At 43.0% G+C, this 72,089-nt stretch overlaps 2 protein-coding genes across 3 annotated transcripts; one reads left to right on the top strand and one right to left on the bottom strand.

Moving 5' to 3' along the window:
- Nucleotides 1-21,516: 21,516 nt before the first annotated feature.
- Nucleotides 21,517-26,527, bottom strand: LOC120034660. Its single transcript, XM_038981253.1, has 5 exons — nt 26,062-26,527; nt 25,614-25,924; nt 22,202-25,202; nt 21,931-22,012; nt 21,517-21,703 (listed from the first exon to the last, which is right to left on the bottom strand). Exons 1-5 carry the CDS (start codon nt 26,071-26,073, stop codon nt 21,585-21,587), a joined length of 3,525 nt encoding a protein of 1,174 aa, XP_038837181.1. The 5' UTR covers nt 26,074-26,527; the 3' UTR covers nt 21,517-21,584.
- A 21,245-nt stretch (nt 26,528-47,772) lies between these two features.
- On the top strand, nt 47,773-71,319 carry smad1 (SMAD family member 1). 2 transcript variants are annotated; one of them, XM_038981847.1, is made up of 7 exons: nt 47,773-47,854; nt 60,907-61,521; nt 64,610-64,891; nt 66,000-66,116; nt 68,202-68,423; nt 69,535-69,791; nt 69,973-71,319. In XM_038981847.1, exons 2-7 carry the CDS (start codon nt 61,122-61,124, stop codon nt 70,114-70,116), a joined length of 1,422 nt encoding a protein of 473 aa, XP_038837775.1. In that variant the 5' UTR covers nt 47,773-47,854; nt 60,907-61,121; the 3' UTR covers nt 70,117-71,319. The 2 variants fall into 2 exon arrangements, with proteins under 2 accessions (XP_038837775.1, XP_038837774.1); XM_038981846.1 differs by having other exon boundaries at nt 64,610-64,915.
- The last annotated feature ends 770 nt before the right edge of the window (nt 71,320-72,089 follow it).

Here is a 72,089-nt window from a genome sequence, read left to right as displayed (position 1 = left end):
CTGCGGACCCTCTCACCTTTTCGTGGCTCTTGTTGTGATATCTCATTAGCAGCCTCTGTATCGTCATTCGCTGGCAGAAGTGACTCCACACCAGTCTGGGCCTCTTCCTGCTGCTCTGTTTGTTCTGATGAAGGCTTGAAGTTTGCGAGGTGTTGCTGCAGCTGCTCAACTTGACCTACCCCATCTCTATCACCTTTAGTGAAACTACCTCTTTCTGACATTCTAAATCAAATCAATTCTAGGTAAGGTTTGGATAAGTGAGTAGGTAATTTATACTCTAATTCACTGTAATTTAAACCTTAGTACGTGGTATAAACATGTATAATGCTTGTAACAAAGGCTTGAACAAACACCTTACCAAACAATTACACTATTAACTTACAGGTGAAAATAGAATTAATAGGTGTACGCTGACCCTTAATGTTTTGTAACTATATATATATCCCTTTTTTTTTTATATATATATTTTTTTAGTAAGTATCAAAGAATATTTTTACAGTAATACACATACCAGCGATACATTAATAAGATAGAAAGAACAAATGCATAATACCAGCCTCTTGAAATACACAACTATTTCCAGTCCTTACGAATTGTAATCTTAAAGTCTCTTATTAGCTGTTCACAAGGCTAGGACCACCTTCAAACACCTTGACTTGTACTTGCGTGTCTGACTTTCCTGTTAGTCTTGACCTTATGTTGCCTCACGATGCTTCCTTATGTGGAGATTTTCTTCTTAGGTTGCAGGTAGGTGCAAAACTCTTATCAGATGACAGGGCCTACCAGGATTTGGGAATCTTGTAGACGTTTTACAGCTGGGTAAGATTCTTCTTTCTCTCTTGCTCGTGAAGAGCATTGAGTTCTCACTGTAGCTCCCTCCAGTAACCACGAGCACAACCGTTCCTTGATTTTAACTGGCGGCTTTATTCTGTAGATTTAGTCAGAATTATCACCTTCCGTGAGAACTATAAAGTAAATGAAAAAATACAGTTAAGCATACTCTTACAACCTTATCTTACGAGTGACTTATTAGCTTGGTATAACTCTGAAGTGCTTACATACATAAACAGTTTAGCCAGCACTATAACAGTATTAGATTAAACACATGAATAAAGGAAAAATACCTCATTGGCTGCTTATTACAGAAGGGAGGAAATCAAACTTCACACTTATTATTCCTGGCATGAATTCACGCTTCATCCTTAATTATTATAACGTTACCATCCTAACATATACGCTTCAAACTTTATGAACTACACCCGATGACATGAAAACTTAGCTAACACAGCGCGGGATTGCCTTCCCTCCAAAAGTGTGTTGCTACAATAAGAATCCCCGTTACAACAGTTATTAGCTACGTAGTTCCGCTTGTCTTATCATTTCCCCGCACAGCGGACACGTAAACAATTCAAACACAAAACAACGACATAACCTGTAAGTCTAACTGTCAGTTACACAATTCAAACACAAAACAACGACATAACCTGTAAGTCTAACTGTCAGTTACACTCCCACCAATCACCGGTGATTTCTGTGAAAGGGGTCTGCAAGGTTTCTTGATCGGCTTCCAGGACTGTCTTATGGATGGGCCTCTCCAGATAGGTGGGTTTGGTGATGCGTTTACCTCTCTCATCCAGGAGTCGCTGATCAGTAACTTGAATCTTCTCACCCGGCCATCCTGTCTCAGGTACACTTCTGTAACTTTTGCCAATTTCCACTGGTTGCGTGGTGCAGTATCATCTTGCAAGATGACAATGTCATTAATCCTTGCGTTTCTTCTGTCTTTATTCCATTTCTGTCTGTGTTGGATGTTCTGAGGTATGAGCACTCTCCATAACCTGATGTACTAGCGTCGGAGAAGTGATGGAGCTCATAACTCTGCACCTCCTTGAAACTTGATGGCAAGTAGGCTCGTTGAATCCTTACTTCAGACAAGATTTGTAGACATTGGAGCCAGAATTCCCACTGGGAACGTAGGTCATCTGGAAGGGGGTCATCCCAGTCGATCTTGTCACGACACATCTGCTGCACGATCTGCTTCCCTGCCAGGACAAAGGGTGCCACAAACCCAAGCGGATCATATACAGAGGCTACTGTAGACAATACTCCTCTTCTTGTGAGTGGGCGTTCCTTGACAACTACTCTAAACTGGATCTCGTCTGATGCGACACACCACAGTACACCAAGCGCTCTCTCCATGTGTGGTTCACCCAGAGCCATATCCAGGTCTTTGGCACCCTCGGCACGTTCTTCCTTGGGAATTGTGGCTATCACTTCCTTGCTGTTAGAGATAAACTTGTGCAACCGGAGTTTGCCGATGCTGCAAAGCTCTCTTGCTTCTTTCACCAGCTGGGCCGCTTCAGCTTCAGACGATACGCTCGTCAACCCATCATCAACATAAAAGTTCCTTTCTATGAACTGGATATACTTCTCGCTGAAGCTTCCTCGTTCTTCGGCAGCAAGATGTTTGAGACCATAGTTGGCGCAACCAGGAGATGAAGCTGCGCCGAACAAATGGACCTTCATACGATACACTGAGGGTTGAGACTCTAGATCTCCGTTCTCCCACCAAAGGAACCGTAGATAATCTTGGTCTTCTGCTTTCACATGAAACTGGTGGAACATGCGCTCTACATCACACATGATTGCAACTGGACCCTTACGAAAACGACAAAGGACGCCCAGCAATGTGTTTGTCAACTCTGGACCGGTAAGGAGATGGTCATTCAAGGACGTCTCTCGAAACTTAGCTGAGCAGTCAAAGACGACTCGTATCTTCCCAGGCTTTTGTGGGTGATAAACCCCATGGTGCGGGATGTACCATGCTGGATGCTTGTTAATTTCCTCTTTGGAGACCTTCTCAGCATCTCCACAAGCTATGGTCTCTTCCATGAATGCTGTGTAGTCCTTGTAGTACTGCTTGTCTCTCCTTAGCCTCCTTTCCAGGCACTTGAGACGGTGAACTGCACATGTTTTATTGTTCGGCAGGTTGGGTCTTTCTTCCTTAAACGGCAGCGGCATCTCATAATGTCCATTGTCCTTGCGTCTGATTCCCGCTTTCATTTTTGTCAGGAACCGGATATCCTCTTGAGATATGAGGTCCTCTTCTGCAGTTCTCTCGTTGAAGTCGGATTCAAGCGTCTTGATAATGTCCAGTGCTGTGATTACCTCTCTTACGCGTGTTCTACTAACATAGTGTACTTGATTTGTGACGTTGGAAGAAGATTGAAGGCTTGGCATCACCTGTCTAACGATAACCCGATGACTCACTCCAATAGCGTCGCCATGGTCGATACATGGGTTTCCATAGCCGACTATGCTCCAGCCAAGGTCTGTTCTCTGAGCAAAAGGCTGATTTTCCTTACCAGACACAATTTCTCTTGGAAGGAGAGCCTGGGAGCAGTTGTAGCCAATTAAGAGACCGACATCACAGCTCTGTTGAGGAGCAATCTCCTCTGCAATGTGTTCAAGATGAGACCATGCTCTTGCAGTCTCTGGAGTAGGAATATGATCTCTGTTTGCAGGAATAAACTCTCTCGAGTAAGTCGTTGGCAGAGGGATTTTCTTCTCCAAGTAAAACCCTCTAACCTGCAAACCAGACAGCTTCTGGCAGGGCACAATGGTATTCCTTGAAGCCATTGTAGAGAGTTTCAGTTGGACTGGCTCCTTCCTTGTATTGAGAGCGTTTGTTGTCTCTTCAAGGATAAAGGTGGTGTCCCTCTGGGTGTCAAGAAGTGCATACACAAGAACTTCACGATCTGGCTCGCTTGTGGTTGACACCCATACTGGAATGATTGTGGAGGTGTGAGTGTTGTTAATGTCCCTTACGACTCTGTTGGATATGGCCTCACTTGACGCTCTTGTCCCCTTATCTTGTGGGGGCTCTGTCTTCCTATCCCTTAACCTTTCTTTAGTACGATCTTCGTGCAGGCAAGATGGATGCCTCCTCTGACACGTGTCGCAGGTGTTCCTGTTATCACAATCTTTCGAGTGATGCCCAGGCCTTAAACAGCCAAAGCACAATTTATTCTCTTGAACAAACTTTTGTCGCTCTGTGGTGGGCTTATCCATGAACTTACAGCATTTGTGGAGACTGTGACCTGACTTCTCACAGAAGACACAACTAGTAACAGTATCTTTCTCATCAGAGTTAGTTGCTAACACCCTTGCTCCGGGGATTTGAATCCTTGGTGTCTTAGGTTTTCCATCTTCGCTTGATTGCAAAGCATGAAGGGATGTTACAGGATTGCAAGCGATCTTTGCTTCTCTCGTGAGAAACTTCACAAACTGACTGAAGCTTGGAAAGGTCTCAGTTTCTTCTAAGATGTCTACGACCTTTCTATTCCATCTTGAAGTTAGCCAATCTGGAAGTTTAGCGAGGATCTTTTGGTTTTCATTACAGTCATTAAGCACCTCCAGGCCCTTATTCTGAGACATAGCAGCCTCACAGCTGCGAAGAAAGTCTACAAGGTCTCTAAGTTCAAGACTGTCCTTGGATCCTATCTTAGGCCATGCATTGAGCTTATCTCTGAAGGACTTGGCGATGAGGAATTTGTTTCCGTACCTTTCTTCAAGAATGGTCCACGCAGCATGGTAGGCTGACTCTGTTCCTAACATAAAGTAACTTTCGATGGCTTTCTTGGCAGGCCCACCGACATATTTTCTTAAGTAATATATCTTCTCAGTTGCTGGTATGTTCTTCCTGTCTATCAGAGTCTGAAAAGAGACCTTCCAGTCAGTGAACGAGAGTGGTTCTCCATTGAATGTTACTGGTTCTGGTATGGGGAGGCGGCTTTCACTGATTGATTCCGCTAGTAACCTGAACATGGTCTTGGTGCCATCTTCTTGTTGTGTGCTTGTCACAACATGTTGTGGTGAGAGACTGTGAAATGACCCACTTCTGTGCATGACTTCTTTCACAGATTTGCAGTTAGAGAGTAGTTCTCTCTTCTCGTCCTCTGAGTTTTCATCTTGCTCATACACTTGCATCCGCGCCTTGGCAGCATTTAGTTTCTTGAGCACTTCTAGGCGCTCTAACTCTCTACGCTTGTCTTCTAGCGTCCTTCGTCTGGCAGCATTTTCTACCTCTAACTTGACTCGCAGCCTAGCTTCTTCTAAGCTGCGTTTCACAGCCTCAGCTTCTTGCTCCGCTGTCCTCTTCTTATCTTCATCTTCGAGTCTCTGAAGCTCTTCTAGTTGGCGTTCTTGCTTAACCATTACTTCTAAAGCTGCTTGGTTAGCAGCAACTTCCGCCGCAGCCTCTTGTCTCTTGACAGATGACACGCTTGAGCGTCTGGAGTTGAGCTTTGCGTTGCTTTGAGACTGGGAGGAAGCACTTGAGGGCTGATAGTTGAGACTTGACTTATGTGAGAGTTCGGACACGCACAAGGAATTGCTGTCCTTCCAGTTCAGTTCTATCTGGTTACTTTGACCTTCTTCCCTGCCTTTTAAATGACACCTTACAGTCTTGATAATAGACATTGTAACTGCTTCACAAGTATCAACTCTGCGTCTTATATCGTTGTCGGGAATGTCGATTTGACGCAAATTTACATAGACAAGGTTTAGTTCTGTAGAGGTATGACTGATCTTGTTTAAGAGGTCTTCTAGTAGGTCTTCAGAGCAACAGCCTGTCAGTGACTGTTTTGCTTCCTTTACCAGAGCCTTCCACTTCTCATAGCTGACCCTGAAACGATGTTCGAGCTGTCTCCACCTTTCGTCGCGCAGTTCTCTGCCCTTTTCAGTTAACCTGCGGACCCTCTCACCTTTTCGTGGCTCTTGTTGTGATATCTCATTAGCAGCCTCTGTATCGTCATTCGCTGGCAGAAGTGACTCCACACCAGTCTGGGCCTCTTCCTGCTGCTCTGTTTGTTCTGATGAAGGCTTGAAGTTTGCGAGGTGTTGCTGCAGCTGCTCAACTTGACCTACCCCATCTCTATCACCTTTAGTGAAACTACCTCTTTCTGACATTCTAAATCAAATCAATTCTAGGTAAGGTTTGGATAAGTGAGTAGGTAATTTATACTCTAATTCACTGTAATTTAAACCTTAGTACGTGGTATAAACATGTATAATGCTTGTAACAAAGGCTTGAACAAACACCTTACCAAACAATTACACTATTAACTTACAGGTGAAAATAGAATTAATAGGTGTACGCTGACCCTTAATGTTTTGTAACTATATATATATCCCTTTTTTTTTTATATATATATTTTTTTAGTAAGTATCAAAGAATATTTTTACAGTAATACACATACCAGCGATACATTAATAAGATAGAAAGAACAAATGCATAATACCAGCCTCTTGAAATACACAACTATTTCCAGTCCTTACGAATTGTAATCTTAAAGTCTCTTATTAGCTGTTCACAAGGCTAGGACCACCTTCAAACACCTTGACTTGTACTTGCGTGTCTGACTTTCCTGTTAGTCTTGACCTTATGTTGCCTCACGATGCTTCCTTATGTGGAGATTTTCTTCTTAGGTTGCAGGTAGGTGCAAAACTCTTATCAGATGACAGGGCCTACCAGGATTTGGGAATCTTGTAGACGTTTTACAGCTGGGTAAGATTCTTCTTTCTCTCTTGCTCGTGAAGAGCATTGAGTTCTCACTGTAGCTCCCTCCAGTAACCACGAGCACAACCGTTCCTTGATTTTAACTGGCGGCTTTATTCTGTAGATTTAGTCAGAATTATCACCTTCCGTGAGAACTATAAAGTAAATGAAAAAATACAGTTAAGCATACTCTTACAACCTTATCTTACGAGTGACTTATTAGCTTGGTATAACTCTGAAGTGCTTACATACATAAACAGTTTAGCCAGCACTATAACAGTATTAGATTAAACACATGAATAAAGGAAAAATACCTCATTGGCTGCTTATTACAGAAGGGAGGAAATCAAACTTCACACTTATTATTCCTGGCATGAATTCACGCTTCATCCTTAATTATTATAACGTTACCATCCTAACATATACGCTTCAAACTTTATGAACTACACCCGATGACATGAAAACTTAGCTAACACAGCGCGGGATTGCCTTCCCTCCAAAAGTGTGTTGCTACAATAAGAATCCCCGTTACAACAGTTATTAGCTACGTAGTTCCGCTTGTCTTATCATTTCCCCGCACAGCGGACACGTAAACAATTCAAACACAAAACAACGACATAACCTGTAAGTCTAACTGTCAGTTACACAATTCAAACACAAAACAACGACATAACCTGTAAGTCTAACTGTCAGTTACACTCCCACCAATCACCGGTGATTTCTGTGAAAGGGGTCTGCAAGGTTTCTTGATCGGCTTCCAGGACTGTCTTATGGATGGGCCTCTCCAGATAGGTGGGTTTGGTGATGCGTTTACCTCTCTCATCCAGGAGTCGCTGATCAGTAACTTGAATCTTCTCACCCGGCCATCCTGTCTCAGGTACACTTCTGTAACTTTTGCCAATTTCCACTGGTTGCGTGGTGCAGTATCATCTTGCAAGATGACAATGTCATTAATCCTTGCGTTTCTTCTGTCTTTATTCCATTTCTGTCTGTGTTGGATGTTCTGAGGTATGAGCACTCTCCATAACCTGATGTACTAGCGTCGGAGAAGTGATGGAGCTCATAACTCTGCACCTCCTTGAAACTTGATGGCAAGTAGGCTCGTTGAATCCTTACTTCAGACAAGATTTGTAGACATTGGAGCCAGAATTCCCACTGGGAACGTAGGTCATCTGGAAGGGGGTCATCCCAGTCGATCTTGTCACGACACATCTGCTGCACGATCTGCTTCCCTGCCAGGACAAAGGGTGCCACAAACCCAAGCGGATCATATACAGAGGCTACTGTAGACAATACTCCTCTTCTTGTGAGTGGGCGTTCCTTGACAACTACTCTAAACTGGATCTCGTCTGATGCGACACACCACAGTACACCAAGCGCTCTCTCCATGTGTGGTTCACCCAGAGCCATATCCAGGTCTTTGGCACCCTCGGCACGTTCTTCCTTGGGAATTGTGGCTATCACTTCCTTGCTGTTAGAGATAAACTTGTGCAACCGGAGTTTGCCGATGCTGCAAAGCTCTCTTGCTTCTTTCACCAGCTGGGCCGCTTCAGCTTCAGACGATACGCTCGTCAACCCATCATCAACATAAAAGTTCCTTTCTATGAACTGGATATACTTCTCGCTGAAGCTTCCTCGTTCTTCGGCAGCAAGATGTTTGAGACCATAGTTGGCGCAACCAGGAGATGAAGCTGCGCCGAACAAATGGACCTTCATACGATACACTGAGGGTTGAGACTCTAGATCTCCGTTCTCCCACCAAAGGAACCGTAGATAATCTTGGTCTTCTGCTTTCACATGAAACTGGTGGAACATGCGCTCTACATCACACATGATTGCAACTGGACCCTTACGAAAACGACAAAGGACGCCCAGCAATGTGTTTGTCAACTCTGGACCGGTAAGGAGATGGTCATTCAAGGACGTCTCTCGAAACTTAGCTGAGCAGTCAAAGACGACTCGTATCTTCCCAGGCTTTTGTGGGTGATAAACCCCATGGTGCGGGATGTACCATGCTGGATGCTTGTTAATTTCCTCTTTGGAGACCTTCTCAGCATCTCCACAAGCTATGGTCTCTTCCATGAATGCTGTGTAGTCCTTGTAGTACTGCTTGTCTCTCCTTAGCCTCCTTTCCAGGCACTTGAGACGGTGAACTGCACATGTTTTATTGTTCGGCAGGTTGGGTCTTTCTTCCTTAAACGGCAGCGGCATCTCATAATGTCCATTGTCCTTGCGTCTGATTCCCGCTTTCATTTTTGTCAGGAACCGGATATCCTCTTGAGATATGAGGTCCTCTTCTGCAGTTCTCTCGTTGAAGTCGGATTCAAGCGTCTTGATAATGTCCAGTGCTGTGATTACCTCTCTTACGCGTGTTCTACTAACATAGTGTACTTGATTTGTGACGTTGGAAGAAGATTGAAGGCTTGGCATCACCTGTCTAACGATAACCCGATGACTCACTCCAATAGCGTCGCCATGGTCGATACATGGGTTTCCATAGCCGACTATGCTCCAGCCAAGGTCTGTTCTCTGAGCAAAAGGCTGATTTTCCTTACCAGACACAATTTCTCTTGGAAGGAGAGCCTGGGAGCAGTTGTAGCCAATTAAGAGACCGACATCACAGCTCTGTTGAGGAGCAATCTCCTCTGCAATGTGTTCAAGATGAGACCATGCTCTTGCAGTCTCTGGAGTAGGAATATGATCTCTGTTTGCAGGAATAAACTCTCTCGAGTAAGTCGTTGGCAGAGGGATTTTCTTCTCCAAGTAAAACCCTCTAACCTGCAAACCAGACAGCTTCTGGCAGGGCACAATGGTATTCCTTGAAGCCATTGTAGAGAGTTTCAGTTGGACTGGCTCCTTCCTTGTATTGAGAGCGTTTGTTGTCTCTTCAAGGATAAAGGTGGTGTCCCTCTGGGTGTCAAGAAGTGCATACACAAGAACTTCACGATCTGGCTCGCTTGTGGTTGACACCCATACTGGAATGATTGTGGAGGTGTGAGTGTTGTTAATGTCCCTTACGACTCTGTTGGATATGGCCTCACTTGACGCTCTTGTCCCCTTATCTTGTGGGGGCTCTGTCTTCCTATCCCTTAACCTTTCTTTAGTACGATCTTCGTGCAGGCAAGATGGATGCCTCCTCTGACACGTGTCGCAGGTGTTCCTGTTATCACAATCTTTCGAGTGATGCCCAGGCCTTAAACAGCCAAAGCACAATTTATTCTCTTGAACAAACTTTTGTCGCTCTGTGGTGGGCTTATCCATGAACTTACAGCATTTGTGGAGACTGTGACCTGACTTCTCACAGAAGACACAACTAGTAACAGTATCTTTCTCATCAGAGTTAGTTGCTAACACCCTTGCTCCGGGGATTTGAATCCTTGGTGTCTTAGGTTTTCCATCTTCGCTTGATTGCAAAGCATGAAGGGATGTTACAGGATTGCAAGCGATCTTTGCTTCTCTCGTGAGAAACTTCACAAACTGACTGAAGCTTGGAAAGGTCTCAGTTTCTTCTAAGATGTCTACGACCTTTCTATTCCATCTTGAAGTTAGCCAATCTGGAAGTTTAGCGAGGATCTTTTGGTTTTCATTACAGTCATTAAGCACCTCCAGGCCCTTATTCTGAGACATAGCAGCCTCACAGCTGCGAAGAAAGTCTACAAGGTCTCTAAGTTCAAGACTGTCCTTGGATCCTATCTTAGGCCATGCATTGAGCTTATCTCTGAAGGACTTGGCGATGAGGAATTTGTTTCCGTACCTTTCTTCAAGAATGGTCCACGCAGCATGGTAGGCTGACTCTGTTCCTAACATAAAGTAACTTTCGATGGCTTTCTTGGCAGGCCCACCGACATATTTTCTTAAGTAATATATCTTCTCAGTTGCTGGTATGTTCTTCCTGTCTATCAGAGTCTGAAAAGAGACCTTCCAGTCAGTGAACGAGAGTGGTTCTCCATTGAATGTTACTGGTTCTGGTATGGGGAGGCGGCTTTCACTGATTGATTCCGCTAGTAACCTGAACATGGTCTTGGTGCCATCTTCTTGTTGTGTGCTTGTCACAACATGTTGTGGTGAGAGACTGTGAAATGACCCACTTCTGTGCATGACTTCTTTCACAGATTTGCAGTTAGAGAGTAGTTCTCTCTTCTCGTCCTCTGAGTTTTCATCTTGCTCATACACTTGCATCCGCGCCTTGGCAGCATTTAGTTTCTTGAGCACTTCTAGGCGCTCTAACTCTCTACGCTTGTCTTCTAGCGTCCTTCGTCTGGCAGCATTTTCTACCTCTAACTTGACTCGCAGCCTAGCTTCTTCTAAGCTGCGTTTCACAGCCTCAGCTTCTTGCTCCGCTGTCCTCTTCTTATCTTCATCTTCGAGTCTCTGAAGCTCTTCTAGTTGGCGTTCTTGCTTAACCATTACTTCTAAAGCTGCTTGGTTAGCAGCAACTTCCGCCGCAGCCTCTTGTCTCTTGACAGATGACACGCTTGAGCGTCTGGAGTTGAGCTTTGCGTTGCTTTGAGACTGGGAGGAAGCACTTGAGGGCTGATAGTTGAGACTTGACTTATGTGAGAGTTCGGACACGCACAAGGAATTGCTGTCCTTCCAGTTCAGTTCTATCTGGTTACTTTGACCTTCTTCCCTGCCTTTTAAATGACACCTTACAGTCTTGATAATAGACATTGTAACTGCTTCACAAGTATCAACTCTGCGTCTTATATCGTTGTCGGGAATGTCGATTTGACGCAAATTTACATAGACAAGGTTTAGTTCTGTAGAGGTATGACTGATCTTGTTTAAGAGGTCTTCTAGTAGGTCTTCAGAGCAACAGCCTGTCAGTGACTGTTTTGCTTCCTTTACCAGAGCCTTCCACTTCTCATAGCTGACCCTGAAACGATGTTCGAGCTGTCTCCACCTTTCGTCGCGCAGTTCTCTGCCCTTTTCAGTTAACCTGCGGACCCTCTCACCTTTTCGTGGCTCTTGTTGTGATATCTCATTAGCAGCCTCTGTATCGTCATTCGCTGGCAGAAGTGACTCCACACCAGTCTGGGCCTCTTCCTGCTGCTCTGTTTGTTCTGATGAAGGCTTGAAGTTTGCGAGGTGTTGCTGCAGCTGCTCAACTTGACCTACCCCATCTCTATCACCTTTAGTGAAACTACCTCTTTCTGACATTCTAAATCAAATCAATTCTAGGTAAGGTTTGGATAAGTGAGTAGGTAATTTATACTCTAATTCACTGTAATTTAAACCTTAGTACGTGGTATAAACATGTATAATGCTTGTAACAAAGGCTTGAACAAACACCTTACCAAACAATTACACTATTAACTTACAGGTGAAAATAGAATTAATAGGTGTACGCTGACCCTTAATGTTTTGTAACTATATATATATATCCCTTTTTTTTTTATATATATATATTTTTTTAGTAAGTATCAAAGAATATTTTTACAGTAATACACATACCAGCGATACATTAATAAGATAGAAAGAACAAATGCATAATACCAGCCTCTTGAAATACACAACTATTTCCAGTCCTTACGAATTGTAATCTTAAAGTCTCTTATTAGCTGTTCACAAGGCTAGGACCACCTTCAAACACCTTGACTTGTACTTGCGTGTCTGACTTTCCTGTTAGTCTTGACCTTATGTTGCCTCACGATGCTTCCTTATGTGGAGATTTTCTTCTTAGGTTGCAGGTAGGTGCAAAACTCTTATCAGATGACAGGGCCTACCAGGATTTGGGAATCTTGTAGACGTTTTACAGCTGGGTAAGATTCTTCTTTCTCTCTTGCTCGTGAAGAGCATTGAGTTCTCACTGTAGCTCCCTCCAGTAACCACGAGCACAACCGTTCCTTGATTTTAACTGGCGGCTTTATTCTGTAGATTTAGTCAGAATTATCACCTTCCGTGAGAACTATAAAGTAAATGAAAAAATACAGTTAAGCATACTCTTACAACCTTATCTTACGAGTGACTTATTAGCTTGGTATAACTCTGAAGTGCTTACATACATAAACAGTTTAGCCAGCACTATAACAGTATTAGATTAAACACATGAATAAAGGAAAAATACCTCATTGGCTGCTTATTACAGAAGGGAGGAAATCAAACTTCACACTTATTATTCCTGGCATGAATTCACGCTTCATCCTTAATTATTATAACGTTACCATCCTAACATATACGCTTCAAACTTTATGAACTACACCCGATGACATGAAAACTTAGCTAACACAGCGCGGGATTGCCTTCCCTCCAAAAGTGTGTTGCTACAATAAGAATCCCCGTTACAACAGTTATTAGCTACGTAGTTCCGCTTGTCTTATCATTTCCCCGCACAGCGGACACGTAAACAATTCAAACACAAAACAACGACATAACCTGTAAGTCTAACTGTCAGTTACACAATTCAAACACAAAACAACGACATAACCTGTAAGTCTAACTGTCAGTTACAGGGTTCAAGGGCCCACACGCGTTTATCGAAGGAAGAATGATTACTGGGTAACTCTGTTGACATTAACCAAATTGGAACTGTGAGTACTTCCATGAGTACAGTTAATGTACTGCCAATTATACATGTACCGTTCGAACTACAACTGATGAACACTTGCCAAGAAAAGGAAGTAAATAGATTTGTTATTCTGTTAACCACCGCTACCTCAGCTGAGCGTAGTTTTCCGTCGAGTAATGCTCTCAAGGTTCACTGTTTGTTTTATTGTTCACATTAATACTTGTTATCTAATTTGTGTTCTTGCTTTTTTAATGCAGGAGTTCGTTTTCAATTCACTCAATATCGTTAGTCTGAATGCTAGGGGTTTGAGAAATCCTACAAAAAGGAAAGCTTTATTTTTATACTGTAAACGCAGTAACGCAGATTTTGTCCTTCTTCAGGAAACTCATTCGGGTGAAAGTGATTTGAAATTTTGGAAAGCACAATGGGGAGATATGGCCTATTTCAGTCATGGATCAAATCATTCTGCTGGTGTTTTGACACTTATTCACAAGTTTAAAGGTGACATTCTAGAATCCACATCTTCACAAGACGGCAGATGGGTCATAGTAACTGTTAAACTTGACAATGCTATTTTCATCATCTGTGATGTATACGGACATAACTCGCATGCTCCTAATAAGATGCTTTTTACCCAATTTACCAGGAAAGTACAGGATTTAAGCAACAAATACTCAGAGGCTTTTCTAATTATTTCAGGAGATTTTAATGAAACACCTGATGCATCTGCTGATCGTTTTCCTCCTAGAACGAGTCAAAACCCTCAAAATAGTAACATTATTACTACATTATGCAAGGATCTCTGTGTTGAGGATGCCTGGCGTTATTTCAATCCGGATGCTAAGGGTTATACCTGGACCAACAAAACTATGTCACGTAAATCTAGAATAGATTTATTCCTAATTTCCCCTTTTTTGTTACAATTTGTTATAGATGTAGATCATCAGTTGGCTCCCTTTTCTGATCATCACTTGATTTCGCTGAATTTACAAGCTACTAAAAAATCAAAAGGTACTCGAGGATATTGGAAATTAAACAATACACTTCTTAAAGATACTGCTCTCATTGAAAATATCAAATCATTAGCTAAAGATATTTTTGCAAGAAAAGACTTGGGTCATGGAAGTAGATGGGAATTTTTCAAATATAAAGTCAGAGTGGTAGCCATTAAACGCGCCAAAGAGCTGATGCAATTAAAGAACCATAGAGAAAAGGAGATGATGAGCAAGCTTGACAGTTTTCTAAAGAAAGATAATCTATCTGAAGAATTAACAATGTTTTATGCAAAGATCCCATTACAATATCATAATTTGTCAATTCCTTTTATGAAAACCTTTACAGCTCTCAATTTCAGGAAGATGGTTGTGAAAGCTACATTTGCCACATTCAGAATTATGTCCCTGTAATTGAGGATGATTTCCACTCAGTTTGCGATTCACCTGTGTCAATTGGAGAAATTAGAGAATTCAATGAAAAAAGGGAAATCACCTGGCCCCGATGGCCTGTCAGTTGGATTCTATAGACAGTTTTAGGAGTTGCTAGAAGACCCGATTTTCAATATGTTTCAAGATTGCATTAAAAATGGGGAAATGGTCTCCACTATGAAACAGGGCCTTATTTCATTGATTCCGAAGCCTGATAAAGACCATTCTCTCATTGACAATTGGAGACCAATTACTTTATTAAATGTTGATTACAAATTGATTGCTCTGGTTTATGCCAAAAGATTAAAGAAAGGAATAGATACCATTATAAATGAGACTCAAACAGGATTTATGAAGGGCCGTCACATAAGCTCTAACATTCGTTTAGTCTTGGACCTTATAGATTATTCAGATGCAATTGACTCAGATGCGGTTGTTCTATTTCTGGACTTCTGTAAAGCCTTTGACACAATTGAACATGAATTTCTCTTTTACTTTTTGGATTTGGTGAAAATTTTATTAAAGTAATTCGCATGTTTTACAAAGATATAAATAGTTCTGTGCTACTAAACCTTAATACTTCCAAAAGATGTAGTATCAACAGAAGTGTACGACAGGGATGCCCAATTTCGCCATTTTTATTTATTTTGGTTGTGGAACTTCTATCTCCAGATATTCTGAATGATGTAAATTTGTATGGCTTAACCATTTTTAACAAAGAAATCAAAATTTCCCAACTGGCTGATGATACTACTCTTTTCTTAAGAGACAAAGACCAGGTCGCACATGCCCTTAATGCTATAACTGCATTTTCTATTGCATCAGGATTAATGCTGAATGTTTCTAAATGTGAAATCTTATGTTTATTTGACTCTGATGATATAGAAATTGAAAATATTCCTGTAAAGGACTGTGTTAAATATTTAGGAATACATCTGTCAAAAAACCACTTAGTCAGACAACATTTGAATTTCTCTCCTAAAATTAAGAGAACTAAAAACATATTTAATAATTGGCTACAAAGAGATCTTTCTATACTTGTGAGAGTACTTCTGTCCAAGGCAGAGGGACTGTCTCGTGTTGTGTACCCCTCATTATCGTTATGTGTAAATCCAGCTACTTGTAAGAGATCAATAAGACCTTTCTTGACTTCATCTGGAAAAATAAGTCTCACATACTAAAAAAATATGTCCTTTCTAACAAAAGAGCTGAAGGCGGTCTAGAAGTGTTGGATTTTGTTGACATAAATAACACTTTCAAGATATACTGGTTGAAAAAATGTTTGATCGATACTGATTCAATATGGTATTTCATTCCAAATAATGTGTTTAATAAATTGGGAGGTCTTCAATTTTTACTGAAATGTAATTATATTCCTGAAAGATTACCTGCTAAATTGGCTAGGTTTCACCAACAAGCTTTAATGGCCTGGAAAATATGTTTCCTGCACAATTTTTCCCCTCATAAAGCTCTTTTGTGGAATAATTCAGACATAACTGTAAGGAATAAGTCATTGTTCTACCCCAGCTGGCATGAGAGGAATATTGACTTTGTTCTTGATATTTTCGACAACAAGGGTAATATTCTCACATATGAACAATTTATAACATTGAAAGAGTTTCCAATACCTTTCAGAGAGTTTATTTCTGTGATCAAAGCCGTTCCCAGTGGTCTAACTACACTTATGAAAAGTCATCTTAGTTTTGGGAATGATCACAAAGTTTATCCAGAACTCAGATTGGAAGGCGTGGGCTTACTTGAGAAATCTTGTTGTAATAAATATATAAGACAAATTCTTCATTCACAAAACCAACTTACACCGAGAGGAAAGTTTTTCTGGAACATGCTTATTCCTGACATTGTCTGGAAAAATGCATGGTTAAGGCCTTACAAATACTGTACACCAAACAAAGTTAAGTGCACTTCAAAATTTTACATAAGATATATCCATGTAATTCTATGATTTCCAAATTTGTGGCTATTGATGATATCTGCGTTTTCTGTGAAAAAGGTGAGAATCTGTCTCACTGTCTCAATTTTGGGAAAACCTTGCAAAGTACTTATTTACCATTATGAACACTGCCTATATTTTTAACAAAAAATATATAATATGTTACTATTGCAATGATAACAAAACCACTGAAATTATTTTTTTATTTTATTCTTGTTGCCAAATACTTTATACACAAACAAAGATTCCAAAATTCTATACCAAAATTACCAATTTTTCTGATTGAATTTAATTATCTTATTAAAACATTAACCCTAGTGAATAACAACAAGAATAACATCTTCATGAATCATTATAATAAGATCTTTTCAGAGTTAATATAATTGCACTTAAATTGTTTATTTTTTGTATTTTATTTTATTGATATTTTTTGTATGTTTGAGTATTGTTAATACCTGTGTTTGGTTTGCTAGACATGTTTGATGTAGCATTGTAAGTGGATTTTTGTATTATGAATTAAAAAAGAATAAAAATAAAAATAAAAATACTTAATCAGAATACATATGATAGTGTTACAGTACGTGCTGTTGACAGCCTACCCCGAACTCAAACAGGAACATGGATTTTGTGAAATCTGTTGTGAATGTATAGTAATGTTTTTACAATTGTATAACTGCCTTCATTTTACTGGACCCCATAAAGAGTAGCTGCTGCAGCTAAAGGGGATCCACAATAAATACAAATACAAACCCAATGCACCATGATAACACATGCATCAACTTGTTTTGACATATTACATGGGATATGACAGTTCCTGATTCTGAGATACTGTAAATCAACAGACCTTGAGAGGAGATAAAAGAACATCTGTTGATCTATTTCACAGGTTTCTGGTGGTTTCTGTCACGTTCCTGACCTGTTGTCTGTTATTTTTGTATGTGTTTAGTTGGTCAGGGCGTGAGTTGGGGTGGGCATTCTATGTTTTGTGTTTCTATGTTTAGGCCATTGGTAATTAGCCTTATATGGTTCTCAATCAGAGACAGGTGTTTGTCGTTTCCTCTGATTGGGAACCATATAAAGGTAGGGTGTTCACACTGTTTGTTTGTGGGTGGTTGTCTTCCGTGTCTGTATGTATGTTTGTACCACACGGGACTGTAGCGTTTTGGTTTGTAGTCTATACCTGTTCGTACGTTCTTCGTGTTATTTGTAAGTTCTCTAGTTCAGGTCTGTCTTCGTTCGTTTTGTTATTTTGTAATTATTCCAAGTGTTGTTTCGTGTTCGTCTTCGTCGTTTAATAAATTCATTATGTTTTCTAAACCCGCTGCATGTTGGTCTGATCTCTACTCCTCCTCTTCGGACGAAGAGGAGGAGAACAGCCGTTACAGAACCACCCACCACCGAAGGATCAAGCAGCGGGTTAACGGACAGCAGCAGGTGTACAAGGAGGAATGGACATGGGAGGAAATCCTAGACGGAGAAGGACCCTGGGCAGAACCAGAGGAGTGTCGCTGCCCCAAAGCGGAGCTGGAGGCAGCGAAAGCGGAGAGGCGGCGATATGAGGAGGCAGCACGGAAACAAGGCTGGAAGCCCGCAAGTCAAACCCAAAAAATTCTTGGGGGGGGGCTCTCGGGGTATATAGTTGGGTCAGTCAGGGGACTTGAGCCAACTCCTCCTGCTTTACATAAGGAGCCGGTGAGGGCGGATTTGGAGATGAGTAACGCAGAGACAGTAAAGGAGCTAATGGAGAAATTGAAGGAGAAAGATATGAGGGATGTACTGGTTTGGTGCATGAGGCACGGCATCCGTCCGAATGAACGTATTGGTGAGTTAATGTCACTGGGAACAGCTCTCCATACTCGTCCTGAGGTGCGTGCTAGCCGTCTGGTTAAGACAGTGCCTACACCACGCACCAAGCCTCCTGTGCATCTCCAGAGTCCTGTGCGTCCTGTTACTGCTCCCCGCACTAGCCCTGAGATACGTGTTCCCAGCCCAATACCACCAGTGCTGGCACCACGCACCAAGCCTCCTGTGCGTCTTCAGAGCCCTGGTTCTCCTCCATGCACTCTCCCTGGGGTGCGTGTCTCCAGCCTAGTACCACCAGTGCTGGCACCACGCACCAAGCCTCATGTGCATCTCCAGAGCCCTGTACGCACTGTTCCTTCTCCCCGTACTCGCCATGATGTACTGAGCCTTCAAAGCCGCCCGTCTGTACTGAGCCTGCAAAGCCGCCCGTCTGCCATGAGCCTTCAGAGCCGTCCGCCAGACAGGAGCCGCTAGAGCCTTCCGCCAGACAGGAGCCGCTAGAGCCTTCCGCCAGACAGGAGCAGCCAAAGCCTTCCGCCAGACAGGAGCAGCCAGAGCCTTCCGCCAGACAGGAGCAGCCAGAGCCTTCCGCCAGACAGGAGCAGCCAGAGCCTTCCGCCAGACAGGATCAGCCAGAGCCTTCCGCCAGACAGGATCAGCCAGAGCCTTCCGCCAGACAGGATCAGCCAGAGCCTTCCGCCAGACAGGATCAGCCAGAGCTTTCCGTCAGACAGGATCAGCCAGATCAGTCATCCAGTCATGAGCTGCCCTCCAGTCATGAGCTGCCCTCCAGTCATGAGCTGCCCTACAGTCATGAGCTGCCCTACAGTCATGAGCTGCCCTACAGTCATGAGCTGCCCTACAGTCATGAGCTGCCCTACAGCCCGGAGCTGCCACCCAGCCCGGAGCTGCCACCCAGCCCGGAGCTGCCTCTCTGTCCTGAGCTGCCTCTCTGTCCTGAGCTGCCTCTCTGTCCTGAGCTACCTCTCTGTCCTGAGCTACCTCTCTGTCCTGAGCTACCTCTCTGTCCTGAGCTATCTAGGGGGGACCGGTGTGAAGGTTCCTAGACCAGGGTTGGGGGCGAGGATCGCCACTCGGAGGACGCTAAGGAGGGGGACAAAGACAATGGTGGAGTGGTGTCCTCGTCCTGCGCCGGAGCCGCCACCGCGGACAGATGCCCACCCAGACCCTCCCCTCGAGTTTTAGGGGTGCGCCCGGAGTTCGCACCTTGAGGGGGGGGGTTCTGTCACGTTCCTGACCTGTTGTCTGTTATTTTTGTATGTGTTTAGTTGGTCAGGGCGTGAGTTGGGATGGGCATTCTATGTTTTGTGTTTCTATGTTTAGGCCATTGGTAATTAGCCTTATATGGTTCTCAATCAGAGACAGGTGTTTGTCGTTTCCTCTGATTGGGAACCATATAAAGGTAGGGTGTTCACACTGTTTGTTTGTGGGTGGTTGTCTTCCGTGTCTGTATGTATGTTTGTACCACACGGGACTGTAGCGTTTTGGTTTGTAGTCTATACCTGTTCGTACGTTCTTCGTGTTATTTGTAAGTTCTCTAGTTCAGGTCTGTCTTCGTTCGTTTTATTATTTTGTAATTATTCCAAGTGTTGTTTCGTGTTCGTCTTCGTCGTTTAATAAATTCATTATGTTTTCTAAACCCGCTGCATGTTGGTCTGATCTCTACTCCTCCTCTTCGGACGAAGAGGAGGAGAACAGCCGTTACAGTTTCTAAGCATTCTACATGTGTTGGGGAAGGAGGGTTGGATCTCTCCAGAGCATCTAATTACATCAATCATGTCTTGCCATGCATGTGATATGAGATAATGTTATGTACCATGCAAATATACATTGCCTAAGGCTGCAGTGCTATACTCCATGGAGACAGTGTTCATTATTAATTTTACATGATGGATATATGCTACTCCATTTCATACAATCAATCAGTACAATTTATTTATAAAACCCTTTTTACATCAGCAGATGTCACAAAGTGCTTATTCAGACACCCAGCCTAAAACCCCAAATAGCATGCAATGCAGATTTAGAAGCACGGTGGCTATGAAAAACTCCCTAGAAAAGCCGGAACCTAGGAAGAAGCCTAGAGAGGAACCAGGTGAAGTGTTATCTTATGGGTTTGGTGTTTGTTCTGTGTGAAGCCGTATTCTGCATTGCATCATGGAATGTGATGTGAAATCCCCGGGCCTATGGCTGTTGAAGCTACTCCACTGCACTGCTGCTGTGAGCAGGAGTGGGAGAGAAGCCATGCTTTTATTAGACTCTTGTTCTGTCACTCATTCTCCTGCTTCTCCATCTCAAAGGCTGCGAAATATTTTGAAGAGTGGTTAAAGAGGTGGCTGTGTGCACACACACTCAGACTCCAACTCTATTTCTAGGTTTGTCTTATTCCAGAATACACCCATAATTGTGATTCACACAGTATGGTTCTATGTTTTCCACTCTGTGATTAAAAGTAGTTCTCAGAATAGAGCATTTTTGAATTGACCAAAGCCCTTCTCCCCCGATTGCTCAGTTTGGCCTGGCGGCCAGCTCTAGGAAGAGTCTTGGTGGGTCCAAACTTCCGTTTAAGAATGATGGAGGCCACTGTGTTCTTGAGGTCCTTCAATATTGCAGAAATGTTTTGGTACCCTTCACCAGATCTGTGCCTTGACACAATCATGTCTCTACGGACAATTCCTTCGACCTCATGGCTTGATTTTTGCTCTGACATACACTGTCAACTGCTGGACCTTATATATTCAACATACAGATAACATCTCAGAGGGTTGATCTAGCTGCAGATAGCTAATTCTCCTCTATGTGTTTTCCCCTTGCTGCTAATAAGCTCTTATCAATCTAACTAAATGAATAGAGAACAACCGGTTATCTGACGGTCTATGCAGCAACTATTGTATTAGAGACAAGCTCTGGTTATTATATTTTACTAGACAAGTCAGTTAAGAACAAATTCTTATTTACAATGACAGCAGGTTAACTGCCTTGTTCAGGGGCAGAATGACAGATTTTTACCTTGTCAGCTCAGGGATTTGATCTAGCAACCTTTCGGTTACTGGCCCAACGCTCTAACCACAAGGCTACTTGCCACCCCAAGTCCTGCCAACTCAAAAACTGCACAATAAATGTGTAACCAAGGGGGAACTAGCACATTTCTCTGAGAAAAGCTGCTTCAGTGCTACCAATCATCCAAAACACTTGAAACTCTTGTAAAATAATTTGCATTTATTTGATCAAATAGACTTTGAAAGGGTAAACATGCAGAAATTCCTCTTGTCAAAAGTCTTGCTGTTACAAAAGTAGTTCTTCATGCAGCGTAACAGGTTACAGGTTCTTCTTGGTGAAGCGCCTGAATGGCTTCATCATTGCTGAAAAGACCCTGACAATCAAGGATCGTTTTTTGATAGGCTGAGATATGGAGGGAGAAACCTCTCCAACTGGAGCTAGAAACACAAGAGAAATGGATGGAGTAAGAGAGAAAGAGAAATTGAGCGAGAGAGAGAGAGAGAGAGAGAGAGAGAGAGAGAGAGAGAGAGAGAGAGAGAGAGAGAAATACAGTATAATAATTTTGAAAAATAACAGTGCTATGAGTTTGGTAGGCATACTCTATGTTTCTAACACACACCTAAACAAAACTACAAGCTATAGCAGAGCTCTAAAACATCCTTACCTATGCAATGTCCATCAGTAGAGGGAATCTCAGTCTGTTCCTGGACTGAATGGCAGTCCTTTTTGTTTTCTCTCTTGGAACGCTAACAGGAGAAAGGTAAAGAAAATGGTACAGAGAATAAATAAATAAATAAATGGAACACTTCTGAATCCAAGGCAACAATTTAGTGATGAATAAAACATATTTATCGCATGTATGTGTCTTATCATAGCCACATCAATAACATCAGCACCTAACTGGAACAAAAAAAAAAGCTAACTCCCTGCTATACCTTGAAGTGGATCCTGAGTTTGGTCATTGAAAAGCAAAGGAAGCTCCTTCTTGCTTTCTGCTCAGCCCCCCTCTCTGTCTCAGCCTGGTCTGATGGGTTTGTTGCAGCAGAAGCTGGTCTTGATGCCTCCTTGCATCCCTGTACCAGCTGCTGGGTCAAGGACTTTACCAGGACTCTGTCAAATGCAGGGTCCTGGGAGGAAATAGCTGCTTGCAGGGTGTTATAAGAGCCAAACTCCTCCATGAGGTTTTTATGTACACCTCTGAACACCCTGTGGATGTGCAGGTTCTGGGAATATGGCTGTGTCCTGGAGAATCTGGATGCAGCACAGAACTCAGACAGGACTGGTCTGATGAGTTGCTGAGATGTTTCTGTCATGTCTGCTGCCTGTTGGGAGGGTCCATCTAGGGCTGAGGGTCTGATCTTCGATAGCAACCGTATCACCAGTATGGTGACCAAACACATGACATCATCTTTGCTGGAGTCCATCAAGTACTGCAGTAGGAATGCAGTGGCACTGCTGATGTCCGGGGTGATTAAGAGCTCCCTCAGATGGCCAGAGCTGCTGGGGATGCACACCTCCTTCTCTTCAATGTCAATCCCATCTCCCTTTGGTACCAAAGAGGTTCCCTTGCTGGTGAAAGACGGAGTGGATGATCGAAAAGAGGCTTTAGCACTCGGTGGTCGGCTGCTGTCAGTCATTGGACTGTTACGATGAAGGGGTTCATCTGTGTGTGCCATCATCTTTGTCTTTAGGTCACTTGTAGAAATCTCTGGCATTTTAGAGTCCCTGATGTCGATGCAGGAGCTCCTGACTATGGGGCAGGTCAGATCAAAAGGCACTTCGTCAGGGATGGGAGTGCCAGGGAGGTTGATCTCTAACTCACACTCTGACCTAGGACCCTTTGAAGAGCTGGACAAGGAACTACGACCCTTTAAAGAAGTGGACAAAGATGAACAGGTTCTAGGGATGTCTTGGCAGACTTCTTCACTGTCATCCTCACTTTTCTCAACCTCCTTCAGCATAGTTCCTACCATATCGTTGATCTGAAGGAGCTCCCTGGAATTCTTCATTCGCCCTAAGTTTGAGATTTCACTCTGGATAGCAACCAGGATTTCCCCAAGGGTCTCTTTGGAAGAAGCATTTTCTGTCCTTTCGGATCCGGATGGCTTCAGCCCTGTGAAGAAATCCTTAAGTGTGTTCTTCATACTGACGCAGATGGTCTTAGCTGTTGACCAAAGCTTCTCCTCTGATATTTTAACACTCAATTCAGTATCATCCAGTTGGGAGCCCCCGTGGGAGCACTGCGAAACTTTCCCACTTCTTTCCAGTAGCACAGTGCCAGTGGACTCATTTTTCTGGAAAATAGTCGCCATTCCTTTGACAAAGGTTTCCACTAATCCAGAGGCTGTATTTTGAGAGGACATGGAGGCAATCTCTGATGGCGAGCTAGATGATAAGCCAGCCTGCGGACTTTTCTGAAGACCAGTATGGCTGATCTGTGTGATAAAGGAATGACTGGATCTCATCAGCACTTTACTCACTGCCTCTTCTGCCTGAGTCTGAAAGTCATTGCTAGAGAGCTTCTTAATGCTCTGAATCAGACTAGTAGAGGACTGTGTGATTCTGACACTCTCTTCTGAGCTCAGTTGAGAACATTGAGTACTCACACTCAAGTCTTCATTGGGTGAGGGTGACTGGGAAATAGTATAGTCATCAAGCTCTGATAGGACACCATCAACCAACCAACAAGCCTCTAGGGACTCATCAGATGAACTGACAACGTCCAAGGATTTACTCTCCACTTTTGATAACTCTGACTTGTAGATGGAAAAAACACTGCTAAGAACTTCTTGAGTACTGGTATCCAGATTGGAGAGACAGAGAGCTGATATTGGTTGGCTCTCACTGGGAACTCTACTAAGTTTGGTGCTGGGTAACTGGACCTCAACAGTTGAAACAGTTGCCTTTTCCAGGGTGTCTGAAGACTCCTGAAGAGAAGCATCCTTAGCCACACCTTCTTCTCGAGCGGATAGAGTTAAAAGGTCCCTCAGCTTTGCTCGTATAAGGCCGTAGAGTGTGCGGGCTGGAGAGAAGGTTATCTTCTGTGAAGACCCTGTTTTGTGGTCATTTACAGGAACTGGCCAATCAACTGCTTCACATGTGCCTTCAAATGATGCTATCGTCTCCATGCCTCCCACAAATGCCTTAACAATCACTGTGGCAGTGGAGGTTACAGATGTCAGGGCTGTAGAGCTGGTATTCAGGGGTGCTTCAGTAAAGCTAGGAGCAGCACTAGAAGGCCTAGAGGAAGGAGCCATGCCAGAAGAGCTGCTGACTTTCCTTGTAAGGATGGTGCTCACCGCCTTGAGGGCTTTAGACTGAAAGTCGGGGCTAGAGAGGGTCTGAAGCTTTCTGTCCACCACACTGGTAGAGGATCCAGTCTCTTTGAGAAAGTGAGTGGTTCCTTCTTTCCCAGATGGACACTCAACATCAAGGTCACATTGAAGATTGGTCAGAAATTTAGACCCCAAGATTGTCATCTTCTTGGCCAGATCCAAGAGGATGTTGAAGTCCTGTGCCATTTTGTCCATTGTGCCGACAATGGCATCCAGCACATCATCGGTCACAGGGTCCATGAGGGGCTCGATAAACCCTACCCACTCTGGCTCAGACGTTTTGCTCTGTAGCTCGGCCAGGATCTGCACCGAGGCTACCCGAATGACCTCCTTGCCTGCTGCTATGTCCTGACTGTCCATAGGGGGGCAACTCCCCGAGCTGGCCTGAATGGCCACTGAGAGGCCAGAGTTAAGCTGGTGTACTACCTCCCCCACGATAGCACAGCTCAACTCGGAGGAGCTGGAGGAGGTGGGGTTGGAGTGACCCTCAACCAGGGATATCAGGAGGCTCTCTTCCGTTACCCCAAAAAGAGCCTTCAGAGGCTCCTCCATGAGGGGAGCCTCTCTAGTTGCAGGCAAGCTCTGCAATGAGGTCTGGGACCTTGAAGATAAACACACAATCACCACTTATGCCATGCAAATGTGACCAACTGGTATCTTATCTGGGTCATTAGTGAGCCTGAAAACCAAATTAGAGCAATGATGGTTTACTTCTCATACCATCGTAGTTCTAGAAGCCTAAAGCCAACTGACACAATTTTTTGCCTGATTTTTATGTTTATACGACATCAGAATATGACTAATTCTGAAAGGCATGTACCTGATCAATTTATTCATAGATTACTTTATGGCTTACCCAGTTAAAAATTACTTTCACCTGGACCCACCCCCTCAGGGGCAACATTTCTGACCAGAACTTAAAACTACAAGGTATGAATTCCAAGTTAATAATTTATGATAAGTATGGGTCAGGTCTTGAAATTATTAAGTTCAAATATTGCTGTGAACATACCTCTTAGGCGACCAGCATGATGATGAGGTTCTGCGAGTGGATTTTTGGCGGCACCCTGCACTGCCATTCCTCCTCCTCTCCTTAGTCCAGTAGTTCATCTCACTGATCAGCAGCCTTTTCTCTCTCTCATCCAGACTGCCTAAGGAATCCTCAGACCCTGTCAGAGAGCACTGGGATTCTGGGGAGGTTGCCCCACTCCTCAGGTTCACCCCCATGATACGAGCTAGCGCTGGTAGGAGAATGCGGAGGGCTGTCTGGGTCACGACCTTAACAATCTTCAGACACAGCATGGAGAGCTGCTCGAATGTCAGCTATGACCAACAAACAGAGTAATGTTTTTGCCAATCAACCAATTCCATGACACCATTCCCTATATATATATATATATATATATATATATATATATAGTGCACAACTTTTGACCAGAACATTATGTGGAGAGACTTACGTTATTTTTCATGCCATGCTGAATCACTCTCCATTGGCTAGAGAAAAGAAAAGAAAGGAAACATATTTTAGCTGCACACTGGTGTTGAGTTAGTGGAGTCACTAGATAGCCATGTTAGGGATAATAAAAGTGTATTTAATTAAGCTATTAGCAAGTACATGAGTCATTTTGTTCTTGATTTACAGCAAGAGTTAGGGGTGTGGTTACAGTGATGTTAGGGTTAGGTGTAGTGTTTAAAATCCCATTTGTGGTTAGAAGGTGCACTATGACTATAAATTCAGATAAGTTGTATGTGAGGTTGGAAAAAGACATGGAACTTGCTCATCAGTTAGACTCCTCAGGAAAGAGAGGAGGATTGGGGCACAGCATGTCCCAATCTTGAGAGAAGGCATTAGAGTCCTCTGAGCCTCCTTCTCCAGCTGCTCAATGATAGATCCCCTTTCCCGGAAACCACACCCGGGTGTCTGAGAAGACTCTGGGAAATCGCAAAGAGAAATCTAAAGTTGAATCTGAACTTTATTCCTAATTTCCTTCACCTTTAGTGATTTGATTGCACTGGACAGGTAAAAGCACATCTCTCTGCGGGCCTCCACTATATTGCTTTCACCTATATAGATACTATCTTCTCAGATCAGTGCTGATGAATTTGAACACAACCTGCACCCAACATTAAGTAATCTCGGACCTGCACCAATGCTGCTGTCCTCCTCCACGGAAGTCTTCTTGGCACGGCCACTGGACTTACGTTTAGCCTACATGACAACAGATTATAGGTCTCATAGCAGATCTAAGGTCAGTGTAGTGTCTCCTAATGCTTTAAGGTTAGGATTTAGTGATAGTAAACTAATCCTAGATCTGTGCCTAAGTAGGCAGAGGATGTGTAAAGGACAGCATATTTCTTACCTTGCCTCCTGTCCTGTTCTTGTTGGTCTCATGTGTCTCTGTTTCATCCTTCATATTCTCCACAACTTTATTTTGGTCATCCGGATGATCCTCCCAATTCACGTTCTGGTGGATAAATGAGAGGTCAATATCAGTCCAAGGTTGTGACTTTATGAAATAAATGATTCTCTCCTATTTCAAACAAAACGGCAATAGTGGTCAGATTTCAGTCCATGGATCAAACCAGTGAGACCTATTGCTGTGGTAGTGACCTACTATATTGTTAGTAATTTCTCCTCTAAACTCAAAATAGGCTAAATGAATCATACCTTGCTGTCGTCTGACATGATGTGTAGCTTATTGTTGTAGGCTGTTTAGAGGTAATACTAATACTTCCTTTGAAAAAACGTCAGTGAACCATCGGCAGACAACTGAAGTGAATATGAACGTCCTTGAATTATGCCAAAGCATTGTTGAATACTCGATTCCGATTGGCTGAAGCCAGGGCATTCTTCAAAGATGTCATACACACATGATGTCACAATTAGGCCTAAGTCTAATGTCTATATGAATTGTCAATGCCATTAGAAAACAGATCATAGCTTGTCAAAGTTCTGCCAAACGAAAATATTTGTAAGTGCACGTTGTTGCATGTAATTTATGGTTTATCAAGCATCCTCATTCATCACCATGCACAAACACGTAACTCGCTGCAATCCATTAGCTACAATTCTGAGGTTGCAAAGCTGCAAAACTAGGACATGCAATAAATTATAACCACTTGCACTTACAATAATTTAAAATCAATGACGTTCTGGGGGGCTTTAACTATTTCAGCACTATTGTCCGCTGCATAGTGCTGACACGTTTCTAGGCGTCAGGGGACCGTGCCATGGTGCTGAAATGTTTCGAGTCTGGGCAGCACCTGAGACCGCGGCATGGTGCTGAAATGGAGCAGGGCTCAGTTCTATGGGTATCTCATGCGGATTTTCCTGCTAGCCTATGTATAACGATACTATAATTACATTATTTGCATCCATCCGTCAACACAAATGGCGTGTCAACGTTTCCCAAATAATAATGCAATGAAGCCAAGCCGAGATGTATGATTCTTCATCCAGAGGACGAAGCACCACTGTATCATCTAAAACCTTCAGAGAGATCCCTTAAAACTGCAGTATAAATTCTCCACAGCTGTTAAGGTAGCTAGGTAATTTAGCAAGACATGGGCGAATCCAACACATAGCGTTTCTACTGAGGTGACTCACTGTCATGTTGCTAGTTCTAATGACGCTATTAAAACAAGAATAGTTATTTGTAATTGCTCTGGGAGCTAGTTATTGCAGAGCCCAGCTACACATCCTGCTTGCTGGGCTCATTATGGACAGCCAATGAGCAGTTCAGGTGAAAAAGTCATCCAGATCTGATCCCTAAAGCATACATGCTACTAGGAAACTGTAGCAACCTGCCGGCCTGCACAATCCTCCATGGCACTAATGCTACACGCGCAGTATGGTATGCTAACATCCCACAACAATTACCCAATTGAATTACTTGCCTAAACTTCCAATCATACTTATTTTCTAATATCAACCACGGTTTCTGCACTTAAGGCAGACTTGCTATTAGAACAAGATGGAATTAGGAAAACTCTAAAGCTCGTTAAACGTAGGCTAAAATTAACCTTACCTGGCTGTCGTCAGCCATTATGTGTAGCCCGTTAATTAAGGGTCTGCGCCTCTAATACTGTAGCTGTTCTGATAGGCTACTGTAGCTGCTCTGTAACTGTTAAACTAGTCTAATCTAATCTATCCGTTGAAAACCCGTCAGTGAACCGTCCTCAAACACAATGAACTGATGTCAATATGGAAATTAACCTTCACATAAAGATATCAAATACATGACGTCAGATATGCCTAGAGGTATTGTTGACTTAATCAGAATAAGGATGGAGGCCAAGATGGCGTCGCTGTGAGAGCGAGTGTTTTCTCGCTCTTCAAAGCAATATTGAGGGTTAGTTGGTTAACAGTCAAATATTGGCTATTAATATTGAAAGAAACTAACTATAACTTTTTTTATGGACATGGGATAAGTTTAGAGTTAGTTTTTGTCAAGTTGAATGGGAAGAACACGACAGAAAGACAAAAGTAGACGAAATATCCAAGTCTCACAGAAGACGGCTGACATGCTAGCTAGCCACAACGAGAACCAGAGCAGCATGGATACACAAGAAGCCGCGAACTCAAGCAAGAGAAAGAACAAAACTGACCAGGATGAAAGTCTTGCAACCTCTTTACCTCAGACCCCAAGTAAAAATCCACCGGTGAAAAAAGTAAAAGAAAACATTTCCATGTCGGAACTTTTCTCTGCAATCCAGTCCCTGTCAACTAAACAAGACGCCACGCTCTCCAAAGTGTCCCTCATAGAGCGGGCTATAGAAGAAACATCAAAGAAGATCGATAATTTGTCAAACTGTCAATCAACTACACAAAATTGTGAGCGAGAACAAGGATAAGATAACGTTCCTAGAGAATGAGCTGAAGAAAATGCAATCCAAAAATAATGAGCTGTGTGAGAATGTAGCTGAACTTCAAAGGTACTCTCGCAGGTGGAATCTGAAAATCCAAGGTGTAAAATAGGTAGAGGGAGAGGATATTAGAGAAGTAGTCATTAATATCCTGGGAAAAGTGGCACCATGCATCAAAGACAGGCTAAGAGACATGATTGATGTGGTACATCGACTTGGGAAACGAAGATCTGATCATTCTGCTGGTGTTTTGACACTTATTCACAAGTTTAAAGGTGACATTCTAGAATCCACATCTTCACAAGACGGCAGATGGGTCATAGTAACTGTTAAACTTGACAATGCTATTTTCATCATCTGTAATGTATACGGCAGTGGTGGGCCGTCAGGGCCAGCAAGGCCTTCTCTGCTGGCCTAAACATCATCAGAATATATATTTTTTTTAAATATATTTTCCCACAAATATGTATTAAATTATTCCCCAGAGTAAGAATTATACTCTTAATTTCATAGCTTTCCTCTTGGTTGCACTGCTTCCAGCCCCAGGTTGAGATTTGGAGGGCTGGCCTTTATGTTAGATCTTTTATCCAATCATATTCAGCCATCATGTGTTGCCAGGGGTCTAAAATCTGCCCTCAGGCCTTCAGAATCAACAGTGCGGGCGCTTGTAGCTTAAAGTGAATGGAAATGAAAATTTAGTGTCAACCAATCAGCTTTAGAGTTGGCTATTGTACGCCTGCTGGCTGGCTCCAGTGTTACACAGGAGCCAGCTAGCAGGCGTAGTGCGTGCACGTCTTTTGATTGGATTACCAATATTGAGAAGCAGGTCCTATGGGCAGGTCTATGCAGATCCTCAGAACTAGGAAACTGAATTTGATAAACGAATTAATTTGCGTACGACTAAGCTGTTTTTTCAACCCACAATGGCGGAAGGAGGAGAAGATATCGATTTGGTCGAGGATATAATTATAACGCCATTCTCAAGACTAACTTTTCAAGAAAAGTTAGACATTGTAAGGAGAGGTCGCCCGACGCCGATGCTACAAAGCCTGTCACAGGCGGGAAACGGGTTCGTTCGCCACTTTCAACGTTCCAACTACGAGCGCTATCAATGGCTCACAGGCTCCGAGAAGCACTGCAAACTGTACTGCTGGGAATGCCTATTATTTGCAAGTGATGGATTTGGTGTTTGGAGCCACACTGGCTTTGCAAACTTGAGTTGTCTAACCAAGGCAGCAACGAGACACCAAAGTACGGCTGGGCACTTACAAGCAATGGTGCTTTTGAAAACTTTTGGGGACACCGGAGTGGATCTACAGCTCAATGAACAATCGCGCAGGGCAACGGAGCTGCACAATGAAAAGGTGAAGAAAAATAGGGAAATATTGAAAAGACTCATTGATTGTGTCATGTTTTTGGGTAAACAGGAACTTTCTTTTAGGGGACACGATGAAAGTGCTGACTCCACAAACAAAGGGAACTACGTGGAGCTTCTTTCTTTTCTTTCTGAAAGCAACACAGATTTACAATACCACCTGTCCACTAACAAAGTGTTCATTGGGACATCCGGCAAAATACAAAATGACCTAATTTATGCTATTGCTGAAGTGATGGGAGAAGAGATCAAAATGGAGATTAAAAAAGCTCCCTTTGTTGCTGTTATGGTGGACGAGACAACAGATGTGGGAAATGCAGCACAGCTCTCACTCGTCCTGCGTTATGTGGCGGACACAGGAGTCAAGGAGCGATTTATCCGATTTGAAGATGTGACAAGCGGCAAGCGAGCTGATGACATTGCCGCTCTTATTTTCCGTTTCTTGGAGGAAAATGAATGTAGTCTGGATAAAGTTGTGGCACAGTGTTTTGATGGCGCAGCAGTCATGGCATCTGGACTCAATGGGGTGCAGGCTAAAGTTAAGGAGAGGGCACCGATGGCCTTATTCATTCACTGCTATGCACATCGACTAAATTTAGTACTGACTCAAGGAGCCTCAAAGCTTAAAGAATGCAAGGTCTTCTTTGCCAACCTCAATGGCCTTGCAGCATTTTTCTCACGATCCCCTAAGCGCACGCAACTGCTGGATGACATCTGCAAGCGTCGTCTTCCTAAGGTTGCACCAACGAGGTGGCAATATACATCTAGATTGGTCAATGCAGTCTTTGAAAAGAGAGTTGCCCTAAAGGAGCTGTTTAACCACTTACTGGAACATCATGATGACCATGACGGGGATACTGTGCTTATGGCTGATGGATTTAATGCACGTTTGGATGATTTTGAGTTTTGTTTTTTGCTTGAAACATTCAATGGGATTTTTAATTATTCGGATGTGCTTTTTGGAATTCTACAGAAACAAACTTTGGATGTACAATTCTGCCTGACAAGGGTGAACGAGTTTTGTGACACAATTGAGCGAGAGAGGTGCAGGTTCAGTCAAATCTACGATGACACAGCGCGCATCTCAAGTTTACCCAGCGCACGCAGAGGCCCACAAGGAGACCCTCGCACATACTATCAACAACTCCACAGCAATATTCTGGACAACATTCTTTGCCAGATACGAAACAGGTTTCAAGACCACGAAAAATTAATGTTTCTCTCCCTCCTGGACCCCCGGCACTTTCAGACCTACCGGAAAAAACTCCCGGAAACAGCCTTCTCCAGCTTAACAGAGAGTCACGGAACACTGTTCGACCTATCCAAGCTAAAAACAGAACTGACTGTAATGTATGCTATGACTGATTTTGAAGGGAAAAGTCCCTCTGATCTCCTTGATTTCCTTAAGCAGAAAAATCTGAATGAGGACATGGGGCAACTTTACACATTGGCATGTGTGACAGTGACTATCCCTGTGTCCACGGCTTCTGTCGAGCGGTCATTCTCGGCCTTAAAGCGAATCAAAACGTATTCCAGAAATGCTACTGGACAGACTCGGCTTTCAGCATTAGCCTCCATGTCGATAGAAAAGGGCTTATTGGTGGAACTAAAACGCACAGATAGACTGTACAACAGAGTCATTGAAGTCTTCTTGAGGAAAGAAAGGAGGAAGGATTTTGTGTTCAAATAATCAGTCTTTGGTGAGTAGGCATACACTGCATGTTATTTTTTATTAAATGTGTATGTATGTTTCGCATTTTATTTCGTTAATATTAAATACCCTATATATTAACAAAATAAAATGGCAAATAGCCTATGTTGCAAATTATTTGTTTTCTTTCTTTTATTTTCAGTGAATAGTTATGTGTCTTTATCATCACGGTGAAACTGCTTTGGGTGCGACAATGCGCTGTTTAGTGAACACACTGTATTTATTTTTTGGGGGACTTAAAGCTCAAAGTTTGTGGACCAGAAATGGATAGAAGAAGAATATTAATATAACTCTGTTGCACTCGACTATGTTCTTGCCTATTAGTTGAACTGTACTGTATTGTACTCTTCCCCTGCAATTCTCTGAATAAAAATGTCAATTTCAAGGTGACGCAACGCCTGGTTATACTGCGTTTCTGTAATAAGAGGTGGATTAATTCGGGTGGGACTGTGTAGGACCTCACTGAAGGCCCAGGCCCCAGGCCCACGGCACGCTACTGGTATACGGACATAACTCACATGCTCCTAATAAGACCCTTTTTACCCAATTTACCAGGAAAGTACAGGATTTAAGCAACAAATACTCAGAGGCTTTTCTACTTATTTCAGGAGATTTTAATGAAACACCTGATGCATCTGCTGATCGTTTTCCTCCTAGATCGAGTCAAAACCCGCAAAATAGTAACATTATCATTACATTATGCAAGGATCTCTGTGTTGAGGATGCCTGGTGTTATTTCAATCCGGATGCTAAGGGTTATACCTGGACCAACAAAACTATGTCACGTAAATCTAGAATAGATTTATTCCTAATTTCCCCTTTTTTGTTACAATTTGTTATAGATGTAGATCATCAGTTGGCTCCCTTTTCTGATCATCACTTGATTTCCCTGAATTTACAAGCTACTAAAAAATCAAAAGGTACTCGAGGATATTGGAAATTAAACAATACACTTCTTAAAGATACTGCTCTCATTGAAAACATCAAATCATTAGCTAAAGATATTTTAGCAAGAAAAGACTTGGGTCATGGAAGTAGATGGGAATTTTTCAAATATAAAGTCAGAGTGGTAGCCATTAAACGCGCCAAAGAGCTGATGCAATTAAAGAACCATAGAGAAAAGGAGATGATGAGCAAGCTTGACAGTTTTCTAAAGAAAGATAATCTATCTGAAGAAGAGGAGTCTGTGTTCAGGTCTTTACAACTAGAATTAGAACAGACTTACACGGATCTGGCATGTTGATTACAAATTGATTGCTCTGGTTTATGCCAAAAGATTAAAGAAAGGAATAGATACCATTATAAATGAGACTCAAACAGGATTTATGAAGGGCCGTCACATAAGCTCTAACATTCGTTTAGTCTTGGACCTTATAGATTATTCAGATGCAATTGACTCAGATGCGGTTGTCCTATTTCTGGACTTCTGTAAAGCCTTTGACACAATTGAACATGAATTTCTCTTTAGGTCTCTTAAACTTTTTGGATTTGGTGAAAATTTTATTAAAGTAATTTGCATGTTTTACAAAGATATAAATAGTTCTGTGCTACTAAACCTTAATACTTCCAAAAGATTTAGTATCAACAGAAGTGTACGACAGGGATGCCCAATTTCGCCATTTTTATTCATTTTGGTTGTGGAACTTCTATCTCTAGATATTCTGAATGATGCAAATTTGTATGGCTTAACCATTTTTAACAAAGAAATCAACATTTCCCAACTGGCTGATGATACTACTCTTTTCTTAAGAGACAAAGACCAGGTCGCACATGCCCTTAATGCTATAACTGCATTTTCTATTGCATCAGGATTAATGCTGAATGTTTCTAAATGTGAAATCTTATGTTTATTTGACTCTGATGATAAAGAAATTGAAAATATTCCTGTAAAGGACTGTGTTAAATATTTAGGAATACATCTGTCAAAAAACCACTTAGTCAGACAACATTTGAATTTCTCTCCTAAAATTAAGAGAACTAAAAATATGTTTAATAATTGGCTACAAAGAGATCTTTCTATACTTGGGAGAGTACTTCTGTCCAAGGCAGAGGGACTGTCTCGTTTTGTGTACCCCTCATTATCGTTATGTGTAAATCCAGCTACTTGTAAAGAGATCAATAAGACCTTTCTTGACTTCATCTGGAAAAATAAGTCTCACATACTAAAAAAATCTGTCCTTTCTAACAAAAGAGCTGAAGGCAGTCTAGAAGTGTTGGATTTTGTTGACAAACTGGTTGAAAAAATGTTTGCTCGATACTGATTCAATATGGTATTTCATTCCAAATAATGTGTTTAATAAATTGGGAGGTCTTCAATTTTTACTGAAATATAATTATATTCCTGAAAGATTACCTGCTAAATTGGCTAGGTTTCACCAACAAGCTTTACTGGCCTGGAAAATAAGTTTCCTGCACAATTTTTCCCCTCATAAAGCTCTTTTGTGGAATAATTCAGACATAACTGTAAGGAATAAGTCATTGTTCTAACCCAGCTGGCATGAGAGGAATATTGACTTTGTTCTTGATATTTTCGACAACAAGGGTAATATTCTCACATATGAACAATTTATAACATTGTGAAAGAGTTTCCAATACCTTTCAGAGAGTTTATTTCTGTGATCAAAGCCGTTCCCAGTGGTCTAACTACACTTATGAAAAGTCATCTTAGTTTTGGGAATGATCACAAAGTTTATCCAGAACTCAGATTGGAAGGCGTGGGCTTACTTGAGAAATCGTGTTGTAATAAATATATAAGACAAATTCTTCATTCACAAAACCAACTTACACTGAGAGGAAAGTTTTTCTGGAACATGCTTATTCCTGACATTGTCTGGAAAAATGCATGGTTAAGGCCTTACAAATACTGTATACCAAACAAAGTTAAGGAAGTGCACTTCAAAATTTTACATAAGATATATCCATGTAATTCTATGATTTCCAAATTTGTGGCTATTGATGATATCTGCGTTTTCTGTGAAAAAGAAGGTGAGAATCTGTCTCACTTGTTCTTTGAATGTAAATTTGTGTCAGAATTTTGGGAAAACCTTGCAAAGTACTTATTTAACATTATGAACACTGCCTATAATGTTAACATAAAATATATAATATGTTACTATTGCAATGATAACAAAACCACTGAAACGATAGTTAATTTTTTAATTCTTGTTGCCAAATACTTTATACACAAACAAAAATTCCAAAATTCTATACCAAAATTACCAATTTTTCTGATTGAATTTAATTATCTTATTAAAACATTAACCCTAGTGAATAACAACAAGAATAACATCTTCATGAATCATTATAATAAGATATTTTCAGAGTGAATATAATTGCACTTAAATTGTTTATTTTTTGTATTTTATTTGTATTTATATTTTTTGTATGTTTGAGCATTGTTAATACCTGTGTTTGGTTTGCTAGACATGTTTGATGTAGCAATGTAAGTTGATTTTTGTATTATGAATAAAATAAATTTATTAAAAAAATAAAAAAAATAAAAAAACATAGGGCGGCGCACAATTGGCCCATCGTCGTCCGGGTTTGGCCGTCATTGTAAATAAGAATTTGTTCTTAACTGACTTGCCTATCTAAATGATGGTTAAATAAAAAAAAAATGCAATACAATTTTTTTAATAATAATAATATTAGCATGTGAAGTAGCTAGCTAGCTGTAAAATCGCCTAAACCAACTATCAATGTAGGAGTCTTAAAATCTCACCAGGGGCTCGCAGTGTGACATTCGCAACGACACCCTGGACTAAAGAGGCAGACAAATAGGAGAGACCCTCCGTTAAATTACAAATTTCTCTGTGTAGGAATATCGCATCCTCCCACGTTATAACATCGGCCAGTATTGAAATCTGACATGTACAGTTTTGGGGAGTAATGGATTACATGTAATGTAATAATCGGTTACATGTAATCGGTTACATGTAAGGGACTACAAAAAAACGACCTGTAATCTGTTACATTACCAGCAAAAATATTGTAATCAGATTAGATACTTTTGTAAAACTAGAGGATTACTTTTAAATTCAGAAAGGATATTTGCGAAAAATCTTTGACACTTCTGTTTTCTCAACGACATTCAAATCAGCATCGAAAAAAGGTCGCTTTTAAGTTTGTTTCATGACACACCAAATGTGTTTGATGGATCGTGGGAAAAGAGTAGGAATAGGCTTTTGTAGACTACAGTCCAAGCTGTCTTCCAATGGTGCGACTGTAGTCGGCAACCAATTTAAATAAACGCTTGGAGGTAAGGATGACAGCAGTGGTGTAGTCTACGGCGATAAGGATATCACTTATTGATAGCTACATAAGCACATTGATGCGAATCACATTGCTACTCTCTCATTTAGCGATTTGCTGCTTACGGGTTGTGGATGGCTGTTCACTAATCTAAATATTTTTAACCCAATAATGGTTGAATTCAATACATTTAAGCTGCCTATCAATCATTGTTTTTGAAACCAGTGGACAGCCAATGAAAAATGTGCTCTTGCAACCACTGCATAGTGCGGATCCAAGCCTATGGAATAAAAGTGGGGCTTTTATTGCTCAATGTAATTCATGCTGATAATTAAAAAAATATCCATTGTCCTAATGGACACATGCTTGAACTTGTACACCTTTGATAGACTTAAATGGGCAATCTGTAGTGGCTACATCCATTTTTGGATTTATAAATTAGAATTATATATCCATTGATTTTTGAAGAATATAATTTATAAATGCCTCATGAGCTTAGAACCCAAAATATTAGCTTGTTATATTCCAATGTTTATGATGTTGTAAATGTAAACAAACACTGTATATAGCCTCATAACATGGTTAAAACCATTTTTATATCATGGATGGTCAGTCCTTGCATCCATAGCTCTGTCTATTAATCTGAGAGTGGTTACATTTCTCCAGGCCCATCCCTCAGCCTTTTACCAAAACAGAGGCAGGATGTCCATTTTATTGTTTCATCTGTGGATTTGCCCTTTGAACAGCTGCATATTATCAAGATATCAAAGTGTCACCAACAAAAAGGTAAACAATAGGCCTATAGCAAATGCAGCATATGGCATTAATTTTTCACATGTAAATAGCACTTTTCAATAGTGCTCAAAGCATGCAATTCCATGAGCTCAACAACTCGAATCAATGAGCCAAATCAGTCCTCCTTGACAACAAAATCATAAACAGAGTAGGGTTGGCTAATAAGTCCATAGCTCAGTTACAACAATTTGACTAATCTATACTTCCATATTTCCAAGTCCTATTCTTGAAGATCAAGGGGTATAACATTTATTGGAATGACTGGAATTCTGATAGACTTTGGTTTTTAATGTAAATATATAATTTAATCATATTATATGTAGTAGAAAGTGATGGGTTAGAAGAAGCCTACATAACCAACCCATTAAGTAACATTTTACATCCATATATGGCCAGCTATGTAAACTTTAACATTGAACGACATCTATTGCAGGATAAATCAATTGGTAACATACATTTTTGTCTTCTTAAGGGGAAAGTAAAAGGGGAAAGTAAACTAAAAGTTACAGAATGTAATCAGATTATGTTACTGAGTTTGGGTAATCTAAAATCACGTTACTGATTACATTTTTTTTTTTACAGATAACTAGTAACTAACGGATTACATTTAGAAAGTAGCCTACCCAACCCTGGACATGTATGATATACGTTTTCATGATCAAAAAGTTGTGTTCCTATTAACTTCCAGCATAGATAGAACATCGCTCAGAGATGCACAAAAACAATATAATAATCAAAATGGGTGAATCTTTCCTTTTAAAGGTGCAAATGACAGAATATCCAAACTAGAATTCTATGTTGTACTGTTTAAAAGTCAACCATGTATTCAACCACTAGATGGGGCTAAATAGCCACTAACACTAAGAAATTGAGTTTTGCGTTGATGTTCATTATGTTCGACGTTAATGAAGATGACTGTCAGGGCTAGGGGATTCCTCGCTTTGAAAATGAGAGGAAACATTTGGAAACTCTGAGCTTGGTACACGACAAGGTGACACTGAATTGTTTGGCTTTTTTTTAATCCATTTTTTTATATTTCTTTTGTTCGCAGCATGGTTGGGAAGGGCCCATCAGTCAGCATTTCACTGTTAGCCTACACCTGTTGTTTACAAAGCATGTGACAAATATAATTTGATTTGATTTGAAATGGAGTCTGGGTGAGATTGTGGAGAGATCGGTTGGTTGGCCCTCTGGCCGCTGGTATAAAGTAGTACGCTATACAGAGAATAGGGTGGGATTTCAGATGCAGCCACTGCCATTTTCCAGAAGGTGACCCCCTCCATGTCTCTGTCCTATGGGGACTAACCAACCGATCTCTCAGCCATCCTCTCCATTCTACTCAGAGGACTCATAAAGTGAAGTATATAGTAGACGAGAGGTTATTGGAGCGCTGTAGACAGCAGACCTGGGTTCAAATATTATTTGAAATCTTTCAAATACTTAACTGTTGATTTGGCCTGCCTGTGGTTCTAGATGGACTGGGTTTACAGTTGTGCGACTATTCTACTGGTTCCATTGCGCCAGGCAAGCTCAATAACGCTCAAATAAAGAATTTGAAGTGATTTCAAATAGTATTTGAACCCAGGTCTGCCTGTCACTGTGCTGTCCTGAGAGGGTTGCTGTGGTAATTGGCCATGATCGATGGGACGGGTCTCCCCCTTAGGCCTAGGCTGCACACTGAAGGAGGTGGGAGAGAGGAGTGGATGCTCGGAGAGAGAGAGGGGCGGTGGAGATACTAGAGGAGAGAGATGGGGAGAAGATATGAGGGGGGAGATACTAGAGGAGAGAGAGGGTGGGAGAGAGGGGAAAGATACTAGAGGAGAGAGAGGGGGGAAGATAGAGGGAAGATATTAGAGGGAGAGGGGGGGAGATAGAGGAGGGAAGATATTAGAGGGAGAGGGGGGGAGATAGAGGAGGGAAGATATTAGAGGGAGAGAGGGGGGAGATAGAGGAGGGAAGATATTAGAGGGAGAGAGAGAGGAGGGAAGATATTAGAGAGAGAGAGGGGGAAGATGGGGGAAGATAGAGAGAGAAGTGGGGGAAAGATTCTAGAGGAGAGAGAGGGGGTGGTGATATTACAGAGAGAAAGGGGGGAAGATAGTAGAGGAGAGGGGGAGGGGGAAGATAGAGGAAGAGTGAGAGAGGGGAAGATATTAGAGAGAGAAAGGGGGGAAGATACTAGAGAGAGTGGCAGATAGGGGAAGATAGAGAGGGGGAGATACTACAGGAGGGAGAGGGGGGGTGAATAACTAGACTATTGGAGGGGGTAGCGAGGGAGCAAAGAGTGATGGTCTGTCTGCCCTGGTGGGAGTAAAATGATGCAACAACCCTTAATCAAGAACGATTGGATTGGAGCAGTTAACTGAGCTTGTAACCACATTACCCCTGACCCTAACCCCACTACCACCTCCCTCCTAGTCCCTCCACCTGCCTCCCTCGGGTGCAGGGCAGTGAGGACACAGATACATGCAGCCCAGGGGGGCTAAGGTGTGGTACTACAGAGATCAATCCACCACTGGTCTGGAGGTGGGTGGCATGACATCATCATTCAGTCTGGGTAGGTGGGTGCAGCTCGCCTCTATCTCTCTCCCCTAAAGGTCAACAAAGCAAGGGAGGGATGTCCTCAAGCTTCTGCTTCTTTAACAAGTGTTCAATTCAACAGCCCTGCTATACCCACACATACTGACATTTTAACAGGAATTTCATGATGGGTGAAACGTAATAATGTTAATTGAACCGTTCGGTTGTATGCCTCTTATTTGCGTGCTGCGTCTCAAAGTTCTGGAAATCAGAGGCCCTTTTTATTTGTTTGTCTAACCAGACCTGCTTTGAGATGGTGCAGTTATCACCTGATATTCTTTTCGACTGGACAGGGTGTCCTTACTCCAAGACCATCATTGTGTTGTAACAATAATACATTTTTCCTTCATTGAGCTAAATCTGTATCACAATCCATTTTAATGAGTAACTTATATCTAATCACTTCCACAGCTGCCCCGCTCCTTGTGTTACTCTGTACTCATTGACGGTCGACCTCAAACGTACCCTAATGATCTAATTCCAACCACTGCCTGAGTGATTCTTAAATTATTTTTTATTTTTTTAAATCAGTCATCGCAGCTTTGTTTGGGAACTGTGATCTATTTTTACCCGCTGCTGTTACAGTATGTTCTGCTGTTACAGTACATTCTGGTGTTTGGAGGCCAATCCAGGAAAAGAGGTGACGTCATGATGCTATCGCTTACAATGCTCTCTCTCAACTCCCAGATGTACACACGTGTGTGTGTGTGTGTGTGTGTGTGTGTGTGTGTGTGTGTGTGTGTGTGTGTGTGTGTGTGTGTGTGCGTGTGTGCGTGTGTGCGTGTGTGTGTGTGTGTGTGTGTGTGTGTGTGCGTGTCTCGTGAGAGATGACCTCATCACTGCACTCCATTAAAAAAACATCTATGTAATTTAGCTCAAATTTTTGCCCCATTGTGACCCCTACTACAAAAGCAGATCCATATTTAGTATGACATACAGTACTGTACGATATCAGTGTTGTGTTCTGTGTTTATATGAGAGATAGAATAGTGCTGGATGTACAGTATGAGATGATTAGCTTTAGGGTGTTCTACAAGGCTATAGTTACGTCATCCATTTCCTCCACTTCCTCTATTAAAGATCCATTAACTGGTTGAGGAGAACCTTGCACGGTACATCTGTCACCCCTGACATCACCTCACAAGAATATTGTGTATAACCCTCCGTAAATTAAATCCATTACCCCATTCCCCTTAATGGAGCTTCTGAATGAGCGTTATGTGCTACCGCGTTGTGTCCTCTCCAAAGGCCTTGAAGAATGTTCTGTGGTCTTCTAATCACATCCGTAACACCAAACGTGGATGGGTCAGGAGATGTATGCCTGAAAGTGAAGGTCTATCTGAGAATTCACCGGCATGTGTCTAATAAAATACAACAACATCTCACAGTTAGGAGAGGCCCAGTGTGTCACCTTCCCTTCTCTGTTGTAGCCCACAAACCTATCGTTTCAGGATGGATCCTTGACTGACAGCCGTGAGCTGCTGTCTGATGCTGACTATTCCATTCATCCACCAAGTGACCGTGGCAGCTGACGCTTCTCCCCAAAAGTGACCCCCCCCCCCCCCCCAACCCGCCAAACCCTGGGGACAGGGGCAGCCCAGACCACCCTCCATGGTGCCCTGCCTTGGGGGCCTCTTCTGGGGGGTAGTTGGGTGGGGGGCAGGCGACCAGCCCCAACCGTGATTTTTAGACACAGCCGACAGTCTGCCATCTCAGTTTACATACGGCGGATTCACAAATAGCACATTGTCCTCAGAGACTAACGGCAATCGCCAGCGGACCTGTGATCAGATCAGAGGGGTGAGGGGAGAGGAGTGGCGTGTGTGCGTGTCCTTACAGGCTGGGGTTTGAGTCATACTGGAGAAGTGACATAGTAGGGTACTACTGATGCATTCTGTTGTTGCATACCATGTGTGTGCACGTGTTAGTGCATAGCTGTGTGTGCATGTGTCTGCCTTGTTATTTTGCAATTTAGAGAGTCATGATGACAATAGCCAATGATATATACACAGCAATATGCTTGTTGTGGTCACTGACATGAGTGAGTGACACCTGAATGTTACAGTATGCTACTGAGGAAGGCTTAGGGCATTGTGCTGTGCAGTGACTGGATGGAGATAGTAATCCCTCAGCCCGTAGAGAGACAGTTTTAATATTACCACTCCTAACATTATTTCTAGAAGGACTAGTGGAAAGCCGCGTCAAGAGAGGCGCCCGTTTGAAATGCGAGCTGGCTGATACACTGCCTGCCAGAATGCCTGTTGTTACTGAAAAACCTACCAGTCCTGCCAAAGTCCTCCGGTGGGGGGGGGGGGGGGGGGGAGCAACGTCCCCACTCGCACCGCCCGCCCGGTCTCTCTCACTCTCATCTAAACACGTCTGTCATCGTTCGTCGTAGAGCATTCCGATGCCCGTGCCAATTCATGGAACGTCTATGGAACGCTGTGCTGCAATCCAACCTTCCAGTTATGCTCTTCCTCATGCCGTCTAGCCTAGAGACAGGCTGAGTTCCAATGCTTTTAAATGGGCCAATGGCACGCTGTCCTCATGACCTCTGATCTCAAACAACTAAGTGAAATCAAAGTGGCTGGCCATGCGCCCACAACATTAAGTGTATGATATTAAATGCCCACAGTCACTAACCATTGGTTCCACCTCTTATTGGTTCCCACCTATCGCGTCTAATTTTAGTCATTTTATATCAGTGGCCACTAAGGAGTGGACGGACAGGTTTAAGATGAAAACAGGTGTACCAGGATCATAAGTCTCACTATACCAGTGATGTCAATGACTCACACTACTAACCATTGGTTCCCACCTTTGGTTACCCACCTATCGTCTTATTTTAGATCACTGGTCACTGGTCACTAAGGAGTGGACAGATAGGTTTAAGATTGAGTCGGGTGTAGTAGGTTATCTTAGGTCTGGGTCAGATATGCATTGAACCCTTTTTTTTTGGTTAGGGTTGGTCTCGGGAAGAGCTGATCCTGGATCTGTGCTTAGAAAGCAACGCCTTCCATTATTTAGTACACAGGCAGTGTGTGTTTGTGTGTGCTGTGCGTGCATGCCTGTGTTTGTGTGGTAAAGAGAGATGGGAAGGTGACGACCTCTCCAATAGATCTTTTCTCTTCTCCAGTCACTCCAAGGTATCCAGCTGTGTGATGACCTAACAATAGGACCTGTCATAGAACATCTCAGGAAAGAAAAAGACACACACACACATCACTAGAAAGAATGGTGGTGAGACAGCATATGGAAGATAAGGTGGTTGACTCTATTTCCCAGTTCTTTCCATAGTCCTGCTTTCATGAAATCTCTAATGACTTTTACTATGATATTACAGTTCAGATGCATTTTCCTTTTCTTGTGTTAACAGTTTCTGAAGAACAATATAAGGTATCCATTGACTATATGAGTAGACAAATGAGTTTAATCAAAATTAGGATGAGTCAAACATTCCATGAAAGGCCAGTGTCATACCGACCGCCATCCGCCATAATCTAGGAGTCTGTCATTCTATTCCACACCGACCTCAACAAACCATTTCTGTATGGACCTTGCTTCGTGCACAGGGGCATTGTCATGCTGAAACAGTAAAGGGCCTTCTTCAAACTGTTGCCACAATGTTGGAAGCACAGAATGGTCTAGAATGTCATTGTATGCTGTAGCGTTAAGATTTCCCTTCACTGGAACTAAGGGGCCTAGCCCGAACCATGAAAAATAGCCCCATACCATTATTCCTCCTCCACCAAACTTTACAGTTGGCACTATGCTTTGGGCAGGAAGCATTCTCCTGGCATCTGCCAAACCCAGATTTGTCCGCCAGACTGCCAGATGGTGAAGCGTGATTCATCACTCCAGAGAACACGTTTCCACTGCTCCAGAGTCCAATGGCGGCGAGCTTACCACTCCAGCCGACTCATTGCGTCTGGTGATCTTAGGCTTGTGTGTGGCTGCTCCGCCTTGGAAACCCATTTCATGAAGCTCCTGATGAAAAGTTATTGTGCTGATGTTGCTTCCAGAGGCTGTTTGGAACTCAGGTAGTGAGTGTTGCAACCGAGGACAGAAGATTTTTACGTGCTATGTGCTTCAGCACTCGGTGGTCTCATTCTGTGAGCTTGTGTGGCCTACCACTTCGTGCTGAGTCTGTGTTGCTCCTAGATGTTTCCAATTCACAATAACAGCACTTAAAGGTTGACCGGGGCAGCTCTAGCAGCGCAGAAATTTGACAAACTGACTTGCTGGAAAGGTGGCATCCTATGATGGTGCCACGTTGAAAGTCATTGAACTCTTCAGTAAGGCCATTCTACTGCCAGTGTTTGTCTATGTGCATGATTTTATACACCTGTCAGCAACGGGTGTGGCTGAAATAGACAAATCCACTCATTTGAAGGGGTGTCCACATACTTTTGTATATATAGTGTATATCAGCAAATGCACACATTCTTTTGCAATCAAGTAATCAAAATAACTTGTAAAGGTTCTGATTCAAATAGGTTTGATAAATTGATTACAATTATGCTATGCTTACACTGATAGTCTGTCTGGCACAGAACATGTGCATTGTTTTATCTCTGTGTTTATCAGATATGATGGTGCCATAATGCAAATATTTGCCTAAGGGTGGCTGCCAGCTTTGCAAACAAATTAATATACAGTATTTGGACAGTGAGTTGCAGTCTGTAAAAGTACAGCCAGAACAAGAGAGAGCAAACAGACACTGTTGCTGCTCTAAAACAGCAAAGTAATCAAATTTGCTGACAATTTTATTCTAATTCAGGTCTCCTCCGAGAGTCCTTGTCTTTCCTCCTCAACTGCTCCCAACACGCTCGCGCATCGCACTGTTTTCCCAGATTTCACTTCACATTCACATGCAGCTTGCTCTCGCCTCACTCAGACATTCTGTCGCCAGCCCCGTGACGTAACCTGCGCTAGTAACTTCCACTTTCAGCGGTTTTCCTCCGCGGCTAGTAGTCCTGAGGATAATCTAGTTCCACCGGCTTGTCTCTGTTTGCTGCCGGCGGCTATTCCCTCCAATTTGCCAAATAGCCATGTCAAACTTGACCGGTGAAAATTCTTGACCAGTAAAAATTCTACGAAATTCTACGAAATCTTTCATCTCAAAAGGAAGATCTATTTAGCCTATTTCTCATAAATTATGTCAATGGTAATTTTATGACAATGACAGGTTCACTGTCATCATGGCATAGGCCTATTCTATTCTGTTCTATTCCAGTATGTTATATTCTATTGTAGTCTATCATGTCATATTCTATTGTATTCTATTCTTCTTTGCTTCATTTTCTTACAGGTTTCCAGATGTAGGCTAGGCTATGGTGCACTATCCCACAATTGTAAACGATCAGTAATTATTATTAGCCTATGTATTGAGCCTATTTATCAATTCAGTCAATACATATAAAATGGGTTTATGTCTGCAGTCTAGTATCATCTCTCTCACACAAATCTGAGAGAGGAAATTAAACTTAATGTTCCTGTCGTCCAGCCTGTCTGCTGCCTGCCTGATACCCTAACGTCTATTTTCATGCATTAGCATGCAGTATTAATGAGATGGTTTGATGAATCGTTGCAGCTTCGTTCTCTCTGACAGTGCAACTATCAAAATGAGGGTTGATACAAACTAAGCCGTCTTTCCCCACATTTAACACAGGCCCATTGTTGTTAAGTTGTAACACAGCTGTCATTCTCCACTTTACTTTAAAACACTGTCTTTAGGCCTAGGCCCTGGAGCAAGGTGTTCATTTGAGATGGTAGCCTATATGAGGACATGACAGAACATGCTCTTTGTGTTGACACTTGCCTTAGACACTTTAGTTCTCCCGACTACATAAATAGTGCTTATCGCGCCACAATCAAAGAAGGGGAACTAAGAACAAGCTTAGCACAGATCAGTTCAAGAGTTCAGATCAGTTCCATCAGATAACCACACCAGTGTTATCGCTCTTTCTCTCATATTTGCAAGAGATTACTGATCCAGTTCTGAGACAGAAGGTGTATTTTTAACTTGCGGTGATAATAGGCTTATATTAGGTCTACAGTAAATTGGCATATTCTGGTTATTGAATATATACTGAACAAAAATATAAACGCACCATGTAAAGTGCTGATCCGATGTTTCATGAGCTGAAATAAAAGATCCCAGAAATGTTCCATGTGCACAAAAAGCTTATTTCTCTTAAATGTTGTGCACAAATTTGTTTACATCCCTGTTAGTGAGCATTTCTCATTTACCAAGATAATTCGTCCACCTGACAGGTGTTGCATATGAATAAGTTGATTAAACAGCACGATCATTACACCGGTGCACCTTGTGCTGGGGGAAATAAAAGGCCACTCTAAAATGTGCAGTTTTGTCACAACACAATGCCACAAATGTCTCAAGTTTTGAGGGAGTGTGAAATTGGCATGCTGACTGCAGGAATGTCCACCAGAGCTGTTGGCAGAAAATTAAGTGTTAATTTCTCTACCATAAGTCACCTCCAACGTCGTTTTAGAGAATTTGGCAGTACGTCCAACCGGGCTCACAACCGCAGACCACATTGTAACCACGCCAGCCCAGGACCTCCACATCCGGCTTCATCACCTGAGGGATCGTCTGAGACCATATATATTTCTGTCTATAATAAAGCCCCTTTGTGGGGGAAAACTCATTCTGATTGCCTGGGCCTGGCTCCCAAGTGGGTGGGCCTATGCCCTCCCAGGCCCACCCATGGCTGCGCCCTGCCCAGTCATGTAAAATCCATAGATTAGGGCCTAATTTATTTATTTCAATTGACTGATATCCTTATATGAACTGTAACTCAGTAAAATCTTTGAAATTGTTGCATGTTGTGTTTATATTTTTGTTCAGTATAATATAAGAATGTATGTGTTTACACACTTGACTGTAAGTAACTTTGAATAAAAGCGTCTGCTAAATGGCATATACTATTATATTATAAAGTATTACACCAGAATAACCTACGTTTTTGTGTCGGTTATATGCATTCATTTATAATTCATTCAATGCATTCCTTCGACAAGAAATGATCACAATCTTTATTTACAGTGTGTGAATGTGTGTGGCCATTTTGTTGAATCAGCAATACATTAATGGCAATAAATGTATCTTTAGAAAAAATGCAACTGTTCATCAAAAACAGCTGTGCCAATCCATCTGCAAGAATGTTCTGCTATCTAATCACAATGAATCAAACCCTCAAACATGTTCACAGCTTCGTAAAATAAATATGCTAACTGTACTTCTTTTCTCATTCATGCAATTTGCACATAAAAGATGTAACACATAACTGTATCTTTTAATGACAAACATAGGATTCAGATGAGTATATAGTCCTCTACAGGCAATCAACTTGGCGCTGCTCTAGAGTCTCCACTGCCAAAATAGCAAAAGAGCTAGCCCTCTTTTAAAAAACTCCACGAAATAATACATTGTTCTATAGTTTATTCCACAGTGCATGAAAATGTTAGATGTGTAAAAGTAGGTCTTGTTATTCATGGACCGCCCTAAACTGTATCCCGCGGCATGATACTGGCGCTCCGCGGAGGGTGCGACGGCCCTGCGACTCCCTGACGCCAGCGCGAGGAGACCAGAGACAGGCAGCTGTATAGTATGGAAGCGTTGAGAGCGAGCTTGATAGCTGTTTATAAGGTACTGTAAACTTTATTTTTCACCCGTCAAAACATCAACAACCTTGGGGGAATGAGTATGTTCGGTTGACTAGATCTATTGCTTATAAGAAAATAGTATTTGCAACTTTTTAAAAGGGATAGAGACAGTGAAAGTGTATTTTAAGGCTTCAAACTTTTCTGTCTATCATATTTGGCAACAGAGATTGATTGACAATTAACGTTAGTAGAATGTGGGATTCATTTCATATTTGTAACATTGTATTGTCGTGTATTCTACAGTTGGAACACGTACTTGTGAACAATATTTATAGTGTGCACAATGTGTGCATTTCAATGTGTCAGTCTGCTTTGATGGTTAACCTTTGTGATGCATTGTGTTGGTATGATGTTTGATATCAGTCTGTCCATCTGTATTTGTTGTGATTAAATCTAATATGCTACTGATGTAGGCCCCTTGTACTCAGCAATAGTATCAACATCAGATTTGTGACACACATGTTTACTTTCCATCTGTAAATGTCATGCAGATTATTTGATTTATGTTCATGCATCATGCATGTAGCAGCAAAACCAAGATGCAAAACCAAGATTTGCGATATTTAATTGGATATTAACAGTGATCTTCATCTCAACGTCAGTGTCCATTTGGAGGGAAGCTGTGTCTCATTGCTAAATGACTTGCTTTAAATAATCAACATAGGCTATCTATCTTTTCCATCGTGTGTGTTTGCGCGCGCGTGCACATGCATGTGTGCGTGTGTGTGCGTGCATTGTGTGCACACGTGTGTGTGTGTGTGTGTGTGTGTGTGTGTGTGTGTGTGTGTGTGTGTGTGTGTGTGTGTGTGTGTGTGTGTGTGTGTGTGTGTGTGTGTGTTCCATGCCTCATGGATGCAGAGCGAGCCTGTGTGTCTGTGAGACCCTGAGCAGCAGGGCCAGATCTCCTGACATCATTGAAGATGACATATCAGATTACTCAAAGGACTGGAATTTGTCCTTGTCCATGATTTAGTACAATTGTTGAATCCTGCTGCATTCTTGTCAAAATCAGGTTTGTGTTTTATTATAAATGAACAATTTGTTTCTGTTTTTTTTGCGGGGCACACTGTAGACTGACACTTTGGCTTTATTCAAACTTTTAAATAGATATAAAGATTGTGATGCAATGCCTGTGTTACATAGTTATAAAGATGTGATATTTCTGGAATGGTCTGATAACAGATAGATGTTGGGTTCGCTAAAGACAGGATAAGAGAAGGAGTGAAAGGGACATGTCTACTGTATCTCTAAATCCTAGTGTTGATAGTGATATTGATAATTCATATGCAACATTATCTCAGAGAATGAGGTATTTTTCTGTGTAGTTAACACTGTAAAAATGAGTACAGTCTTAGCTTAGACATTTAACCTAGATCTTATACAGAGGAAATGGCACATTTCTCAGTTCCTCTTCTGTTCATCTATAGGTGGACATCTCCTGTATTCAGTCTGGTACAGCACATGGTGGACTTGGAGAGACATTTCCCCCTTATAGGAATAAACAAGTTCCAGTCTCCAGCCATAACATAATTCTCAGTTCAGACAGAGGCATCCTCAGAATAGCCCTTCTCTATATGTGCGACCCATCCCATCCCAGACCCCTCATGATGTATTGGCCAGAGGTGTTCTCCCCACCAGCCCAACCACCACAAACAACACTTACCCCAAATGCCTGGGATGGTTGGGATAGCTGATTGAAAGCCCATGTGTTGGTTACAGTGGGTGAGTTATGTCTGTGGCTAACGTGAGGTGTGGTGGATGTGTGTGTGTGCGCATGTGTGCGTGTGTGATAACTGACCCTAGATTTGTGTAGACCTCCTGGGTCAATGCTGTGTCTAGTCACCAAGGGCAACACCTCTCCGTCTTCCTGTCTGTCTGGTTATTTCTGTCTACTGTAGAGACTGGGGAGGTATGGTTGTTTGGGTGTTGTGGGTAGGCCTAGTTCGTGAGGGCTTGCTTGCCGAAACATTCTCTCTGCTGCTTTTTGGAGATCATTCATCGATACTTGACATCCAGTTTTGGCACTTGATGATTGTTATCTGTGTATTAATGAACACATAATACATGGAATAGATACACCTCCTCCATGGCGATGGGTCAGGCCACACAGAGTGAGAGGGAGACAGCACAACGAGGCCATACAGTCACTATTTGTGTTGGGCTGCTGAGCTGACAGTTAGAGGGAACACTCTTGTGTGAAGTGGAAGGTTTACGCGAGAGGCTAGACAGTGTGTGTATTAATGAGAATTTGCATCCCCCTTCGCTCTCCTCCCTCGTTCCTCTCTCTCTCTCCTCACTCTTTCCCCCTCTCTCTCTCTTTTCCTCTCTCTCTCCCTCTTTCCTCCCTTGGTCTCTCTGTTCACTCTTTTTCTCTCTCTCAGACACACTTGCACATGCACGTACACACGAACGAACGCACGCACACACACACACCCTCCTCTCCCATCCCTCTATTCGTTATCTCTCTCCATCTCTTCATCCCTCTCTCCTCTCCTCTTTACCTCTCTTCATCCCTCTCTCCGCTCCTCTTTATCGCTCTGCATCTCTTTATTCCTCTCTCCATCCACTCCTCCCTTCATTGCCAGCGACTCAATTGAGTGGGGGCTAATGGAGGCCCCATCCAGGCCCTGCTGATAAATAATGTAGCTTCTTTATAATGCCCCGTCTCTGGGGAGAGAGCAGAGAGCATCATTACTGGCTCCTCATCCTACAGCCCCGGCCCCTAAATTGATTAACAGCACTGACTGAAGCAGCTAGCGCAAAATGATCAATGGGGTTGGTAGGGATTGGTGGCTAGCAGCTAGCGCAGGCTTGGAACGGCACAGGTCAGGCTAACAGGCCTTGTCAATGACATGTGATCATGGGCTAACCTATTAGATCCCTCTGATTCCCATTAATTCTGCCTGGCTATACTAACTACTCACCAACGGGTTAGCGTTAGCGGCAGTTAGCGCACTAACCCAACACAGGCTGAATGAATGGCAGGCAAGGAAGGGAGATAGATAGATAGCTCTGCCTGGGCACTTTTATGGAGCTCTTGTGTAAACGGCAGCGTGTGTTTCAGCTTAAATGGGCAGAGGGCGGATAAGAGTGGGACCTGTCCGCTACAGATATGTGTGTGATGCTTCATTGGGTCCTACAGATATTTGTGTGATGCTTCATTGGGTTCTACAGATATTTGTGTGATGCTTCATTGGGTCCTGTAAGGGAGAGGCGTAACTGCATCCCAAATGGCATCCTCTCTATATATTACACAACCTATAGGGCCCATAGCACTATGTGCACTGTGTAGGGAATAGGGTGCCATTTGGGACACACCCTAAGTATATTGTTGGGTAAGAGAGGTTAGAGAAGGGGACGGCAGGGCTGGAAGATGTTTGGGAGGTTAATGTGATTTAGGGAAGAAAGAAAAGTGTAGGTCAGGCTTACCTTTAGGAGGGGGATCGGATATCAGATTATCACAGATCTACGGGGTCGCCTTTAGTAACCAACGACCAGTGATCAAATAATGACTTGTAGTAACCATTTATCAGATAATGTGTGATCTAGCTTGGTAGTTATTGTGTCTGATGACTAATAAGGTGATACTGAAACCTTACCCATCACATTACCTTTGGTTTCTCATTTACATTTTTACCACTCCTGTTCTCAGAACATTCTGTATGAAGCTAATGTAAGTTTATCAGAGTAGCCCAAACCCTCCCCCATTCTATACAGTCCAGAGTAGGGCACAACACCGGCCGCATTCTATACAGTCCAGAGTAGGGCACAACACCGGCCCCATTCTATACAGTCCAGAGTAGGGCACAACACCGGCCCCATTCTATACAGTCCAGAGTAGGGCACAACACCGGCCCCATTCTATACAGTCCAGAATAGGGCACAACACCGGCCCCATTCTATACAGTCCAGAGTAGGGCACAACACCGGCCCCATTCTATACAGTCCAGAGTAGGGCACAACACCGTCCCCATTCTATACAGTCCAGAGTAGGGCACAACACCGGCCCCATTCTATACAGTCCAGAGTAGAGCACAACACCGGCCCCATTCTATACAGTCCAGAGTAGGGCACAACACCGTCCCCATTCTATACAGTCCAGAGTAGGGCACAACACCGGCCCCATTCTATACAGTCCAGAGTAGAGCACAACACCGGCCCCATTCTATACAGTCCAGACTAGGGCACAACACCGGCCCCATTCTATACAGTCCAGACTAGGGCACAACACCGGCCCCATTCTATACAGTCCAGACTAGGGCACAACACCGGCCCCCATTCTATACAGTCCAGAGTAGGGCACAACACCGCCCCCATTCTATACAGTCCAGAGTAGGGCACAACACCGGCCCCATTCTATACAGTCCAGAGTAGGGCACAACACCGGCCCCATTCTATACAGTCCAGAGTAGGGCACAACACCGACCCCCATTCTATACAGTCCAGAGTAGGGCACAACACCGGCCCCATTCTATACAGTCCAGAGTAGGGCACAACACCGTCCCCATTCTATACAGTCCAGAGTAGGGCACAACACCGGCCGCATTCTATACAGTTCAGAGTAGGGCACAACACCGGCCCCATTCTATACAGTCCAGAGTAGGGCACAACACCGGCCCCATTCTATACAGTCCAGAGTAGGGCACAACACCGGCCGCATTCTATACAGTCCAGAGTAGGGCACAACACCGGCCCCATTCTATACAGTCCAGAGTAGGGCACAACACCGGCCGCATTCTATACAGTCCAGAGTAGGGCACAACACCGGCCGCATTCTATACAGTCCAGAGTAGGGCACAACACCGGCCGCATTCTATACAGTCCAGAGTAGGGCACAACACCGGCCCCATTCTATACAGTCCAGAGTAGGGCACAACACCGGCCCCATTCTATACAGTCCAGAGTAGGGCACAACACCGGCCCCATTCTATACAGTCCAGAGTAGGGCACAACACCGTCCCCATTCTATACAGTCCAGAGTAGGGCACAACACCGGCCCCATTCTATACAGTCCAGAGTAGGGCACAACACCGGCCCCATTCTATACAGTCCAGAGTAGGGCACAACACCGGCCCCATTCTATACAGTCCAGAGTAGGGCACAACACCGTCCCCATTCTATACAGTCCAGAGTAGGGCACAACACCGGCCCCATTCTATACAGTCCAGAGTAGGGCACAACACCGGCCGCATTCTATACAGTCCAGAGTAGGGCACAACACCGTCCCCATTCTATACAGTCCAGAGTAGGGCACAACACCGGCCGCATTCTATACAGTTCAGAGTAGGGCACAACACCGGCCCCATTCTATACAGTCCAGAGTAGGGCACAACACCGGCCCCATTCTATACAGTCCAGAGTAGGGCACAACACCAGCCGCATTCTATACAGTTCAGAGTAGGGCACAACACCGGCCCCATTCTATACAGTCCAGAGTAGGGCACAACACCGGCCCCATTCTATACAGTCCAGAGTAGGGCACAACACCGGCCCCCATTCTATACAGTCCAGAGTAGGGCACAACACCGGCCCCATTCTATACAGTCCAGAGTAGGGCACAACACCGGCCCCCATTCTATACAGTCCAGAGTAGGGCACAACACCGGCCCCATTCTATACAGTCCAGAGTAGGGCACAACACCGGCCCCATTCTATACAGTCCAGAGTAGGGCACAACACCGGCCCCATTCTATACAGTCCAGAGTAGGGCACAACACCGGCCCCCATTCTATACAGTCCAGAGTAGGGCACAACACCGGCCCCATTCTATACAGTCCAGAGTAGGGCACAACACCGGCCCCCATTCTATACAGTCCAGAGTAGGGCACAACACCGGCCCCATTCTATACAGTCCAGAGTAGGGCACAACACCGGCCCCATTCTATACAGTCCAGAGTAGGGCACAACACCGGCCCCCATTTTATACAGTCCAGAGTAGGGCACAACACCGGCCCCATTCTATACAGTCCAGAGTAGGGCACAACACCGGCCCCATTCTATACAGTCCAGAGTAGGGCACAACACCGGCCCCATTCTATACAGTCCAGAGTAGGGCACAACACCGGCCCCATTCTATACAGTCCAGAGTAGGGCACAACACCGGCCCCATTCTATACAGTCCAGAGTAGGGCACAACACCGGCCCCATTCTATACAGTCCAGAGTAGGGCACAACACCGGCCCCATTCTATACAGTCCAGAGTAGGGCACAACACCGGCCCCATTCTATACAGTCCAGAGTAGGGCACAACACCGGCCCCCATTCTATACAGTCCAGAGTAGGGCACAACACCGGCCCCCATTCTATACAGTCCAGAGTAGGGCACAACACCGGCCCCCATTCTATACAGTCCAGAGTAGGGCACAACACCGGCCCCCATTCTATACAGTCCAGAGTAGGGCACAACACCGGCCCCCATTCTATACAGTCCAGAGTAGGGCACAACACCGGCCCCTTTCTATACAGTCCAGAGTAGGGCACAACACCGGCCCCATTCTATTTTGACTGGGCCACAGACAACCCCATATGAGCATTGTCTGTTTCAAGCGTGAATACAATCCCATTTTGACCTTTTTCATACAGTAACGCTGGTCAAACTCTGATCATATATCGGTCATACATTATAGATCCTCCTCAGGTTGGAGATTAGTAGATTTTAATGATGGCAATTGACAGAAGAAACGTCCAGTTTTTTGTGTGACTGAAATAGCTAAATAAAACGTACCATTTTTAACTATGAGCGAAAGTCACACCTATTCCCTTCAGATCCTCAGGTTTGGAAATACCCAAGTAAGGTCTGGACTGGAGAAATCCAGAAGATCTAATCCAAGTGTATGATGTTGTTGACAGTAGGTGATTGTGTAGAGAGCCCTGTCTGTCCAGATGTTCCTGTTACAGTCTATCACTCTCTACTTTCCTGGAATCCTCCATCTGAATTGGATTACGAGTTGTTTTTTTGCAGCTGGTCCGGAGCATGTGGTGTGATGGGCTGTCGACTAACTGACTGACTGACTGTCTGTCTGACTGACTGACTGTCTGAGTGACTGACTGTCTGACTGAGTGACTGTCAGACTATCTGACCGACTGTCAGACTATCTGACCGACTGTCAGACTATCTGACTATCTGACCGACTGTCAGACTGACTGTCAGACTATCTGACCGACTGTCAGACTATCTGACTATCTGACCGACAGTCAGACTATCTGACCGACAGTCAGACTATCTGACCGACTGTCAGACTATCTGACTGACTGTCAGACAATCTGACCGATTGTCTGACTATCTGACTGACTGACTGTCTGTGTGACTGACTGACTGACTGTCTGTGTGACTGACTGACTGACTGACTGTCTGACCGACTGACTGTCTGACTATCTGACCGACTGTCTGACTATCTGACTGTCTGACCGACTGTCTGACTGACTGTCTGTCTGATTGTCTGACTGACTGACTGTCTGTCTGATTGTCTGACTGAATGTCTGACTGACTGTCTGACTGACTGACCCATCAAAGCAGGGTTGTGTTTGAGATTGACAGACAAGAGCTGTCTTTGGTATTGAGTTGTGTATCATTGCTGTTAAATTTTCTCTCCTTTTCCATTCATGGAAAGGGAATCTCATCCCAGAATGGCGGGAAAACCTGTAAGAGAGAGAATGGTTTATTTCAAATTCAGTAAGGCAACACAGTATCAATGGCAGCTAATGCTGAATTATTTGACACAATTTACAAAAGTCATAAATGCACAATAAAATCTACAACTTAAAAATACATATTTTCTGGAAAGATGCTCTGGGTAACATACAGTACCAGTCAAAAGTTTGGACACACCTACTCATTCAAGGGTTTTACTTTATTTTTACTATTTTCTACATTGTAGAACAAAAGTGAAGACATCAACACTATGAAATAACACATATGGAATCATGTAGTAACCAAAAAAGTGTTAAACAAATCAGATTATTCAAAGTAGCTACACTTTGCCTTGATGACAGCTGTGCACACTCTTGGCATTCTCTCAACCAGCTTCATGAGGTAGTCACCTGGAATGCATTTCAATTAACAGGTGTGTTGTGACAAAGTAGGGGTGGTATACCGAAGATAGCCCTATTTGGTAAAAGACGAAGTCCATATAATGGCAGGAACAGCTCAAATAAGCAAAGAGAAATGACAATCCATCATTACTTTAAGACATGAAGGTCAGTCAATCTGGAACATTTCTAGAAAGTTTGAAAGTTTCTTCAAGTGCAGTCGCAAAAAATCTGGTTTGCAACAGCACATGGGGACATAGATCGTCATTTTTGGAGAAATGTTCTCTGGTCTGATGAAACAAAAATATAACTGTTTTGCCATAATGACCATAGTTATGTTTGGAGGAAAAAGGGGGAGGCTTGCAAGCCGAAGAACACCATCCCAACCGTGAAGCACGGGGGTGGCAGCCTCATGTTGTGGGGGTGCTTTGCTGCCAGTGGGACTGGTGCACTTCACAAAATAGATGGCATCATGAGGCAGGAAAATTATGTGGATATATTGAAGCAACATCTCAAGACATCAGTCAGGAAGTTAAAGCTTGGTCGCAAATGGGTCTTCCAAATGGACAATGACCCCAAGCATACTTCCAAAGTTGTGACAAAATGGCTTAAGGACAACAAAGTCAAGGTATTGGAGTGGCCATCACAAAGCCCTGACCTCAATCCTATAGAAAATTTGTGGGCAGAACTGAAAAAGCGTGTGCCAGCAAGGAGGCCTACAAACCTGACTCAGTTACACCAGCTCTGTCAGGAGGAATGGGCCAAAATTCATCCATCTTATTGCGGGAAGCTTGTGGAAGGCTACCTGAAACATTTGACCCAAGTTAAACAATTTAAAGGCAATGCTACCAAATACTAATTGAGTGTATGTAAACTTCTGACCTACTGGGAATGTGATGAAAGAAATAAAAGCTGAAATAAATTATTCTCTCTACTATTATTCTGACATGTCACATTCTTAAAATAAAGTGGTGATCCTAGCTGACCTAAGACAGGGAATTTCTACTAGGATTAAATGTCAGGAATTGTGAAAATCTGAGTTTAAATGTATTTGTCTAAGGTGTATGTAAACTTTTGACTTCAACTATACTTCCTCCCATATGGCTGAAACATAATGCTGCTTCAATGTGGTGTCATGGGAGTGGGCCTGGCCCTGGTCAGCAGCAGGCCAGACAGAGGATATCTGCCCTCAAACCCAGGTTTCCCTTGATGTAGCTTATCTCTCTCTTTCTCCATCTCTCACACACACACACACACACACACACACACACACACACACACACACACACACACACACACACACACACACACACACACACACACACACACACACACACACACACACACACACACACACACACACACACACACACACATACAATAAAACACATACCTTTGCATACATACCTCTCCCCTCCCCTTACACCGCTTTTTAAATTAGCAAATGTGTTTGGGCGGCTAGGCTAAATATAGGAGGAGCTTTTAGCTCCCCTGTCAGTGTGGTTAGCAATAGCAGGCCTCCAATGGCACCCCTCCAGACACACACACACACACACACACACACACACACACACACACACACACACACACACACACACACACACACACACCCAGCTGTTGTAAACAGCACCTGTTCTCACAGAACCATCACTGCCTGTTAGTGTGTAGTAGTAGTACTAGCAGTAGTACTAGTAGCAGTAGTAGTAATGGTAGCAGTAGCAGTAGTGGTAGTAGTAATAGTAGCAGTAGTAGTAATATTAGCAGTAGTAGTAATATTAGCAGTAGTAGTAGTAGTAATAGTAGTAGTAGCAGTAGTAATAGTAGCAGTAGCAGCAGCAGTAGTAATAGTAGTAGTAGCAGTAGTAATAGTAGTAGTAGTGGTAATAGTAGTAGTAGTAGTAGCAGCAGTAGTGGTAATATTAGTAGTAGTAATAGTAGCAGAAGCAGCAGTAGTAATAATCGTAGTAGTAATAGTAGCAGTAGTAATAGTAGCAGCAGTAGTAGTAGTAGTAGTAGCAGCAGCAGTAGTAGCAGTAATAGTAGTAGTAGCAGTTGTAATAGTAGTAGTAGTAGTAGTAGTAGTAATAGTAGTAATAGTAGTAGTAGTAATAGTAGCAGTAGTAATAGTAGTAGTAGTAGTAGTGATAATAGCAGCAGTAGTAGTAGTAATATTATTATTAGTAGTAGTAGTATTATTAGCAGTAGTAATAGTAGCATCAGCAGTAGTAGCAGTAGTAATAGTAGTAGCAATAGTAATAGTAGCAGTAGTAGTAGTAAACAGTAGTAGTAATAGCTGCCGTAGTAGTAGTATTAGTAGTAGCAGCAGTAATAGTAATATAAGTAGTAATAGTAGCAGCAGCAGTAGTAATAGTAGTAGTAGTAGCAGTAGTAGTGGTAATACTAGCAGTAATAGTAATAGTAGCAGCAGCAGAAGTAGTAATAATAGTAGTAATAGTAGCAGTAGTAGTAGTAGTGGTAGCAGCAGTAGTAATAGTAGTAGTAGTAATAATAGTAGCAGCAGCAGTAGTAATAGTAGCAGTAGTAATAGTCGTAGCATTAGAAGTATTAGTAGCAGCAGTAGTAATAGTAGTAGTAGTAGCAGTAGTAGTAGCAGCAGTAGTAATAGTAGTAGTAGTCGTAGTAATAGTAGCAGAAGTAATAGTAGTAGTAGTAGCAGTAGTAGTAATAGTAGTAGTAGTAGTAGTAATAGTAGCAGAAGTAGTAATAATAGTAGTAGTAATAGTAGCAGCAGCAGTAGTAGTAGCAGTAGTAGTAGCAGTAGTAGTAATAGTAGTAGTAGTAGTAGTAATAGTAGCAGCAGCAGTAGTAATAGTGGTAGTAGTAGCAGTAGTAGTAGCAGTAGGTGTAATAGTAGTAGTAGTAGTAGTAATAGTAGCAGCAGTGGTAATAGTATTAGTATTAATAGTAGTAGTAGTAGCAGTAGGTGTAATAGTAGTAGTAGTAGTAGTAATAGTAGCAGCAGTGGTAATAGTATTAGTATTAATAGTAGTAGTAGTAGCAGTAGAGGTAGCAGCAGTAGTGGTAGTAGCAGCAGTATTAATAGCAGTAGTAGCAGTAATAGTAGTTGTAGTAGCAGTAGTAGTAGTAGTAGTAGCAGCCGTAATCGTAGTAGTAGCAGTAGTAGTAATATTAGCAGTAGTAGTAGTAGTAGTAGCAGTAGTAATAGTAGCAGTAGCAGCAGCAGTAGTAATAGTAGTAGCAGTAGTAGTAATAGTAGTAGCAGTAATAGTAGCAGCAGCAGTAGTAATAATAGTAGTAGTAATATTAGCAGCAGTAGTAGTAGTAGTAGCAGCAGTAATAATAGTAGTAGTAATAGTAGTAGCAGTAGTAGTAGTAGTAGCAGTAGTAATAGTAGTAATATCAGTAGTAATAGTAGTAGCAGTAGTAGCAGCAGCAATAATAGTAGTAGTAATAGTAGCAGCAGCAGCAGTAGTAGTAGTAGCAGTAGTTATAGTAGTAGTAGTAGCAGTAGTTATAGTAGTAGTAGTAGCAGCAGTAGTAATAGTGGTAGTAGCAATAATAGTAGTGGTAGTAGTAATAGAAGCAGCAGCAGTAGTAATAGTAGTTGCATTAGAAGTATTAGTAGTAGCAGTAGCAGTAGCAGTGGTAATAGTAGTAGTAATAGTAGCAGTACCTGACTCAGTGGGTGTAAAACTATGATACTTGTGTGTGTGCGTACTTGTGTATGTGTGTATTTTTGTCGTGGTGGATAGATACAGTATATAATGTTTACAATGAAATGGATGCACAATAAATCAGAGATTTATGTGGGTACCTGAAAGGTGGGTAGGCTATACTATCCTCAACCAAAATGCTACTTTCCATCACTGCTGATATATGAACTATTGAGTTCCTGGTCTCATATTTCCCCTCCAGAAGGAGAGAGTGGTCTTGTTTCTCCTGGTGAATTGGTGTCAGGGGACCTCAGTGAATGGGGCACATTTGTCCTGAATTTCACCATGCATTTCCTCTTTTATTGGCCTGGATGTCGCTAGCTGATTCCTGCACTTAAAGCTGTTTGTTGCTGAGTGTTTTGTAGAACATTATTTTGATAATATAAAAACCCAGTGTAGTCAATAAAGTTCTGTTTCCTTTCAAGTGCGGCCAAATCCTACCTCAACAATTCTGCTCTGTTGGTCTAATTAAATTTATGTTTTATGTGTATTTTCTTATTCAACTAAATAATTTGGATAATGAATGTTATTGGATAATGCAGATCATTTTATGTAACTGCCCCCATTGATATGGCAGAGTTCTATGATCTAATGTCCTTTCTAGCATACTTCCAAGAATGCATGCCCAATACATGACTTCATTCTACTTACATTTACATTTACATTTAAGTCATTTAGCAGACGCTCTTATCCAGAGCGACTTACATTTAACCTTTATTTAACTAGGCAAGTCAGTTAAGAACAAACTCTTATTTTTCAATGACGGCCTAGGAACAGTGGGTTAACTGCCTTGTTCAGGGGCAGAACGACAGATTTGTACCTTGTCAGCTCGGGGATTTGAACTTGCAACCTTTCGGTTACTAGCCCAACGCTCTAACCTAGCCTATTACTTCTGCTACTACTTAGTTTGCTAGTGTTGATATTGAAACAGAGTTCTCTCTGAGTGATATTTGAGAGTGGTTATGTGACGGTAACAGGGCCGTGTGTACAGGAAGTTATCTGGAGAATGGCTGCTGACTGTAGTGGGACGGTGTTCATTGTGACCCCACTGCTGTCAATTCCCAGAAGTCATAACACAGTGACATCATTGGCCCTCTCTCCTCACACGGCCAATGTTGTTCTGCCAATAGAGAGAATCACTCCGTTTCCTTTGGAGGGTCGCTAGTTGCTTTCCAGGCAAGATTAGTGGGAACACTGATATCTCTTCCTTCAACTGTCCACTTGAAGGGAATCTGTTGAACTCTGTTTGTCTATGTTAGAAGTGTTATAGATTTCGTTAGCATTGGTTTAATCTCCTCCATCTTCCTCCTAGGTGTCCTGTTCAGAAGTTCTGTCCTGAAGCTTTGAAGACCAAGGACTACCCAGCCATCAGTGGCACCTAAAAAAATACAACAGCAGCTTTTAACCTCCAACTTTTTCCCTCACCAAGTGGACTATCTCTCCATTGTAAAACCTAACCCCGCACACTCACGTGTAGCGCCCTGACAACGCTACGGTCGCAAAGAGGCGACAGACACAAACGTCACCATGAACGTCACCTCCCTGTTCTCCTTCACCAGCCCGGCCGTCAAGCGCCTCCTCGGCTGGAAACAAGGAGACGAAGAGGAAAAATGGGCGGAGAAAGCCGTGGACGCGCTGGTGAAGAAACTGAAGAAGAAGAAGGGAGCAATGGAGGAGTTGGAGAGGGCTCTGAGCTGCCCGGGTCAGCCCAGTAACTGTGTCACCATCCCTCGCTCCCTGGATGGAAGACTCCAGGTGTCCCACAGGAAAGGCTTACCCCATGTTATCTACTGTAGGGTGTGGAGGTGGCCTGACCTGCAGTCTCATCATGAGCTCAAGGCTCTGGAGTGCTGTGAGTACCCGTTTGGCTCCAAGCAGAAGGATGTCTGCATCAACCCGTACCACTACAAGAGAGTGGATAGTCCAGGTGAGTGGGGGGGGGGGGGGTATTATAACATTAGAAGGTTTATGTTGCGCTGAAAAGTTAACGTAAAATGATCATCAAGGATGATATGCTTTTTAATTATGTTTTCTGTAAATATATCAAATGTTTCTCCACTAGATCTTTCCAGCCTAATGCCCCATTTACTTCATGTTTGATTTATGACCCCTTTCAAAATGTGTTTTGATAGTTCCTGCATTTCCTATGATCCTTCACATCGCTCTTGAACATGAAACATTAATGGTGAACCATACACATAACCCATAAGATACACACCCCAGCAGCCTGTTCCTCCCCTATCATCAGCCGATGGTTTTCTCGTCTCTGCTCATGGCTTTCCCCTTCCCATGGTTTCTGCAGATGTTCTCTCCTTTTTTCTCCCTTTCCCCCTTTCATATCTTCCCCGTGTCAGCCAGGTGTTCTAATCTGTCTGAACTGAGACTCAGGAGAAACAAAACACCACCACACACTATAGATATGCCTCAGAAAACTCAGCTGTGTGTGCTTGCGTGTGTGTACTGTATTTATGCATGTGTGTGCGTGCGTGCGCCTATACGCATGCACATGTGTGTATACGTGTGTGTATGTGAAACCGAAAGATATTTGTTTCCCTAATGGACAGGGGACATCAAATGTCCTCTTTTGTCTGTCTGCTAAGCAGAAGATGAGGCCCAGCTGACTAGACAGAAACAGCTGTCCACAGGGTGCTACAGGAAGGGGGGCGAGTGTGTGTGTCAGTGTGTGTGTGTGTAGCAGGAAATTCCAGCCGGGGGAGAATGAGGGCTTTGTTTTTGGCATGCTCTGTGCGGCCGGTCGGGCCGGGGAACACACACACACACGTGGTGTTTCTCTGAGGAAGAAGGGGACAGGAAGCCACACACAATGGGAGGGAGGAGCGGATGCCCGCCTCACACACTTGTTTTAACAACTGGGCTGTAGCACCTGTCCGTCCACACCTCCCCCATCACACACACACACACACACACACACACACACACACACACACACACACACACACACACACACACACACACACACACACACACACACACACACACACACACACACACACACACACACACACACACACACACACACACACACACACACACAGACAGACAGACAGAGCTAGTCCCAAAGCAGTAACACCGGGATAGAACAGATAACATGAAACGCCCTGACACTAGTTTTATATAGAACAATAGCCAGGGTTCAGACTCGACCTTGGGATTTGGTTATGCAATAGTATTCAATAGGAGATTTTTTTACTACGTTCAAACTAAATTTGTCAACAGAATATGCTGTAAATAGAATTTAAAACACAGCTTTTGACCAGTAATCTTTCTCATTGTAGCATTTTATTGGGATAGGGGATACCTAGTCAGTTGCACAACTGAATGCAGTCAACCGAAATGTGTCTTTTGCATTTAACCCAATCAGAGAGGTGTGGGGGGCTGCCTTAATTGACATAATTGGCACCTGGGGAGCAGTTGTTGTTGGGGTTTAACTAACTGCCTGTCAAACTCTATGTTTGGTTAGGTCAGGGTGTGACTCGGGTGGGAAAATCTATGTTTTCTATTTCTTTGTTGTTTTGCCGTGTGTGGTTCCCAATCAGAGGCAGCTGTCTATCGTTGTCTCTGATTGGGGATCATATATACGTTGTCATTTTCCGTTTGGGTTTTGTGGGGTGTTGTTTTCTGTTTAGGTTGTTTCCCTGACAGAACTGTGCGCTTTCGTTTTCGCCTTTTGTTTGAGTGTTTTTTTGAACATTAAATTATGAACACTTTCCACGCTGCGCTTTGGTCTCATTCCGACGACGAACGTTACACTGCCTTACTCAAGGGCAGAACGGCAGATTTTTCACCTTGCCAGCTTGGAGTTTTGAACCAGCGACTTTTCAGATTACTAGCCCAACGCTCTTAACCGCTAGCCTACCTGCCTCCATTGACAAAACTCTTAGTTTCAGTATTATTTAATGATATATTTATTACCTATTTGTGGATATTGGTGGAACAGATCTCTAGTGGTTTATATCTGATCTCATACCTCTGAATGGTCCTCACATCACCATCCAGCCACAATCATATTTTTCTCCATGTGATAGATTCTTCATAAATGGACTCACTCACCTCAGAGATGTTTTCTCTGAACAGGATGTCTGGTACAGAGGCCAAATACTGCTGGCTAAACCAACACACTGCAAGCTGCAATTCCAAAAATGCAGGGGCATCTGCAAATGTGCACAGCGAATAGAGAGAGAGGGAGGAGGGAAAGAGAGAGAGACAGAGAGAAAGAGAGAGGCATTTTATGATGCTATAATTAAAGAACTCTGTCCATCCTGGCTGTGTGTGTGTGTGTGTGTGTGTGTGTGTGTGTGTGTGTGTGTGTGTGTGTGTGTGTGTGTGTGTGTGTGTGTGTGTGTGTGTGTGTGTGTGTGTGTGTGTGTGTGTGTGTGTGTGTGTGTGTGTGTGTGTGTGTGTGTGTGTGTGTGTGTGCGCACGCTAACTGGACTCATGGGGCTTAGGGACACAAAGAGAGGGCTAACCCCCTACCCTCACTACCCACAATACCATTGCTAGCAGGGTCAGCCTTTGCATCATAGCAGGTATTCAACTAAAAAGGCTCTGTACATCTCAATGAAACTAAATGGGGAATAATAATAGGTCTGCTGAGAGTTGTAAAGGCTAGAATATTTAATGATTGGAATATTGATTATAGAGCAGAGTGTATTTGGATGTGCCTTTCATTTGAAACGTAAACTGGCCTCACCTATTATGAATGTATTATATAGTGTCTATCTATGCAATGGTGCAACAGACCCGGCAGCCATTTTGTGCAGAATCGGGCCATAACTTACCATTCAAAGCAGTATAGAGATACAGAAACTGCTCCTGTAACTAACCTTGGGTCGTGTTCATTAGAGTACACAACAGAAAACATTTAACAGCAGAAAACAAAATGTTTTTCTTATTGGGCAAGTCCAGGTTGTCCCTCCATGTTTCTGTCTGTTTTCTTCGGTTTCATGCCAACTGAACATGACCCTGATGTCCTCTCTCCTTCCCCTCTGTCTCAGTGCTGCCCCCGGTGTTGGTCCCGCGGAATAGCGAGTTCAATGCCAAACACAGCATGCTACCACGCTTCCGCAACCCTCTGCACCAGAACGAGCCCCACATGCCCCAGAACGCCACCTTCCCAGAGTCCTTCTCCCAGGCGAACACCCAGATGAACTTCCCCCAGACACAGACACACTCCCCTGGGGGTAACAGCTACCCCGGCTCCCCTGGTAGTGGCAGCAGTGCAACCTTCCCCCACTCCCCTACCAGCTCTGACCCAGGCAGCCCATTTCAGATGCCAGGTGAGCCGCCAGGTCAGATGCCAGGTACAATTCACTAATAACTTTTATAACGGTTAGTGTGGTAACAATGTATTGAATTATGCCATCACCCTCTTGGGTATCTACACTGTGTACAAAACATTATGAACACCTTCCTAATATTGAGTTGCAGACCCTTTTCCTCAGAACAGCCTCAATTGGTCGGGGCATGGACTCTACAAGGTGTCAAAAGCGTTCCACAGGGATGCTGGCCCATGTTGACTCCAATGCTTCCCACAGTTGTGTCAAGTTGGCTGGATGTCCTTTGGGTGGTGGGTCATTCTTGATACACACGGGAAACTGTTGAGGTTGACAAACCCAGCAGCGTTGCAGTTCTTGACACACTCAAACCGGTTCGACCTGGCACCTACTACCATACCTTGTTCAAAGGCACTTCAATATTTTGTCTTCCCATTCACCCTCTGAATGGCACACATACACAATCCATGTCTCAAGGCTTAAACATCCCTTATTAACCTGTCTCCTCCCCTTCATCTACACTTATTTAAGTGGATTTAACAAGTGATATCAATAAGGGATCATAGCTTTCACCTGGATTCACCTGGTCAGTCTATGTCATTGAAAGAGCAGGTGTTCATAATGTTTTGGACACTCAGTGTATATGTGTGTGCTAGGCAAATGGCTGATCCAATATAAACAATGGAATAGGCTAAGCAGCAATAGACTTACTGTAGGTGATGACAGTAAGTAAAGGACGTATGACAGGAATATTCAGGTAGCTGTACTGTGTAGGTCAGCGTTTCCCAAACTCGGTCCTCGGGACTCCAATGAGTGCACGTTTTAGTTTTTGCCCTAACACTACACAGCTGATTCAAATGATCAAAGCCTGTTGGCTATTTGAATCAGCTGTGTAGTGTTAGGGCAAAACCCAAAACGTGCACCCCTTGGGGTCCCGAGGACTTTGGGAAACCCTGGTGTAGGTAAAGGTGTTTTTGTCAGTATGTTGGACTAAACCAAAGGCTCTAAAACAGATAAAGCTGGTAAGTCAATGTTCAGTATAGTGACAGTTGGAAGACTTCTTTCTCTCTGGTTTAAACCCCCTCTCACCCCTCTCCCTGCCCTCCTCCAGAGACCCCTCCTCCAGCCTACTTGCCCCCAGAGGAGCGGATGACTCAGGACTGCCCCCAGCCCATGGACACCAACCTGATGGTCCCCGCGTTGCCCCTGGAGATCAGCAACAGGCCAGGTAATCAGCTGTGACATCACCCACTTAGAGCTGTCAGCGGCCCCACCAGCTCGTACTACAGGTGCAAGGGGTTTTCTGGGTACAAGTACGCAACCATGACACACTGCTTTTTATTTGTCGTGGTGAATCAAACTCAGTTTTAATAGGCTATGTAGTTGAAAATAACACTTGAAAAGTAGTCGTGGTTGTTGGGGTTTGTGGTAGTGTTCATTAAAGTTCTCATGCATGCAGTAAAGCTAGTAAGAAAAACTTACGGGGTAAGGGGTGATTCATGTGATGACCTTCAAAATTGCACATCATGAGTTGGAAAAGATTAGCTAGAAAACAATTTCCTTCATATATTCAATAAAAAGAGAATTTATAGGGAATTTTATATGATCATTAATGCAGGGTAAATGGGAAAATAACATGAATGCGTATCCATGTTCAGAAAAGCTGAGTATCTCACACCATTTTGAGGCAGTAGGTTTTAGATTTCAGTATGATGAACACAAAAGCGTCAGTCTATACATGCAACCCAGAGGAAAGATCAGAGAGTCTGCCAATTAAATCTGGTCTCAGAGCAGTTTTTACGAGGCCTTTAAAAGCTTCTGGCTGACATCATCTCTGCCGGTGGTAATTAACTGAAAGGTCGTTAAGAACTTGTTAAGAATTGGCCTCACTAATTACATCCAACTTTTATATCTGAAACACTTGTTTCAAATAAAAAAAACCTTGTTGAGAACCCTTGTTTGCTACCACCTACCTCAACTGTGGTTCAGTCAATCGTTAGTTGCTGTGGAGATCTGGCATTCCTACACATCACACATCTGAACAGCCAGTCCATACGCAAACGCCATGTATGCCACCAGTCATGCAGGCTATTTACATGGCAAAAGATAAGGTGTTAAAGGGGTTTGATTTTTGAAGTCGAAGCAATTTTGAGGTGTCTACAGTACAAAGTCTGTTGATACTTTCAGCAGCCAAGGTATTGGGCAGAATTGTACAAACTGTTTACGCTTGCTAAAACCAGTATTGCAATCTCCTTACCAATCTCCCTATATAATTGTTATGCATCCAGTCACGGTAATATCCCCACCCACACAGATGGATATTGCAATGGGTGTGGAGAAATACTCCCTGGAAGTGGTGATTGGGGAATTTTCTGTCCTTCCCCAAGCTGCATCCTGTGTAGTGTTCTAGAGGTCCGGGCCGTTTCCATTGTGGGCCGGGCCGATGGATCTAGGAAAAGCATAGACCAAATACACCTGATGGCCGCTACTCTCAGCAGAGGAAGTTAGGAAGGAGTATGCCGCTTGGATAAACTCTCCCTCCCTCCTTTAGAGAGAGGGGGCCAGCTGGCATAAAGCTCACCCAAGATACCGGGCAGAGAGAGACGGCACCAGGCGGGCATCGGCTTGGTCTATTGACTGACTGCTTGACTCAATAAATACTGATCCTAGACCAGACTAGACTGCCCGCAGTCAGTGGACAGTATTTGATCAAGACTGGCCCTGTCCAGACTGACCACAGTCAGTCTAGTGGGGTTGGATGGATTTGTCAGCATTGATTTTCTGTTTCTGTTGTATGCAAACATGACCTATAGCTCTCTGTGTGTACTCAGACTTAACGTCACATACCACACATTTCATACACCTTTCCCACGTTTTGTCATCAACATACAAATCAACATTTTTTTTTTCTAATCCTAGTAAAGGAAGAAGGAGATGAAAGATTAACATCCGCTATATCAGACTGCAGCTCAAAGTCAGACTAGACAGACAGACTTGAACTTTATCAGAACAGAAGGCTTGATGCTCATGAGCCACTCTAGTCAATCTGCACGTGCGTGCGTGTGCGCTTAAATGTCTTACTGTGTGTGTGTGTGTCTGATCATACACACATCTCACCCTTTCTGTGTGTGTTTGACATCCTGTACAGATGTTCAGCCGGTGGCCTACGAGGAGGACAAACACTGGTGCTTCATAGTGTACGACAAGCTGAACAACCTCCCTCTCATCCCTGTCTCCTCTCCTCCCTTCCTCTCCCTTTCTCCTCCCTGTCTTCTCCTCCCTTTCTCCTCCCTTTCCCCTCCCTGTCTCCTAGATGTTCAGCCGGTGGCCTACGAGGAACCTAAACACTGGTGCTCTATAGTGTACTACGAGTTGAACAACCGGGTGGGCGAGGCGTTCCAGGCCAACTCTACTAGCGTCCTGGTCGACGGCTTCACCGACCCGTCCAACAACCGCAACCGTTTCTGCCTGGGCCTCCTCTCCAACGTCAACCGCAACTCAACCATAGAGAACACCCGGCGACACATTGGCAAAGGTAAAAATGGCCATGGATGGGAACACTCTTATATTGCCTTATATTATCCCAAATATAAGGCCATGGACACACTGTCCACAGGACTGGTTCAATTGTTAGTGTCAGTGTTTATTTTTTTTTATTTCACCTTTATTTAACCAGGTAGGCCAATTGAGAACAAGTTCTCATTTACAACTGCGACCTGGCCAAGATATAGCAAAGCAGTGCGACAAAAAACAACACAGAGTTACCCATAGGATAAACAAAAGTACAGTCAATAACACAATAGAAAAATCTATATACAGTGTGTGCAAATGGAGTAAGGAGGTAAGGCAATAAATAGGCCATAGTAGCGAAGAAATTACAATTTAGCAAATTAACACTGAAGTGATGGATGTGCAGATGATGATGTGCAAGTAGAAATACTGGTGTGCAAAAGATTTTTAAAAAGTAAATAAAAACAATATGGGGATGAGGTAGGTAGTTGGGTGGGCTATTTACAGATGGGCTATGTACAGCTGCAGAGATCGGTAAGCTGCTCAGATACAGTGTGTTATGGGCTGTGGCTAAAGAGGAGTGGTGCTGTCCAATCAGAATTTTAATGGATCAATTAAGAATCCAAGCAAGTTGCCAAAGGCAACAATATTCTATTCCATTCTAATCTACTGTACTCTACTCCATTCTAGTCCCATGTAACCCTCTCTTCCCCTCTCCCCAGGAGTCCACCTGTACTACTGTACTCTACTCCATTCTAGTCCCATGTAACCCTCTCTTCCCCTCTCCCCAGGAGTCCACCTGTACTACTGTACTCTACTCCATTCTAGTCCCATGTAACCCTCTCTTCCCCTCTCCCCAGGAGTCCACCTGTACTACTATACTCTACTCCATTCTAGTCCCATGTAACCCTCTCTTCCCCTCTCCCCAGGAGTCCACCTGTACTACTGTACTCTACTCCATTCTAGTCCCATGTAACCCTCTCTTCCCCTCTCCCCAGGAGTTCACCTGTACTACTGTACTCTACTCCATTCTAGTCCCATGTAACCCTATCTTCCCCTCTCCCCAGGAGTCCACCTGTACTACTGTACTCTACTCCATTCTAATCCAATGTAACCCTCTCTTCCACTCTCCCCAGGAGTTCACCTGTACTATGTGGGTGGTGAAGTGTATGCTGAATGTCTGAGTGACAGCAGCATCTTCGTCCAGAGTCGGAACTGTAACTACCACCATGGCTTCCACCCCACCACTGTCTGTAAGATCCCCAGCGGCTGCAGCCTCAAGATCTTTAACAACCAGGAGTTTGCTGAGCTGCTGGCCCAGTCCGTCAACCACGGGTTTGAGGCTGTCTACGAGCTGACCAAGATGTGCACCATCCGCATGAGCTTCGTCAAGGTAACCGTCATAGACATACATCCCATAATATAGAGAATATAATGTTAAAGGGTTCAGAATGAATGATGGGTCATGAGATGAAGACGAGAAAATTCAAAGAATAAAGGAAATACGATTGAAAGAGCCATGATGATAATACCTGTCCCTAAAGAGAATATCTCTCTTCCTCTTGCTCTCCCAGGGCTGGGGTGCAGAGTACCACCGCCAGGACGTGACCAGCACCCCCTGCTGGATTGAGATTCACCTGCACGGTCCTCTGCAGTGGCTGGACAAGGTGCTAACCCAGATGGGTTCCCCCCACAACCCCATCTCCTCCGTGTCCTAGACGAAACTGTCCCCAGGCCCCAGGGCTGTCCAAACCCAGCATTTAGGTTCCAGTGGAGGGGAGGATGGGTGGGTTTCAGGGTGGGGGTCAATTCTAATTGAAATCAGTCAATTCAGGAAGTAAACTGGAATTTTAAGAGAATCTAAATTAAAATAGGAAATTCAGTTTATTTACTGTATTGACTGAATTGAAATGGAATTGACCCCAACCCTGGTGGGTTTGTACTTGAGGGATTATGTCTGAAATTGGGCACATTGCAGACTGGGATGTGTGGGGGGGGACGAGATAGAAGCATCTGGAAGATACTTGATCTTTGTGACCAACTGTAATAATTATCAATCAGACTCAAATCATTATAAACTAATCATCAATTCAGCATTACGCAAAGTATCCCCCTCATATGGGGCCCATATTCAGAAAGAGTCTGAACGAGGATCAGTTTGGCCTTTTAGATCATAATGAATACATTTATATGGACTGGTGGGACCTGAACATAGAATATGGGTCCCTGATCTTGTTCCGGCAGTTTTTCCTCTTTCTTTTCCCTTCCCTTCCCCTGTTTTTTGGGTTAACATTGGAAACCCATACAGCCAGTTTCATGTGTTGTTACAACGATAATAAATGTGTACAGAATTGGAAGGATTGGAAGACAACCAATATGGATGAAAAAATGTAGAAATATTATGTTTCTTATGAACATATTTAGAACCTATGAAGATACTGAGGTCAGTAAATACAAATGTCTCCCCCAGAACCCTAAAAATGTAATTTTTTAGGTTTTGGGAAATAAAAAGAGTTGAAGAAAAAGACCCCTACATAAAATCCCTTTAGATTATTTACAAACCCTGTCATGAGGAGAAATCAGGAGAGGGCATCAGTGGGAGCGGGGCGGGAGAGTGAGGTGGGCATTGTGGGATTGTGCTCACAGGACATAAGATTTAAAAAATTGTACATAAATAAATATTTCTCTTCTTGTGTTACACCCATGTTACAACTGAATTTAACGATTTTAATCGTGTTTTAGGCATACTCAACATTAGAGCAAAGTGCTGTGCAGTCGGTTTTGCAAACGCGTAGTTTGGTTTAGTGTAGCAAATCACCGTTTGGCTTGTTTAGGTAGTGACTGAAGAATGACACTAAACAGAGACAGAGATGGGCACAAGCGTATGATAGTTCAGTTTGACCCTAGCTGTGCATGGTACAGCAAAAAAAGAAAATAATCAATTGTAGAGTCACATAGAGCCCCACAGTGGAGGTGTCATAATACCCATAAAACCTAGTGGTCAAACAGGGAAATGGTTCCAATCATTTTTCCCATAGGGGATTTTAGAAACACTTCAAATAAGGGCTGTGATTTGTGTAGGCTTACCCCGGCGTGATGTTTTGATAACCATGTAAATCTCTCTTGGACAAGGTGACTTTTATCAGTATATTACGCTATTTACTCTCAGATTTGTAAATGCTAATTACCATCAAAGTAGACATCATGCAAAACTACAAATCCCTTCAAGCTCCTGCACGTCATCGCTAGCTGATACCTTTGCTATCAGGTATTGTCAATTTAGAACTTGCACAAGACACTTAACAGAATTGTTCATTTAAAGAAATGTAACCAATTTATTCATTACTGCATTTAGCTAACATTAGATAGTTAATCCAGAGTTTCTTACCTTTGCCTCGATTCGGCAGGCTCATCCAGATCATCATGGCATTTATAGTCCTTTATGATAGCCACATTAGCAGCTAATTAGCGTTTCATTTTTGGGGGCGAATATATTACTAAAAGTCACCTTGTCCTAGAGAGATTTACACGGTTATCAAAACGTCAAGCCAAGGTAAGCCTTCATGAAACACAGCCCTCATTTGAAATGTTTCTAAAATCCCCTATGGGAAAAATGAATGGTGGAAAAACGATTGGAACCATTTCTCTGTTTGACCGCTAGGGTTTATGGATATTATGACACATTGTGTGG

Source organism: Salvelinus namaycush, chromosome 42 (genome assembly GCF_016432855.1).
Source record: "Salvelinus namaycush isolate Seneca chromosome 42, SaNama_1.0, whole genome shotgun sequence".
NCBI classification, from domain to species: Eukaryota; Metazoa; Chordata; class Actinopteri; order Salmoniformes; family Salmonidae; genus Salvelinus; species Salvelinus namaycush.
The sequence above is the reverse complement of the archived record's forward strand: the minus strand, read 5'-3'. Positions and strand labels throughout refer to the sequence as shown.

Bases quoted from the DNA above. Each gene is read 5' to 3' on its own strand.
- smad1 (XM_038981846.1), top strand. From the start codon at position 61,122: ATGAACGTCACCTCCCTGTTCTCCTTCACCAGCCCGGCCGTCAAGCGC. The intron at 68,424-69,534 runs GTAAAAATGGCC...CACTCTCCCCAG, and splicing joins CCGGCGACACATTGGCAAAG to GAGTTCACCTGTACTATGTG. The intron at 69,792-69,972 runs GTAACCGTCATA...TTGCTCTCCCAG, and splicing joins TCCGCATGAGCTTCGTCAAG to GGCTGGGGTGCAGAGTACCA.
- LOC120034660 (XM_038981253.1), bottom strand. The intron at 22,013-22,201 runs GTATAGCAGGGA...TTCTCCTGTTAG, and splicing joins AACTCAGGATCCACTTCAAG to CGTTCCAAGAGAGAAAACAA. The intron at 21,704-21,930 runs GTAAGGATGTTT...TTGTGTTTCTAG, and splicing joins TACTGATGGACATTGCATAG to CTCCAGTTGGAGAGGTTTCT.